The 72,089-nt window shown below is 39.8% G+C and overlaps 2 protein-coding genes across 2 annotated transcripts; both read right to left on the bottom strand.

The window, feature by feature from the left end:
- Positions 1-27,420: 27,420 nt before the first annotated feature.
- LOC140781818 (CASP-like protein 4A4) lies at positions 27,421-28,370 on the bottom strand. The gene is made up of 3 exons (XM_073128057.1): positions 28,008-28,370; positions 27,786-27,921; positions 27,421-27,703 (listed from the first exon to the last, which is right to left on the bottom strand). Exons 1-3 carry the CDS (start codon positions 28,316-28,318, stop codon positions 27,521-27,523), a joined length of 630 nt encoding a protein of 209 aa, XP_072984158.1. The 5' UTR covers positions 28,319-28,370; the 3' UTR covers positions 27,421-27,520.
- A 2,201-nt stretch (positions 28,371-30,571) lies between these two features.
- LOC140781817 (senescence-associated protein OSA15, chloroplastic) lies at positions 30,572-54,144 on the bottom strand. Its single transcript, XM_073128056.1, has 13 exons — positions 54,004-54,144; positions 50,551-51,010; positions 48,069-48,248; positions 47,416-47,489; positions 47,239-47,315; positions 47,086-47,157; positions 44,917-44,985; positions 44,576-44,622; positions 44,307-44,430; positions 44,153-44,221; positions 43,948-44,051; positions 31,331-31,406; positions 30,572-30,967 (listed from the first exon to the last, which is right to left on the bottom strand). The coding sequence occupies exons 2-13, from the start codon at positions 50,868-50,870 to the stop codon at positions 30,794-30,796; spliced, it is 1,386 nt and encodes a 461-aa protein (XP_072984157.1). The 5' UTR covers positions 50,871-51,010; positions 54,004-54,144; the 3' UTR covers positions 30,572-30,793.
- Positions 54,145-72,089: the final 17,945 nt, after the last annotated feature.

Genomic DNA, 72,089 nt, shown 5'->3' with positions numbered 1-72,089 from the left:
GTTTGTGGTTATTCTGCTATCTTTGTGGTGCTTGACAGATTAAGCAAGTATGCGCACTTTTTGGCATTGTCACATTCATTTTTAGCCAAGTCGGTGGCTAAAATTTTTGTTAGAGATGTTGCTCGGTTACATGGCATGCCACACACGATTGTCTCGGATCGTGATCATGTATTTATGAGTGACTTTTGGACGGAGTTTTTCAGATTGCAGGGGACTCAATTGAACTTTAGTTCTACCTACCATCCGCAGACGGACGGCCAAACCGAGGTAGTCAATCGAAGCGTTGAGCATTACTTGTGGTACTTTGTTGGAGAGATGCCGAGACGATGGTTGGAGTTCTTACTGTTAGCAGAGTGGTCTTATAACACCACCTACCATAGCAACATTGGCATGACTCCATTTGAGGTGGTGTATGGATGCACGGCTCCGATGTTACGAGCTTATGATCCAGTGGCATCTGCAAATCGTACGGAGGTGAACTTAGCTTTGATGGATAGAGACGCTACATTGAGGAGGTTGCGTGCTCATCTTAAACTTGCTCAAAACCGCATGAAGCAAGTTTATGATCGTAGCCATAGGGAGCAGGAGTTTGACATCAGCAGTTGGGTGTTTGTAAGGGTGCAACCATATCGACAAGTGACCTTACGTCTGATGCGTAAACAAAAGTTAGCATATCGCTACTTTGGTCCGTTTCTGGTGTTGGAGCGTATTGGTCTGGTTGCATATCGTTTGGAGTTGTCGGAGGGGTCAAGAGTGCATCCTATTTTTCATGTTTCATTGTTGAGAGAGCGCATTGGAGATTATGAGATTGTTGGATCAGTTCTATCAGAGCCATTGGAGGAGATAGAGATCATAGAGCCAGTTCGAGTATTTGCTAGATGGCAACAACGACATGGTACCAGATTGGAGATGGAAATTCTAGTTGAGTGGGCTTGGCAAGCCATCCGATGAGACGACATGGGAGTTAGAGACTAATATATTGGAGTGTTTCCCCGACTTTTGACCTTGAGGTCAAGGTGGGGGAAGCAGAGTGGGCTGATACACTTAGTTAGGATCTTTTCTTATTACAATTGGTGTTTATTTTTATTAAAATAAAATTCTTGCAGGTCGCATTCGAACGCAGGAGGGGTCGCGTTCGAACGCCCTTGTGAACGCCTACATTAGGTTCGCAAATAGAGAGAACGCATATTGTGCATTCGAACGTGGTCGGGCGAGTTCGAATGCCCGCGTTCGAACGCCTATATCGCGTTCGCACTTACAGAGAACGTGTTTTGGAGCGTTCGAATGCGATCGGGCGCAGTTGAAAATGATCGACGGGAATCTACTAAAATTAGGGTTTCAGATTGTTTTAGGACTTGTTAGCTTGCCTCTATATATATGTGGATGGCAGCCAAATTCATTATGCAATTAGAATATTGATTTCTTGCCTCTTATCTTCTCTCTAGATTTCTCCTACCTCCCTCTTCACCAACCTTCCACCTCTACTGTTGGCAAGGCTTCTCCTAACTCTAATCTCCCTCGACTATCAAGCCACCCCTCTTCTTTGGGATCTCGACCACTTGATTCCCTTTGTCTACATCCTTTAGCCACATCCACAATCCACGTTCATCTCCATACCCATCCATAACCGTAACATCCACTCCACTCGTCACCACCACCATCACCCACGTTATTCCATATTTTTGTCCCTGCTATAGTTCGAATCTGCGAAGGGCATAAATACAAAAGTTGTAGAGTAGGAAGTTACGGATCTAATCCAATTTATTTTGTAATTTTCTGGATACTAGAGTATTTGACGAATATTTTCTCACGGTCATGCAGATTGATTCCTATAATATAACCAGATCTTGACGAAATTGTTGCGTAGCCTATCTTTGGTTCCAAATCTTATCAAATTGATATCAGAGCCTATCAAGTGGTATCAGAGCCTATCAAGTGGTATCAGAGCTTTCCAAGTAGTATTAGAGCTTACCAATTTCACATCTTGGGATGGCTTCAGGGGTGCTCGAGGAGGCACCATTGCAGCAATGGTTCTTAGTATGCCGGTGACATTTCCTGCCACTATGGTTGGTTGAACCAAATTGCGGCTTCCTTGGCTTGTCCAATTCTATTTTAGGTGTAACTTCATGGCCCTATGTTTGTCTTATATGAGCACCGCATCTTCGAAGGCCTCCTTTAAAGTTCTAGGCCTTAAAGCCCTCACGTTGGCTTGTATGTCTCCCCGAAGCTCGGAGATGAAGGTGCTGCGAAGTTGTTGATCCGTCCATCGGGGTTGACATCAGCTACTTATCCTATCAAATTCTTCTTGGTATGCCCCAATCGTGGTCTTTTGCACCATCTTTGAGAGGAGAGCATCGAAGTCTCCAAATCGGCGCGTGATATCGGTGCAAAAGTCAGCCCAAGTTTCGATAGCCTTATTAGCATTGGCTGCTTGAAACTAGTGAAGCTCCGCATCTTCAAGGTTGAAGCTCGCAAGCGTCACCTTATATTCTTCCGCCGTACCCTGGTATGCGAAGAATTGCTCTGCCCTATACAACCAATCGATTGGATCGCCACCTTTGAACTTGGGGAATTCAAGACGCACAATTTGCCCACGGATGTCGTTGTCTTGATCCAGATCATGTCCAAGTCTTTGCCTAACTGGAGGAGGATGCACCATGAATGGTTGATGATCCCTCCTACGATTTTGATTAACTCGCCGCAGTTCCGATTCGTATTGCCCCACCCACGGATCTAGATCTCCAAGGTGATCTCCATAGTAGTTTGCTCGTCGGATGGGCTCACCTGTAACTGGACCTGGTGGAACTATCCTTGCTTGTCTCTGCCCATAGGGTGATGGTAGTAGCAGCTCTTGTGGTTGCAAATTCTGAACCATTGGCGGCGGGTTCATGGGAGTGGACTCGCGTCGTGGGGTCGATAGTGCATTCCCATTCGCCATGGCTTTCCTTGTCGCCCGTAATTCCCACATCAACTCCATCATCATCTGGTTGTTGATGGCCATTTGTTCGAAATGAGACCCCAACACGGCTTGAACACTAGGTTCTTCCGTATTCCGATTCAATTGGGTGATTCCGCGGGTGAAAGTCTCTGCAACCGTTTCCCCCTCCTCTATTGGGAGAATCTCTTCTTCATCATCTCGCCGAGCAGCCATGGCTCTGGTTGTTGTCATAGGAAGCACGTGTCCGAGAAACAGTGGCTCTGATACCAGCTTGATACGATTTGCCCTTTTGGGCCAAGCCACGATCTAATCTGATTTTTAGATCTGGACAGGATCTAGCATGGAAATTTGAAAATAGATCCCGAACGATACCGTCGTCAGATAGATGTGAGATTTTGATCAAAGCCCCAGAAAAGAGCTTTCCAACAAATCAAGTTTCAGGCGAATCAGATGTAGGGATGTCGAGATATAGGGGGAGGAGTGGGCCGCCTCTAAGGGACTAGGGTGATTGGCCGGTCGAAGGAGGCTAGAAGCGGCATCGCCGAGGATCGAGAGAATGAGAGCGAAGAAGACGAAGGAGACAAGGCAAAAACTTAATTCATCAATAATGACTCCATGGTTACTATCCATACATTTAAGGCTAACCAAACAATTAAAAAATAACCCTAAATAGTATATTTTCACCCAATCGCGTTCGAACACACATATTTCGCACTTCTCTAGATTTGCGAACACGATGCAGGTGTTCACAAAAATGTTCGAACACACAATTCGCACTCTTTGGATGTGCGAACTTGCTGCAAGCATTCACAAGCACGTTCGAACACACTCCACCCGCGTTCGAACGCGACATACAGAAAACTTATTCTTCTAAGAATTAAACACTAAAACAAGAAACAAAGATGAAAAAAAACCTAGACACAAGTATGTATCTAAATACTAGGCAATGATATCACTCGTTCGCTTAAGTAAAAGTCCGTAGAAATATTAAGAATGAAAGCAGAGATGAACGCCAAGATTTTAACGTAGAAAAACCCAAACGGGAAAAAACCACAGATCCAAACTCGGATCAAAACCAATCACTAGAATAGTAGCAGTTACAAGACTGACTCACAAAACAACCCGTCGATCCAAACAACTTTGTTCTTCTCAGTCTTGCTCGCTAGAACCCATGATTCACTCCTTCTCGTGATTGAAGTCCAACCTCAGTAACTCTCGAGATTGATCTTTCGTCTAACCATAAGACGAAAGATTAACTTTTTAATGATGAGTCGAACCTTGTTAGTTGAAGAACCGATGTAGCCTCAAGAAGTCTACTTCAATAATGCTTCTTCAACCACTCTCAAGATAGGGCATCACAATCCTTATATATGATCTCCAAGATAGAGCCAAATCCAAGTCTTATCCGTACTCACGAAAGTCCAATTTTATCAAACTTCGTTGGTGCGTTCGAACGCGGCCCGAGTGCGTTCGAACGGCATGACTTGAACTCAGGTGCGTTCGAATGGGCCCAAGTGCGTTCGAACGCAACAACTTGAATTCTTTAGGTTGCGTTCGAACGCGTTTGTGAACGTAGCTCTCGGTCTGTGTGAACACAGAACCTGCATTCGAACGCGTTTGTGAACGCGGCTCTCTATCTATGTGAACGCAGTACCTACGTTCGAACGCGTTTGTGAACGCGGCTCTCTGTCTGTGTGAACGCAGTACCCGCGTTTGAACGCGTTTGTGAATGTGGCTCTCTGTCTGTGTGAACGCAGTACCCGCGTTCGAATGCGTTTGTGACGCGGTGTGAACTCGACGGCTTTTCTCCAATAATCTTGCAATTCTTCAAACTAGAGATATTCTAGACTTGTGTAAAGCTCATATACATGAAAAAATACACTTAGAATATTTTGTACACAATTGCCAACAAATAAATACCTAACAAAAGACACCCCTAAAGTATATCCATGCTCGAGTCGATATCGGTGAAGTCTGAATCGTATAACACGCTTGACTTGAGGGCCGGGTATCATCAAATTAGAGTTCACCCGGCGGATGTGCACAAGATTGCATTCCGGACTCTGGACGGGCATTATGAATTTCGAGTGATGCCTTTTGGTGTCACCAATGCTCCAGCTACCTTTTAAGGCTCATGAATGACATATTTTGGCCTCTATTGCAAAGGTATATTTTGATATTCTTTGGCCATGTTTTGATGTATAGCAGGACTGAATTGGAGCATTGGCGGCATTTGGAGGATATGCTGAAATTGTTGACGCAAAACCAGTTGAAGATCAAGAAGTCCAAGTGCCTATGGGGAGTATCATAAGTGGAGTATTTAGGCCGCATCATCTCAGCGGAAGGTGTCACGGCGGATCCTCAAAAGGTAGCATGCATGACCACTTGGCCTATTCCTACTACCACCATAGGATTGCAAGGATTTTTGGGGCTGACCGGATATTATCGCCGCTTCATCACCGGGTATGGCAAGATCACTGCTCCTCTCACTTCTTTGTTGAAGAAGTGCTCTTTTAGGTGGACAGATGAAGCCACTACAGCCTTGGAACTTGGAAAAACTAAAAGCAGCAATGACGACGGTGCTTGTTTTAGCGCTACCGGATTTCACCAACGAGTTCATTGTAGAATATTGAAAAACCCCTAGACACAAGTATGTATCTAAATACTAGGCAATGATATCACTCGTTCGCCTAAGTAAAAGTCCGTAGAAATATTAAGAACGAAAGCAGAGATGAACGCCAAGATTTTAACGTGGAAAAACCCAAACGGGAAAAAACCACGGATCCAAACTCGGATCAAAACCAATCACTAGAATAGTAGCAGTTACAAGACTGACTCACAAAACAACCCGTCGATCCAAACGACTTTGTTCTTCTAAGTCTCGCTCGCTAGAACCCACGATTCATTGCTTCTCGTGATTGAAGTCCAACCTCAGTAACCCTCGAGATTGATCTTTCGTCTAGATAACCCTTAAGACGAAAGATTAACTTTTTAATGATGAGTGGAACCTTGTTAGTTGAAGAACCAATGTAGCCTCAATAAGTCTCCTTCAATAATACTTCTTCAACCACCCTAGAGATAGGGCATCACAATCCTTATATATGATCTCCAAGATAGAGCCAAATCCAAGTCTTATCCGTACTCACGAAAGTCCAATTTTATCAAACTTCGTTGGTGCGTTCGAACGCGGCCCGGGTGCGTTCGAATGGCATGACTTGATCTCAGGTGCGTTCGAACGGGCCCGAGTGCGTTCGAACGCGACAGCTTGAATTCTTCAGGTTTCGTTTGAACGCATTTGTGAAAGCAGCTCTCGGTCTGTGTGAACGCAGTACACGCGTTCGAACGCGTTTGTGAACGCGGCTCTTTGTCTGTGTGAACGCAGTACCCGCGTTTGAACGCGTTTGTAAACGCGGTGTGAACTCAATCGCTTTTCTCCAATAATCTTGCAATTCTTCAAACCAGAGATATTCTAGACTTGTGTAAAGCTCATATACATGAAAAAATACACTTAGAATATTTTGTACACAATTGCCAACAAATAAAAACCTAACAATCTCCCCCTTTGGCAATTTGTGACAAAACACCTAGGTTACAAGATATTACAAAGACTTCAAATTGAGCAATCAACAAGTCTAGAATATTTTGCACATCAATCCCTACAAATAAACATTTACCAATCCAAGATCAAGTGAAAATAACTAGAAATGAATAAACAATCCAAACACAAGTTATCAATGGAGCATAAGTTCAAAAGTACTTAAGCAGACAAAGTTCACAATTACTCCAAGCAAAGTTCTAAGGAAGGTTATAAAGACTCTAAAAACTCTAATAAACTCCCCCTATTCCCATACTCCCCTTAGACACCTAGACACCTAGACACTCTCCCCCTTTTTGACATAAATGCCAAAGACTAGGAACTTGGAAGAATCGTCAACACAGAGTCAAGTACAGTCCCCTGACGAGCTTGCTCAGCTCGTAAATCATTCACTGCCGAATGGAGATCCTACACTTGAGTACTAAGCTGATCGAAACGATCAGAGTACTGTGGTAACTCCCCCTTAGTGTGAGATGTGTCACCGTCAGAGATATCATCAGAACTGTCGAGGTGCGATAAACGACCAACGGTGGAAGTGGACGGCTTGAGAGGAGACGACTGGTCGTGAGCTTGACTCCGCTTAAGAGTAATCTGATCCAACGGTTTGTGCGAAGTAAGGGAAGGTTCCGAAGCATCCACATGCACCCCACTCTGAGTGCACAAATTTGTAATAAAGATGCCAAACGGTAACCCTTCACGAGGTGCTTCTTTCTATGCAGCTGTGAGAATCGAATCATAGATCACCGCAGCCAAATCAACCGGGACTCCAGATAACATTGCATGAAGAAGCAATGCACGATCCAGACTAATACTGGAATGTCGAGTCTTGGGGGTGACGTTGTACAGACAAAACAGGTGAAGCATGCGAGCCACTGACATCTACACTAAAACCGTGGCATTACAAAAAAATTCCCGTACAACTTCCACATAAGCAGTCCCGCTCATCCGACACACCGATAACCATCCTCGCTCAGTAAATATCTGTTCTATCCCCAAAGAAGAAAAATTGGAAATGATCACAGGTCGTTCACAAATAATAGGACGGGTGCCAAAATTATGTTTGTATCGCCCTACAGCCATTGAAGTAGAAAACTTTGGAGCCGAAGTTGGTGACGAAGGTGACCTAGGTTTCTTGGAAACTACAGCTTTTCTAGGCATTCTTGAGAAAGAAACAAGATGCAAGATTCAATACATGCCCAAAGCAAACAAAAAGATAGCAAGAAATAAAAAAAATTCAAGAAACCATGAAGGCCTTAAATGAAATCCATCATCCACTTGAAAATGCTAAGATATCATGTTCAATCACACAAGAAACATCAAGATAGTAACTTTAACATGATCAAAACTCGAAAACGCACGAAATCAATCAAGATCAAGAGACTTAATTGACTAAAAAATAGGAAAATTGATGGATGATCATACCTCACAAAAGTGAAGAAAAACTAAGAAATTTGGCCGAGAGATGCTAGATCCGAAGGAGAACTACCCTTTAAAAGTGTTTATGGTGAGAAATTTGATGAAAAATACCAAGATCTTGAAGATTTGAGAGAGAGAAAATGAAGGGTTTCTAGGGTTTGGAAGATGGAAGATGAAAACCCTTGGGTTCGGATGCAATATATAAAAAAATCCTCGAGTGCATTCGAACGCACCAGTCTGCGCGTTCGAATGCGCCAGTCACCGCGTTCGAACTCAAAAATTTGCGTTCGAACGCCCTTTTTTTTTAAGTAAAAAATCTAAGAAAAAATCAAAAAATCTTTTTGGAGATGCACCTCTAAAATTTCAAAATAGATTAAAGACATAGAATATGACAATCGAATGAAATAAGTCATACACAAATCAATCAAATCATCAAAAGCATATTATAATCAATTCTAATGCATCACTCAAAATTAAATTAATCTTGATTAATCATAACAATATACATATGCAAGGTGAGCATAGATAACATGAAACATTCTTCTTAAATAAACTTTCCTATTTAAACAATGATACAACACAGTAGTCAAACCGACTTAGTATTTAAATTTACACTTTTTGACTTATTCTCCATAACCGAACAAGAAGTTTTCCTGTATTATTTTTTTATACATAAACCATATAGGTGCAATGATGGCTTTCACACATGAGTAGGTAGCCCTTTTCTTGTAGTACATATCAAACAATGTGCAAGAAGATATTCACAAACATCAAAAAAATTTATTTAATTTGCAAGCAATGTAGTGAGTCAAACTAGACTCTAAACAAGATAGCTTTCACATAAAATCATTGTAGCCCTTTTCATTGATCTTTTATGAACACATTTGAGATGACTAAGCATGAGGTCAAACTGTGCAAATCAACGTCAATAGTGAGCTATTTAAAAAAGAATTTAATGATGTCATGCTCACTCAAGAATATACACACGTTATGAGTGCATTAAATTTAGTTTAATTATCATAAAAGTCGAGAGAGTGAGCAAATAAAAAATGATACAATATACTACAAGATGACAAAATTGACTATCATAACTCATAATCAAGAGAAAAAAATTATATTTATATGTGAAGAGTATATTATAGAATCTAGGAGTGCATCAAAATTTTTTTATTATGACAAAAACTCTTAACAAATCTGAAACTAAAACCAAAGAAAAGTTCAGAGTAAAGAAAACCTAAAAAAAATGAAAAGAAAATAGTAAAAAATGAAACACGCAAACCAAAACAAAAAAAATCAATCCAAAGCACAAATCGCTAAAGAAGTACGAAGATACTCAAATCTCTGTAAATCCAAAGGTTTTGTAAATAGATCACCCAACTGTTTCTCCGTCTCAACATGTTCTAGTGCTATTGTTTTGTCTTCAACTAACTCGCATATAAAATGATGTCGGATATCAATATGTTTTGTACGCGAGTGTTGAACAGGATTTTTCGATATATTAATAGCACTCATGTTGTCACAATAAAGCACCATAGTATCTTGTTCAATGCCGTAATCTTTGACCATCTGTTTCATCCATAGTAATTGAGAACAACAACTTCCAACTACAATGTACTCGGCCTCCACAGTAGATAAAGATATCGAATTTTGTTTCTTACTATGCCAAGCAACCAAATTGTTTCCAATATATAAACATCCACCTGAGGTACTTTTTCTATCATCACATGAACTTGCCCAATCAGAATCCATGTATCCAGATATGATAGCTCCCGAGTCATACGTAAACCAGATACCTAAGTCAACTGTGCCACAGACATATTTTATAATATGTTTCACAGCAAACAAATGTGTCTCCTTAGGTTCAGACTGAAACCTAGCACACACACCGACACTAAATGCAATGTCTGGTCTACTAGCAGTTAAGTACAAAAGACTACCAATCATTCTTCTATACAGTGTCTGATGAACACTTTTTCCTGAAATATCCTTACCTAGTTTGGTAGTTGTACTCATAGGAGTTCTAGCATGTTTTGCATTTTCTAAACCGAATTTAGTCACAAGATCCTTAGCATACTTGGTTTGAGCGATAAATATCTCTCTTTCCAATTAAGTAATTTGAAGTCCCAAAAAGAATTTTAACTCACCCATCATGCTCATCTCAAAATGACTATGCATAAGATTTACAAACTCCTTAGCTAATGATTGACTCGTTGCCCCGAAGACAATGTCATCCACATATATTTGTGCCACAACTAAACTCTTGTTCGATCGTCTAATGAACAACGTCTTGTCCACTCCCCCTCGAGTGAACCCCGCATCCACTAAAAAAGTGGTCAACTTCTCATACCAAGCTCTTGGAGCTTGTTTTAGCCCGTAGAGGCCCTTTTTCAGTTGAAACACATGAGAAGAAATTTTTTGATCTACGAACCCTTTCAGTTGTTCCACATAAACATCTTCATTCAGAGTACCATTCAAGAAAGCACTTTTAACATCCATTTGAAACAATTTAAATTTTAAGTGACAAGCAATAGCAAGCAGTATACAAATAGATTCTAATCTAGCAACATGAGCAAATGTCTCATCAAAATCTATACCCTCAACCTGAGTATATCCCTATGCTACGAGTCTAGCTTTATTTCAAACTATATTGCCATGTTCATCACTTTTATTCTTGTAAATCCATTTTGTTCCAATGACGTTCACATTCTTAGGTTTAGGAACTAAATACCAAACATCATTCCTAGAAAATTACTCTAATTCCTCATGCATATAATTAACCCAAGAATCGTCTAACAATGCTTCCTTCACATTTTTAGGTTCAAAAGAAGATGTATAACAAGTAAATGATATCTCACTTTGGATTTGTCGTCTTATCTTAATTGGTTCATTCACGTCTCCGATCACTTGTGAAAGTGGATGATTTGATTTCACTCTGGTACATTGCAGTCATCTTTGTTCATTTCAACTTTGTCCTTGTCCTAATTCTCAATTTCCAGATCAAGCTTCTTTTCTATTTCTTCGTCATATGTATCTGCAGAAACAGAAATAGCAGTAGCTTCAGTTAAATAAGTCGTGGATTTATCTATCATAACATTAGCAGATTCCATAACAGTAGAAGTGTCAAGATTAAATACTCTGTAGGCTCTACTATTATTCAAATACCCCAAGAAGATGCCTTCGCTATTTCTAGTGTCAAATTTAGTCAAATATTCTTGATTACGCAAGATATTACATTTACTACCAAAACCTCAAAAATATTTAACACTAGGTTTCTTACCTTTCCAGATTTCATAAGCAGTCATTTTTGTACCTGGTCTTAGATAAACACGATTTATCACATGTACCGCTGTATTGACCGCCTCCGCCCAAAACCTTTGAGTAACCTTTTTAGCGTGAAGCATAACCCTAGCCATTTTCTGCACAACTCGGTTCTTTCTTTCAACAATCCCGTTCTATTGTGGAGTTATAGGAGTTGAAAACTCATGTTGAATACCAAGAGAATTGCAAAATATAAAAAAAATTTCATTTTCAAATTCTCTACCATGATCAGAACGAATCCTAACTAGGGTTGTAGATTTTTCATTCTGCAATTTTAAGCATAGTGATTTAAAAACTTCAAAGGTTTCAGACTTCTCACGTAGAAATTCAACCCAGGTATATCTGGGTTAATCATCGACCATTAAGAATATATAGCGTTTACCTCCGAGACTTTCCCTTTTTGTTGGACCTATCAAATCCATGTGAACTAATTGAAGCACACGGTCAGTGGAAGCTGCATTTACCTTCTTGTGTGAGATCCGAATTTGTTTTCCAATTTGACACGAACCGCGCACTCTTTTTGACATTTCCTTTACTTATTACCTTAGATGAATTACTATCTCCGAATGTCACAACTCCCCCTTCATGTTTTTCAAGATTAGAAAATAATGACTTGTCACCTGACATGTCTTGAACAACCACTGTCTAGATACCACAAATTAGACTTTAAAGCTTTCAAGGCTGTATGCACAACATAACATTTTAAATCACTTTTCTTGATTCATATGGCCTTTGTTTTCATCCCATAAATGAAAGTAGTTCTAGGTTTTTGCAAAAATTTGCAATGAGGTCGAATATGCCTTAGAATGCCGCAATGATAGCATGTCGGAACAAACCCTTTTCTACTCACCTTTTGTCGAGGAGTGTGACTAAAGTTTACCTTTGGTGCCGTTGACGATTCACCAGTTTATAGATTTACCTTCAGTTTAGAAGCATTCATCCAGGATTTCTTTGTAAATGCGGTTGATGACTTCAGATATTCTTCCTTTTGTATATCTGCAGAAACGAAGACGATTTTATTATTATTTGAATTACTAGTGTATCCAACACCATACCTGTCTTTTCCAGAGATCTGAGCCTTTAGAATCTCGTCTAGTTTGTTCTTCCCTTTTAGAAATGTCACTTCCTTATTCAGTCGCTCTAGTTCAATTTCATCAGCCTTCATTTTATTTTTTGCATTGTCAAGTTGTCCAGAAAGGTCTTTGACACGTTCAAGTTCCAATTTGTACTTCTCCCCAAATTGAATTCTTTCTAGTTCGATTACCTTAAGTCATTGAAGTAGTCTAAGATTGCTTTTCTTGAGTTTAAACGACTCCAGGTACAGGTCATTATATGCCTTTTGAATTTCAGATTCATCTTCCTCAGCCGGTAACATATCATAATCATCTGTACTATCAGTATCAACAACAGAATCGATATTAAGTAGAGAAGAGGCAAAAACAACAAAGTTTTCTTCGTCTTTTCTAGAATCATCATTAGATTCATCTGAGTCATCCCAAGTAACTTTCATAGCTTTACCCTTCTTCTTAAGGTGATTAGGGCATTCTTGTGCTATGTGTCCAAAACCAGAACATTCAAAACATCGAACTTTATTCTCAGAATTCTTATTTTTCTATTTGACAATGTTGTTGCTCACACCTATATTTGAACTCGCAGTATTCTTCTTTTTCACAAAGGCTTTGCTTTTCTCAAGTTTTTCAGCATTCAACTTGTTTGGCTTTCGAAAGAATTTATTAAACTTTTTGACGAACATAGCCAACATCTCAACATCTAAATCACCTTCATCATCAGACTCCTCTATAATTTCTTCAACTATGGATAGAGCAATCCCTTTGGACTCCCTCGGTTTTGAAAGACTGGACTCAAATGTTTGTAGATTTCCTACCAATTGTTCAACTTTCATAGAATCGATGTCCTTACTTTCCTTAATAGCTGTAACTTTCGCCTGAAACCTTTTTGGAAGAGACCTAAGGATCTTACGGACAATTCTATTTTCAGGAATTTTCTCTCCTAGGTTGAAATTGGAGTTGACTATATCACTCAACTTTGCATAAAACTCATCAAATGTCTCATTCTCCTCCATACGTAGAGTTTCAAAACTAGTAGTCAACCTCTAAAGTTTAGAAAGTATTACAGCCATAGTTCCTTCGTGAGTAGTTTCTAAGATCGTCCAAGCTTTTTTTGTTATCTCACAAGTAGAAATTCTTCGAAATTCTTCCGAGGAAACACAACTAAAAATTGTATTTATTGCCTTGCTATTCCATCCAACTTTTTCATAGTCTGACCTATCCCATGACTCTATTGGTTTATCAGCAAGTTTATCATCCACCATGTACATTGGTGGACTCTAACCGTTCACAATGGCAAACCACACTCGTTCATCTATAGACTTCAAGTAAGCTCTCATCCTAGCTTTCCAATATCCATAATTTGATCCATCTAGGATAGGAGGTCTAATAGATGATAGTCCATCTCTATGAAAATCCATGCCTATTTGATCTCTCTTAAAGGGTGAGAGAACCTGCTCTGATACCAATTGAAAACCCCTAGACACAAGTATGTATCTAAATACTAGGCAATGATATTACTCGTTCGCTTAAGTAAAAGTCCGTAGAAATATTAAGAACGAAAGTAGAGATGAACGCCAAGATTTTAACGTGGCAAAACCCAAACGGGAAAAAACCACAGATCCAAACTCGGATCAAAACCAATCACTAGAATAGTAGCAGTTACAAGACTGACTCATAAAACAACCATTGATCCAAACGACTTTGTTCTTCTCAGTCTCGCTCGCTAGAACCCATGATTCACTCCTTCTCGTGATTGAAGTCCAACCTCAGTAACCCTCGAGATTGATCTTTCGTCTAGATAACCCTTAAGACGAAAGATTAACTTTTTAATGATAAGTGGAACCTTGTTAGTTGAAGAACCGATTTAGCCTCAAGAAATCTCCTTCAATAATACTTCTTCAACCACCCTAGAGATAGGGCATCACAATCCTTATATATGATCTCCAAGATAGAGCCAAATCCAAGTCTTATTCGTACTCACGAAAGTCCAATTTTATCAAACTTCATTGCTGCGTTCGAACGCGGCCCGGGTGCATTCGAACGACACGACTTGATCTCAGGTGCGTTCGAACGGGCCCGAGTGCTTTCGAACGCGACAGCTTGAATTCTTCAGGTTGCGTTCGAACGCGTTTGTGAACGCAGCTCTCGGTCTGTGTGAACGCAGTACCCGCGTTCGAACGTGTTTGTGAACACAGCTCTTTGTCTGTGTGAACGTAGTATCCACGTTCGAACGCGTTTGTGAACGCGGCTCTCTATCTGTGTGAACGCAGTACCCGCGTTTGAACGCGTTTGTGAACGCGACTCTTTGTCTGTGTGAACGCAGATTCTGCGTTCGAACGCGTTTGTGAACGCGGTGTGAACTCAACGGCTTTTCTCCAATAATCTTGCAATTCTTCAAACCAGAGATATTCTAGACTTGTGTAAAGCTCATATACATGAAAAAATACACTTAGAATATTTTGTACACAATTGCCAACAAATAAAAACCTAACAAATGTGATGCGTCAGGAGTTGGCATAGGAGCTGTAGTAATGCAAGGACGATGTCCCATTGGCTTTCTTAGCAAAGCTTTATCACAAAAATCTCAGCAATTATCGACTTACGCGAGAGAGATGTTGGCAATTCTGTATGCAGTGACAAAGTGGAGGTCTTATTTGATCGGTAGGTGATTCATTATCCGAACCGATCAAATGAGCCTTCCATACTTTATGGGATAGTGTATTCACACTCTGGCAAAGCAGAGATGGGTCACAAAATTGCTGGGGTACGATTATGAAATTCAATACAAGAAAGAAACGAAAAATAGAGTGGCGGATCCACTATCTCGCCAACCCGATACCACCGAGCTTGCAGCCTATTCTTCTCCCACTTTTTTTTTCTTGATGATCTGGGTATGCATGTACATCTGACCCAGATATTTTGAGATTATTACAGGAGATGTTGGATGATCCGAAGCGCCATCCAAAGTTGGAGAATCAAGGTAGTTTGCTGCTGGATCGTTGATGCATTTGGGTGCCCACAAATGATAGATTGTGGCAAAAATTATCAGAGCACTTCCATCAAACTCTAGAGGATGGTCATGAGGGTGTCTTGAGGACTTATAGGAGGATATCTCAGAGTTGAACGTGGCCAGGATTGAAGCGGGATGTGCGGCATGTACGGGAGGTATTAAAAATCTTGCGACAAAACCAGTTAAAAGTCAAGATGAGCAAGTGTCTTTGGGGAGAGTCACGAGTGGAGTAATTGGGGTATATAATCTCAGCAAGAGGAGTGGAAGCCGATCCAAGCAAGATCAAGAATATGGTGGATTGGCCGATTCCAAATAATCAACAAGAATTGAGGGGATTTCTTGGCTTGGCGAGGTTCTACTGGCGATTCGTTGCCAACTACGACAAAATTGTCGCCTCGCTAACCTCCTTACTCAGAAAAGGTGGGTTTCAATGGACGGGCAAAGCGATGGAGGCCTTCTAAGCCTTGAAGACAGCTATGTCTACTACTTTGGTTCTAGCACTAACGGATTTCGGCAAAACCTTTGTGGTGGAATGCGACGCTTCGGGTGAGGGCATTGGAGTAGTTTTGATGCAAGAGAGCAGACCCATGGCATATATGAGTAAAGCATTGTCAATTCAGTCGCGACAGCTATCCACCTATGAGCACGAAATGCTAGTGATTCTACACGCCATCACCAAATGGCGACCCTACTTGATTGGCCAATGGTTTACTATCCGCACGGACTAGCGTAGCTTACCCTACTTCATGGAGCAACGTGTGCACACCCCAGCCCAACAATGGTGGGTCACGAAACTCCTTGGGTATGACTACGAATTAGTCTACAAAAAGGGGATCAAGAATCGGGCAATCGATGCCCTTTCGCGCCAACCGGACACAAGTGGGCTTGCCTCTTTTTCAGCACCAACATTTCCTCTATTTTCAGATATGTGGGGAACCAATGCAGAAGATCATACCATGGAGGAGCTTGAGTCAGAGTTCAAAGATCGCTTCCCAAATTTCAAACCTTGAGGACAAGTTTGCGGAAGCGTGGTGAATTGATATGATTCGGACTTCACCGATGTCGTCTCGAGTATGGATTCACTTTAGGAGTATCTTTGTTTCTTGTTTTAATATTTAATTTCCAAGAAACTAAGTTTTCTGTAAGTTGCGTTCGAACGCGAGTGGAGTGAGTTCGAACGCGGTTGTGAACACAATTTTGAACGGGTTGTGAGAGTGTGCATTATGCGTTCGAACGCCCCGTTTAAACGCACTGTGAGTGCCTGCATCGCGTTCGCAAATCCAGAGAAGTGGGAAATAGGCACGTTTGAACGCCTACATCGCGTTTGCAAATCCAGAGAAGAGCGAACTCGATGCGTTCTGTAACGCCTTCGCCCAGCACGGGCACGTGCACGCCCACGCGCCCACACGGCATGCGCGGTGCACGCGACAGGACGGGCAGGGCCCGTCATGCATAGATACTCTCCTGTACACATACAATCATGACATCATCAAATACTACCTGCTAACATATCCATGATCACATAACCCATCACCAATTAAATCATATTATTAACCAAATAAACCTGTTAACATATGAATATCACAGTGCACAATAATATACATTAAACCACTACATAATCTGGCAGGACCCACACAAGCCACAACAAACCATTAAGATACAACTAAAACGATTAACATAAGAGTACACTATGATTCGACCGATATTATACAATTTATCGTCTAATACAACAGAGTACAAATATCAAATACTGGTACAACTCAATTCCTATATAAACTATCATCTATATTGTCTCGCATCTATAGCTCACCTCATCATCGCTCGAAAATATCTTCTCGAGATATCTCAAGTCGCTATCACATACCACGTATCAGAGAAGGTTAGAAAAGAAATAAAGAGAGTCATGAGCAAAAGGCTTAGTGAATAGACCTTACCCCGAATCAGTGATGTCAAATAGAGAGTAAATCATGTACTGGATAATATGAATCAGAAAGAGCATCATGTCATAAATGAGTATATGAATGTTCCTCAATAATACATAAATAAAAAATAGATAACATGTCATGTCATAACTGATAGAATATATAATCCTCGACAAACCTTGAGGACAAGGTTGCGAAAGCGTGGTGGATTAATACGATTCGAATTTCACCGATGTTGTCTAGAGCATGGATTCACTTTAGGAGTGTCTTTGTTTCTTCTTTTAATATTTAATTTCCAAGAAAATAAGTTTTATGTAAGTCATATTCTAATGCGGGTGGAGTGAGTTCAAACATGGTTGTGAACGAGTTGTGAGAGTGTGCATTGTGCGTTCGATTGCCCCGTTCGAACGCACTGTGAACGCCTGCATCACGTTCGCAAATCTAGAGAAGTAGGAAACAGGCGTGTTCGATCGAGCGTTCGAACGCCTGCATCACGTTCACAAATCCAGAGAAGAGCAAACTCGGTGCGTTCGAACGCGATCGGGCGCGTTTGAATGCAGTTGGCGAAAATTATATTGTTTAGGGTTAATTTTGAGTTGTTTGGTTAGCCTCTAAAAGGGATGTGGATGGCAACCAGAAGGGAATTATTGAAGAATTGAGTTTTGCCTTGCCTCCTTTGTCTTCTTCGCTCTCGTTCTCTCAATCCTCGGCGACGCTGCTTCTAACCTCCCTTAGGGGCGGCCCTCTCCTTCCCCTTCTTCCAATCTATCCAACACTTGCCCTAACGCTTCCATCAACCATAACCTTTCCATCACCACTTTTCACCGGTGCCACCCCCACAAATGTCGGTACACCTCCAACCACAATCATCCTAGGATCTTGTGCCTCCATCCACGGATCCTAAACAGACCACCCTAATGTTTATCCACTAATCGGACAATATCTCGAGATCCGCACATCTGATTCGCTTGAAACTTGATTTGTTGGATTTTCTAGGGCTACAAAATATCCAAATTGCACGTCGATCTGACATCAGCATCTTTCATGATCTTTTTTTCAAAGTTCCATGCCAGCTCAAGTCCAGATCAGAGAATAGGAAGAGATCGAACCTTAGCCTAAGGGGAGATCGTATCATCTTACAACACCGCCTACCATAGTAGCATTGGTATGACTCCATTTGAGGTGATTTATGGACATACGGCTCTGACATTACGCGCTTATGATCCAATGGCATCTATAGACCGGATGGAGGTGGACTTAGCTTTGATGGATAGAGACGCTACATTAAGGAGGTTGCGTGCCCATCTTAAACTTGCTCAAAACTGCATGAAGCGAGGTTATGATCGTAGTCAAAGGGAGCAGGAGTTTGGCATTGGCAGTTGGGTGTTTGTGAGGGTGCAACCGTATCAACAAGTGTCCTTGTGTCCAATGCGAAACTAGAAGTTAGCACTCCGCGTTCGAACGCCTACATCGCGTTTGCACATACAGAGAATGCCTTTTGTGCATTCGAACGTGATCGGGCACGTTCGAATATGATCGGCAGGATTCCACTAGGATTAGGGTTAATTATTATTATTAGGGCTTGTTAGCTAGCCTCTATAAAAGTGTGGATGGCAACCAAAATCATTATGCTATTAGATTATTGATTTCACTGCTCCCCTCACTTCTTTATTGAAGAAGGATTTTTTTAGATTGACGAATGAAGCCACTACAGCCTTTAAAAAATTGAAAACAACAATGATGACAGCACCCGTTCTAGCATTACCGGACTTTACCAAAGAGTTCATTGTGGAATGTGATGCGTCGGGTGTTGCAATAGCCTTTCTTAGTAAGGCTTTGTCATAAAAATCTCAGCAATTATCGACTTACGAGAGAGAGATGTTGGCAATTCTGTATGCGGTGATAAAGTGGAGGTCTTATTTAGTCGGTAGACAATTCATTATTCAAACTGATCAAAGGAGCTTTCCATATTTTATGGGACAACATATACACACTTTGGCACAGTAGAGATGGGTTACAAAATTGTTGCGGTATGATTATGAAATCTAATACAAGAAGGGAAAGAAAAATAGAGCAGCGGATGCACTATTGCAGCAACTTAATACTGTCGAGCTTGCAGCCTATTATTCTCCTACCTTTCCCTTCCTTGACGAACTAAGGTTGATACGTTTAGTTAAGATCTTTTCTTACTGCATTAGTTGTTTATTTTCATTAAAATAAAATTCCTATATGGCACGTTCGAACGTAGGGGGGTCACGTTCGAATGCCGTTGCGAACGGCTACATCAAGTTCAGAAATACAGACCATGCATATTTTGCGTTCGAATGCGATCGAGCGAGTTTGAACACCCGCGTTCGATCGCCTGCATCGTGTTCGCACATACAGAGAACATCTTTTGGTGTGTTCGAATGCGATCGGGCGCGTTCGTACGTGATCGATGGGAATCCTCTAGAATTAGGGTTTCATATTATTTTAGGACTTGTTGGCTAGCCTCTATATATATGTGGATGGCAGCCAAATTCATTATGCTATGGGATTATTGATTCTTGCCTCCTATCTTCTCTCTAGACTTCTCCCTTCTCCCTCTTCACCATCCTTCCACCTCTACCATTGGCAAGGTTTCTCCTAACTCCTAATCTCCCTCGACTATCGAGTCACCCCTTTTCTTTGGGATCTCAACCACTTCGTTCTCTTCGTCTATATCCCTTAATCACATCCACCATCCACCTTCATCTCCATACCCATTTATAACCCTAACATCCACTCCACCCGTCACCACCACCATCACCATCACCCACGTTATTCCGTATATTTGTCCCTGCTACAATTCGATTATGTGAAGGGCTTAAATACAAAAGTTGTAGATCAGGAAGTTGCGAATCTAACCCAATTGGTTTCATAATTTTCTAACTACCGGAGAATATCCGACGAATATTTTTCCATGGTTACGTGGACTAATTTCTTTAATACATCCAGATCTTGAAAGAATCATTACGTAGCCTATCTTTAGTTTGAGAACCTATCAAGTGGTATCAGAGCTTATCATTTGGTATCAGAGCCTATCAATTTGGTATCAGAGCCCATTAATTGGTATGAGAGCTTATCAAAGTGGTATTAGAGTAGGCGAACCTCAGACCATTAATGGTTGAAACAAAACAGATGACATCAACACGGAGACCTATGGAGAGCACACCGACAAGGGAAGACTCAATCCACGATGACCCTAGCCGTGAGGTCGATTCCTTTGGAGTGACCACACTAGGACCGAGTCAACCAACGTCCATGAGTGCGAATATGGATAAACTTAGGGGCATGTTCCATACATTGATGCATAGAGTTGACTCAATTCAAAAGTATCACAATGATTTCAAGGAATATGTCATGAACCGATTTGATTCGTCATCTCCTCAATGGCGATTGGAGTTTCAAGAAGGACCAGCGGTGGGACCTCATCGAACTGATACCCCATAGGTCTAGGTGTGTCATGCGAGTGTATTCATGGTGGAGGATTTACCGGATGGACTGATTTTTATAGGCGGATTACAACACAGATTTGGGACAACGGCATATAAAGATTTTGCTGCCACATTAAGCAAGATGGTTCAGAGGACCACCGTATTGGAGTACCAAACTGAGTTTGAAAGAGTTAGTAGTTGTTGTGAGCCACCTTAGCCCGAACCGGCATTAAGGAACACATTTATTTTAGGGCTACGGGATGAAATTCAGGCAGATGTACGTGCACTATGTCCTACTACCCTTGAGGAGGCTTTTGAGAAGGCCGTGAGGATGGAACAAAAGCATAGGGCTCTAAAGATGGCAGCGAAAACCAATTGGGGCAACCGAGATGGGCAGTTTGCATTTGCAAACGTGAGGCCATATCGGTATCCACATGTACAAAAAAAAGTATTCTCAAAGATGGTAGCCGAGATGTTGGAGCAAGGTTCTATTTACCCAAATCATAGCTCATACTCATCCCCCATGCTATTGGTGCGAAAAAATGACGGGACATGGCATTTTTGTGTTGACTATCGGGCAGCAAATGCTATTACCGTCAAGGATCGTTATCCTATTCTAGTTATACAGGAGCTATTGGACGAGCTTGCAGGGGGTGACCATATTCAGTAAGCTTGACTTGAGGGCCGGGTATCATCAGATTAGAGTTCACCCGGCGCATGTGTACAAAACTTCATTTCGAAATCCAAACGGGCATTACGAATTTTGGATGGGTATTTCAGACTTCATTCCGTTCATCTATATCCATAAATCACATCCACAATCCACCTTCATCTTAATATCCACCCATAACCCTAACATCCACTCCACCCGTCACCACCACCATCACCCACGTTATTATGTGTTTTCGTCCCTACTAAATTTTGAATCTGGGATGTATGTAATATGAAAGTTGTAGAGAAGGAAGTTACGGATCTAATCCAATTGGTTTTGTAATTTTCTCACTACCATAGAATATTTGACGAATATTTTTCTATGGTCATGCAGACTGATTCCTATAATACATCCAGATCTTGAAGGAATCATTATGTAGCCTATCTTTGGTTCAAGAACTTAACAATGTGGCCTAAATACTCCATTTGTGGTACTCCCCATAGGCACGTGGACTTCTTAATCTTCATTTAGTTTTGCTTCAATAAATTCAACACATCCTCTAAATGCCTCCAATGCTCCAATTCAATCTTGCTGTACACTAAAATGTCGTCAAAAAATACCAAGACATACCTTTGCAAGAGAGGCTAAAATATATCATTCATGAGGCCTTGAAAGGTAGTTGGAGCATTGATAAGACCAAAAGTGTTTGCGTTCATAAGGGTATCAGTTCGATGGGGTCCCATCGCTGGTCTTTCTTGAAACTCCAATCGCCGTTGAGGAGATGACGAATCAAATCGGTTCATGACATATTCGTCTAACGGTAGATGTGGAAGGATGATGAAGAGGGAGGAGGGAGAAGTATAGATAGAAGATAGGAGGCAAGAAATCAATAATCCCATAGCATAATAAATTTGGCTGCCATCCACATATATATATAGGCTAGCCAACAAGTCCTAAAACAATATGAAACCCTAATTCTAGAGGATTCCCGTAGATCACGTACAAACGCGCCCGATCGCGTTCGAACGCATCGAAAGACGTTCTCTATATGTGCGAACGCAATGAAGGCATTCAAACACGGGCGTTCAAACTTGCCCAACTACGTTCGAACGCACAATATGCGTTCTCTGTATTTGCGAACTTGATGTAGCCATTCGTAAGGGCGTTCAAACGCAACCCCTCCTACATTCGAACACGACCTACAGGAATTTTTTTAATCAAAATAAACACCTAATGCAATAAGAAAAGATCCTATTAAAGTGTATCACACATCATTTCAGCGGATGGTGTAGCGACGGATCCTCAAAATGTTGCATGCATGACCTCTTGGCCTATTCCTACTACTATCGCCGATTAATTGTTGGATATGGCAAGATTGCTGCTCCTCTTACTTCTTTGTTAAAGAATGAATCTTTTAGATTGACGGATGAAGTCAGCCTTTGAAAAACTGAAAACAACAATATCGACGACACCCGTTCTAGTGCTACTGGACTTCACCAAAGAGTTATTATGGAATGTGATGCGTCGGATGTTGGCATAAGAGCTGTACTAATACAAAGAGGACATCCCATTGCCTATCTTAGCAAGGCTTTATCACAAAAATCTCAGCAATTATTGACTTATGAGAGAGAAATATTGGCAATTCTGCATACGGTGACAAAGTGGAGGCCTTATTTGATTGGTAGACGATTTATTATACGAACTGATCAAAAGAGTCTTCCATACTTTATAGGATAGCGTATACACACTCCGGCACAGTAGAGATAGGTCACAAAATTGTTGGGGTATGATTATGAAATACAATACAAGAAGGGAATGGAAAATAGAGCGACGGATGCATTATCTCGTCAACCCGATACTGCCGAGCTTGTAGCCTATTCTTCTCCTACCTTTCCCTTCCTTGACGACCTGAGGTATGTATGTACATCTAACCCAAATATTTTGAGATTGTTGTAGGAGGTGTTGGATCCTCCGAAACACCATCCAGAGTCGGAGAATCGAGGCGGTTACATATTATTTTAGGACTTGTTGGCTAGCCTTTATATATATGTGGATGGTAGCCAAATTTATTATGCTATTGGAATATTGATTTCTTGCCTCTCTATCATCTATCTACCCTGATCTCCCTCCTTCCTCTTCACCATCCTTCCATCTCTCTATCATCTATCTACCCTAATCTCCCTTCTTCCTCTTCACCATCCTTCCACCTCTACTGTTAGCAAAGTTTCTCCTAACTTCAAATCCATCTCGACTGTCGAGCCATCCCTCTTCTTTAGAATCTCGACCACTTCGTTCCCCTCGTCTATATCCCTTAACCATATCCACTATCCACCTTCATCTCCATACCCATCCATAACCCTAACATCCACTCCACCCGTCACCACCACCATCACTCACGTTATTCCGTGTTTTCGTCTCTACCATAGTTCGAGTCTGCAAAGAGCATAAATATAAAAATTGTAGATCAGGAAGTATAGATCTAACCCAATTGGTTTCATAATTTTCTAACTACCCGAGAATATCTGATGAATATTTTCCCATAGTTGTGCGGACTGATTCCTATAATACATCCAGATCTTGAAGAAATTATTGCGTAGCCTATCCTTAGTTCGAGAACCTATCAAGTGGTATCAGAGGTTATCATTTGATATCAGAGCCTATCAATTTGGTATTAGAGCCCATCAATTGGTATCAAATCTTATCAAAAGTATGCATATACATCTGACCAAGATGTTTTGAGATTGCTGCATGAGGTGATAGATGATTCGGAGTGTCATCTTGAGTTGGAGAATCGAGGCGGTTTGCTGCTGGACTGCGGATGCATTCGGGTGCCCGCAAATGATGGATTGCGGTAGAAATTATTGGAGCACTTCCATCAAACTCCAGCGGTTGGTCATGAGAGTGTCTTGAAGACTTATAGGAGGATATCTCAGAGTTGCACGTGGCGAGGATTGAGACGGGATGTGAGGAGATTTGTCCGTGCTTGCGAAGTCTATCAAAGGGCTAAGACAATAATATTGAAGTCAACCGGATTACTTTAGCCTTTACCTATACCTAACCGTGTTTAGGAAGACATTTCTATTGATTTCATAGAGGGTCTTCCGTTGGTACGTAGTTATTCCGTTATCTTTATGGTAGTTGATAGATTGAACAAATATGTGCACTTTACAGCATTGTCACATCCGTTTTTAGCCAAGTCGGTGGCTGAAATTTTTGTTAGAGATGTTGCTCGGTTACATGGCATGCCACGCACGATTGTCTCGAATCGTAATCATATATTTATGAGCAACTTTTGGATAGAGTTTTTTAGATTGTAGGGTACTCGATTGAAATTCAGTTCGGCCTACCATCCACAGACAGACGGCCAAACCAAGGTGGTCAATCGAGGCATTGAGCAGTACTTGAGATGCTTTGTTGGAGAGATGCCGAGGAGACGATGGTTAGAGTTCTTACCATGGGCGGAATGGTCATACAACATCGTCTACCATAGCAGCATTGATATGACTTCATTTGAGGTGGTGTATGGACGCACGGCTCCGACATTACGCGCTTATGATCCAGTGGCATATGTAGATCGGACGGAGGTGGACTTAGATTTGATGGATAGTGACCCTATATTGAGGAGGTTGCGTGCCCATCTTAAACTTGCTCAAAACTGCATGAAGCAAGTTTATGATCGCAGCCATAGGGAGTAGGAGTTTGACATTGGAAGTTGGGTATTTGTGAGGGTGTAACCGTATCGACAGGTAACCTTGCATTTGATGCGAAACCAAAAGTTAGCACATTGCTACTTTCGTCCGTTTCGGGTGTTGGAGCCTATTGGTCTAGTTGCATATCGTTTGGAGCTGCCGAAGTAGTTGAGGGTGCATCCTGTCTTCTATGTTTCATTGCTGAGGGAGCAGATTGGAGATCATGAGGTCGTTGGGCTAGTTCTACCGGAGCCATTGGTGGAGACGGAGATCGTAGAGCCAATTCGTGTACTTGCTAGGCACCGACGACCACATGGTACCAAATTGGAGATGGAGATTTTAGTCGAGTGGTTTGGCAAGCCATCCGATGAGGCGACATGGGAGTTGGAAACTAATAAATATCTTGGAGCATTTCCCTGACTTTTCACCTTGAGAGTAAGGTGGGGGAAGCATGGTGGGTTGATAGATCTAGTTAGGATCTTTTCCTATTGCATTAGTTGTTTATTTTTATTAAAATAAAATTCATGTAGGTCATATTCGAATGTAGGAGGGGTCGCGTTCGAACGCCATTGCGAACACCTGCATCAAGTTTGCAAATACAGAGAATGTGAAAGGTGCATTCGAACGCGGTTGGGCAAGTTCGAACTTTTGCATCGCGTTTGCACATATAGAGTACATCTTTTGTGCGTTCGAACGTAATCGGACGCATTCGAACGCGATCGGGCGCGTGAACGTGATCGGCGGAAATCCTCTAGAATTAGGGACTTGTTGGCTAGCCTTTATAAATATGTGGATGGCAGCCAAATTTATTATGCTATTGGAATGTTGATTTCTTGCCTCTCTATGATGCCCTAATCTCTCTCCTTCCTCCTCTCTCTTCACTATCTTTCCACCTCTACCGTTTGTAAGGTTTCTCTTAACTTCTAATTTTCTTCGTCTGTCGAGTCACCCCTCTTCTTTGGGATCTTGACCACTTCGTTTTCTTTCGTCTATATCCCTTAATCACATCCACTATCCACCTTCATCTCCATACCCATCCATGGGCGTAAATACAGGAAGTTACGAATCTAAATCACTTTGTTTTGTAATTTTCTGACTACAGTCTAATATTTGACGAATATTTTCCCATGGCCACGCAGACTGATTTTGACAATAAATGTTGATCTTAAAAGAATTATTCCGTAGTCGACCTTTTGGTACAAGAAAGAACCCATCATAGTCATACAAAGACTTCGCAGTCACTTCATCTTATGTATTTTACCCATCTTTCTGAGAATGGTATCATCTGATTGGTGTCTAATTTTGATTATTGGCTCGAACGAGAGGAATTGTAATTAAAGAAGTCTACTGAAGCGCAATTCAAGCTGAGAATAATGAGCATTATGACATTATTTATTTAGATTTGAAATATTGATTCAATTATCACCAATTCATGTCATCCTTATCCTGTAATAGTCGCAAGACAGCTCACCTAACAACCCACATCACTGCCAATATAATAAGAAAGAGTAGGAATATAGAGAAACTATGATTTAAACCCTACTTTTTTTTAAGAAAAATTTATAGTTTAGATCTTATATTTTTAATATTTGAAAATCACATTAAGCGTTTTATCTAATATTTGCAAAACACATCCTGCCGCTATATTTATTAACAAAATAAAATCAAACTCTTCAGTTAAGTTAACCATACTAAAAATATTACCCAAATACCCTTGTCAACCTAAACTCATTTTCACACCAAAAAATACATCTTTTTTTTAACAATCTAAAACACAATAATCTAATTAATCAAATACAAAACATATTCAACACAAGGGCCTTGTTTGGTTCATGCATAACATATTTTAAAAATAATTTCATACACAGCTCTTAAATGTACATTATGTATATTTATAACATAATTTATTTATTTAATTATAAATTTGAATAAGTTTATATAATAATTTGTGTTAAGTTATAATAAGTATATTAATTAATAATAGAAATTTTGGTTAGCAAACGTGCATAACTTATGGTATGATTTACTTTATACAAGATTTGATGAAAACATATATAAATATTTAATTATAAAATTATTTGTTTTCTAAAAAAATCTAATTTATAAATAAATATATTTTAAGTAGGGTTCAAACACCACCTAGGAATGGGCATATTGTTTTATCCAATTAAAATCTGGTTAGACTTTTGTCTGTGGGCAAAGATCTTTAATTTGCCTACTCAATGTTCTGTATTTTGGTGGAAATCCCTTGTTGCCCACCAAATTGCTTCCATTTTTAAATGGAAAAATTATCATGGCTATGCTTACTTTTGACTGAGTCCAGTCAGTAGTATTTGTTGGCAGAACTCTTGCATGTCGTGTAAGAGATAATCGAAAATAATAGCAAAAGGATTAATCCCTACGATCGATTACGATCAGAGTATAATTAATTAGGATTTTACACAAACTAGTAGAATCACCAGATAATCCTCTTGCACAGCTTGTATCCCGAGATGATAGCCGAGGCAGCGATAGCAAGGAAGGCAGCCAAGGATGCGATGATCGAAACGATAGCAGCTGCTCTATATCTCTGTGGTGGAATTTTAACCGTAGCAAGCATCGATATTGAAGACGAAGATATAAGAAGGTAGGCAACTACCTGATCGATAAATAAACTCTTATTACAAATTAAAGAAGTAGTAACAAAAAAAAAAATTAAAATTGAACAAGTAATAAATTACCTGATCAAGGAAGAAGGTGATGTAATCAGATATCTTCTCAGGCAAAATGACCCCCTTAAAAGCTATATCCCATATGCTTTTGAACAACTGAAGAGCTGAGTATATTGATGTAACTATCACTGCGCTTAGGCCGTACCTGCAACACATATATATATATATCATCTTTAATATTCCCTTCGTTGGAAGGAAAAAGGAGTATACAAATGATTGATTAGCTCTCACCTGAACTCAGGGTGGTCTTGAAAGTTGAAAGCCGCCTGCGGACCTTCGGCGGCGTGTGGAGGTGGGGCGGCAAGGGATAAGGCCGAGGCGAAGGAGAGGAGGAAAGCAAGTGCTCGAAGGAGATTTGAGCGGCGGAGGATGGCGAGCCTTGAGCTCCGTGAGTTGGTAGAAGCTACGGAGTTGGCGAAGGGGGAGGGCGTTACCCCAAGAGGAGACAGGTAGTGGTGGAAGTGGTGGGGAGTTTGATTACCCGGAGGTGACAAGCTTAAGGCAATGGGAGTCACAACTATGTTGGTATTGGCTGCTGCCATAATAATTTTGTTATGTCGAAAAAGAAGGATAAGGATGATAAATAGGAGATGAGCCCTTAATTGTATATTTATAGAAGACGACTTGTAGTCTACTTCTAGTTTTCTTGAATTGACTTTTGTTTTTTTTTTAATCTTTTGAGAAAACCAAAAAGTGTAGAAACCCAATTATATTAGAACTAAAAATTGTACATGAGGAGGGAGGGGGAAAACTGTGGACCATAGAGGCCAGAAAAATCGAAAAGGACAGCAGGTTCTTGCTTATTTCCTCTACAGAAGAGAGAGTTTGGGTAGGTATTCAAGGTAGGTAGTGAAATGGAAGACTCGCAGGTTGCATTCGCTCCAAAATTTCCACCAGGTGAAGGCGAGAAGCTGAGTGGAGGCCTAACTGAAGAGAGGCTTGGACACGAGTGGTTCTCCACAGGGTGAGATTGTTCCATAATTTCTGCCAAAAGATATAATGCCCAAGCGAGTGGATAAGTGGTTATAGATGGGGAGGGTGAAGTCACAGTTGGAGAGGACGCAAGCCTCAAGTGCCCCTTACGAGAGCTTGAGCTTCTCTCAGCCAGGAGGGCATTGTCATGGTTGGTATATCTTCCGCATTACTTTGGCATACGTTTGGTAGTGCTACATTCTTAGTACGTTGTTTGGAAAGTTTAAAAGTGTGCAAAAAGAAAATATAACGCTGCATAACACTTTTGAACCCCTTTAATTATAGATTAGTGGATGCTTCAATATAGTAGGGAGAAAAGATGAGATGCAAATGTCCACAAGTGTGGTGATTTGGCACAGATAGAACTCCTCTTTAGGGAGGGGCACGACGCTTAAAGTTAAGTGGCTTCGACTCATAATACGTAAGGGGGACAAATAAATTAATAGAAGCATCATATGACAAACTGGGGGTCTGCTTAGCCCGGTGAGATTTGCTTGTCAAATGTGCCTAACATTTCCTATTATTACAAACATACCACTATGTAGTTTCACTATAACACCCTTCTTCTTATAAATTTATTAGATAAATGAGAACGCCCCCAATTTATTTATTTTTCCTCCTAGATCATGCTATTTCAATTGAAATATCTCAAATCTTGATTATTAGGATAAAAATAAACTTTTTAATATTTAATGTCTCCAACATTTAAGAACCTAGATAAATTTATTATCATAAGTAGATTCACTACTTTATCATGCTTTCAAATAACAAGTTCCTAGTGGAACAATCATAGAGAAAAGTGATCTATCTAATGAGAGTTGTAGTAGCGAATCAGAGTTTTTGACCATTCTAGGAGTCTGCCCACTAGGCATTATACCTAAATAGGTGAGTTCAAGCTTATTTACTAAGACTTATAATCCATATAAATGCTACGTAAGTATGTCCAGAGAAATTGCTTTCAGAGATAGAAATTTTATTAAATAAAAATCGTTAACACAACAAGTGGTTTATAGTACCTGTCACAATTTTAAGAGGTTGTTAGCTCGTTCAGCAGATAGATGCTCTCATATCTGTGTATAACCAAAATCACTCGTGGAGGAATCAGTTTATGTTAAGTAGAATTGCAAAATTAAACAGTGACTTTTTTATACCCGTGGGTAAATTACCTTATGCAGCGCGGTGTCCACGTGGACTAGAAATAGATTGTAACACATCTACTTCAGTACATCTATTGATATGCAAACTTGAAATAGAGTCAAAACTCATGAATCATGATGCTTCCATATTTTGCTGACCTAGTCCGGGGGGGGCGGGGGGGGGGGCCCTTACCCTAATTCTTTAGTGCTTGGAATTTGAGTTCAGTGTTATTACCTATTTTTTCTGAGAAATAATTGGAATTTAAAAAATACTCTTCCAACATGAGCCCCTTTAACCATTAGAGCACCATCCCATTCCATTACCTTATAAGGCAATCAGTGGTGTTTGACAAAGTTAGTCACCTCTCAGAAATTTTATTTAGTTGATCACCCCAGATGATAACTAGACTCTCTACGCTTTGAGAGTTTCAACTACTACTCATAACACAAGACTAATTGTATCATACGGTGTATCTCACGGGAAATCTTTTTAGCTCTCAACCTAGAGAAAAACCCAATCATCAGCTCATAGAAAACAACTCATGCACTCGGTAACTATCATCTTAATTGTCCTGTATAGAACAGTCCTTTGCTCTATCAATTGGTCTCTATATAATGTTACGATGTATTTTTTTGGTCTTTGATATTCTTTCATTTCAACTAGTTTACAATTGGTTCATGGTGTAATTAACCTCAAAGTCTGCTAAATTATGTAGTAATTATGATGTTTCAAAACTGTTTCTTTTCAAGTGCTGGGAGATATTTCGTTTTACAGTTCTAGAGCAGATGACTTGGATAACGGAAATTGTATGAAATATATATTTTGATTATCCACGTTATCTGTAGATATCGTCTAATATCCCGCATTAGCTGTAGGTTACCACCCAAGAATTCACCTGTCGTATCATGTCATGACAGATCACTAGCATCAGAATCAGCATCATCCCTCTTCTTACCCTCTGAAAGTTGATTCATCATAAACCTCAAACTATCACCTTCTTCAAGTTCCCATTGCTTCTTCAGTTCATTAATGGCTTTAGATGCAGCAGCAGAAACAGCAGGGTTGCTATCTTGTGCTAATCTCTGCATAGGAAACATGAAACAGACTAATTCTGTGCTCAATTTCTTGAATTGGAACACTTATAAAAGAAAGCTAACATGTATATCCAGCTACAGAATCCAAAAGGGCTCCCAACATGACAGTGAAATCAAAAGGGAGAATTATTGTCTAAATGCCCATTTGACTCTCCCAGTAGATTGGTGCTCTATAGTTAGCCCATTTGACTCTTCCAGTAGATTGGTGGTTCCTACTAGTTTAATTTTGGAATATTCTTTTAAGTCTTTTCATCATTAACTTTGTGCTCTATAGTTAGCCCCATAGTCATGAAGATAACATGGATAACAATGATGATTGACATTCCTAGAAAGAGGAACTTCTTTCCTTACCTGCAAAGCACCCATCCCGGCATTCCCAAGAATCCACATAGATGGAGCCACTGCCAAGGCATTTGCCAAAGCTTTCCTGCAAAATGAATATCGAGACACAGCTCAAGCATGCATATTTCATTTCACTTGAAAACCTAACACGCAAAAGATAATTTCCTGTGTGATGTTTCCTCTTCGACAGTAAACCTGCTACCAAGTAAATACTTTCGAGCTTTCATGTTGTACTATCACTTGTAGAACCATATGGATTGTCAAATTAAACTAAAGAGAGATATGAAGCTCAAATAGCAAGTGCATAATCTAACTCCTGGCCATGCTTTCCCTAGGCTGTGTGGTCTGAACTTTGCAACATTACTTGGGCATAATCAATGTGAGAATAGTAACTACTATAACAAACTTATTTCAAAGCTTGCCGTTACCATTAATAAGTGCCACATAAGAACAAAGTTCGAAATAGCAGGATTTACCAATGGTTTCAAAAAAGATGTACGTTCAACTTCCAAATGTGATCACTAGTATATAGGGCTGTCAAAATAAATGAGCAGCTAGAGCTCAGCTCTGGATCAGCTCAGCTACAGCTTGACTCAGGCTCAGCTCGGCTATGGCTCAACTCAGGCTCACCTCATATATAAATGAGTCGAGTATAAATAAAATTGTCAGCTTGAATAAATTTCGAGCAGAGCTTGAGCACAAGTCGGCTCGCTCAGCCTCAGCTCGAAAAGCTCAAAATTATTAATATATATTAACTTATATTATATAAAAGTTATAGTAGTTGGATTTTAATTTAATAGCTATCTTTCAGTAGCTTTATTTTGATACTTTGTCCTTATGCTTTATTTTAATACCTTGTCCTTATCTATTTATTTTTATCCCCTCTTCTCTCTCCTCTATCATTTTGCTAGCCACTCAAATTTTGTTACTTATTTTATGTTAGTACTTTCTTCTTTTTTGTATGACCTATCCTATCTTTTCTCTCATTCTATCTCATTTAATCAATTATTCTGACTCACATTTATTTTCTTATTTTATCTATCCTTTGCTTTCTCCTTATGACAAACCGATCATATTCTCCTTCCCCGTCTCGTTTCCACTCTTCAACCTAAAATTGTAGCATCGTCGACGGCCTTCTTCTCAATGCTGCGGCCACCACAACCCTCCTCGTATCCATGTCACTATTCCCCTAGTAACTCCTCTTTCTCTTTCCCTCTCTTAATTTCTTACCCTCATCTATCTTTCATTCTCCTAGCTCTCTTCTCCTCTCATCTCTCCTCATTCTTCCACATTTCTTTTCTTTGCTCTAAATTAGAACGACGCTAGTGAGAGCGAATAGGTCGGCGTTAACTTCTATACTCTCCTTCCTCTTTCTCTCTTCCTCCTATTTTCTTAGCTCGTTCCGAACTCAAGCTTGACTCTGGCTCGAATTTATTCGACTCAAGTTTGGCTTGGGATCAATTGAGCCTAAATAGATGGTTTTAGTTTGAAATTAATTTCAAGCCGAGCCTAAGAAACTTCATTTATACCCCAATTGGTACAATCAAGTTGATTTTGATGAATCTGCTCAGATAAAAACATTATGCGCATTAGATCAATATGATTTCAGCCAACGTTCAAAATATTAGAGTCAGGATCGGAGTTGGCTGATACATTTAGTTAGAGTCTTTTCTTATTGCATTAGTTATTTATTTTTATTAAAATAAAATTTTTATATGTTGCGTTCGAACGCGGTTGGGTGTTTGAACACATTTGTGAACGCCTGCATTAGGTTCGCAAAAATAGAGAACGTGAAATGCGCGGTTTCTTGCCTCCTATCATCTCTCTATCTTCTCTACCCTAATCTCCCTCCTCCCTCTTCACCAACCTACCACCTCTACTATTGGCAAAGTCTCTCCTAACTTCTAATCACCCTCTTCTGTCGAGTCCTCCCTCTTCCTTGGGATCTTAACCAGTTCTTCCCCTTCGTCTTAATCACTTAAACAACATCACTCATCCACCCTCATCTCCATTATCCCCAAATTCTGCAGGCTCAAAGATAGCGGCTGCTAGTACTAGACCACGATCACCTTTGAGACCTTCCGATATTAAAAGAGGCACAAGACCCCCCCGTTCGAACTCTCACACCTGCCCAGGTGGAGGAGCGAAGAACGAAGGGCCTTTGCTTTTGATGTGATAAACATTTCACCCTCGGTCATCGGTGTTCCAAACCGATCGCAAGTGTGATGCTCATCGACGTTCTCGAAGAGGATGAGGAGGTGTTAATTATGGAGAGTGTTTAGAGGAGGTCCATGAGGAGGTCGTTGAGGAGGGCGCAGAGGAAAATATCCAAGCTGAAATATTGATGCATGCATATTCGAGTATTTCTACGCCGAAGACTTTGCAAGTAGACGGACTCATTAGAAAGCATTGTGTGCACATCCTTATCGATTCCGAGAGTATAAACAACTTTCTAGATGAGAGGTCAGCGAAAAGATTTGGCTTGGATACTGAACCAACCACGGGGTGACTCGACAGTGGTCGAGATCCCAAAGAAGAGGGGTGACTCGATAGTCGAGGGAGATTAGAAGCGAGGAAAAACCTTGCCAACGGTAGATGTGGAAGGATGGTGAAGAAGGAGGAGGGAGAAGTCTAGAGAGGAGATAGAAGGCAAGAAATCAATAATCCAATAGCATAATAAAATTGGTTGCCATCCACATATTTATAGAGGCTAGCCAACAAGTCCTAAAACAATATAAAACCCTAATTCTAGAGGATTCCCATCAATCACGTTCGAACGCGCCCGATCGCGTTCGAACGCACTCAAAAAGCCCCTTCTCTGGATTTGCGATGCATTAAAATCTACACCTCATCCGAATCCTTATGAGATATCTTAGGTAAATGATTCTTCCATTGCTATAAATGAGAGATGCCTCGTTCATATCACATTCCTTTCTTATAAGAAAGATGTGTGGTGTGACATTGTGCCGATGGATGTAGGGCATATAATTTTAAGCCGCCCTTAGTTATTTGATCATGATGTAACTATTTTTGGACATTCCAACTCGTGCTCCTTCACTTTTGAAGGCAAAAAGATTAAGATAAATCCTGTGCGTCCTAAAATAATTAATAAAGATAACAAGAAAAATGCTCCAAGTAAAAAGTGTTTGCACATAATAAATTCTAAAGAATTTGAAAAGGAAGCAACCAAAGGCTCTATTGTGTTTGCCTTGGTGGCTCGTAAAGTTAGGCGCACTACCCTCACTCCATCATCCGACGAATATGCTCCTATACTAAATGAGTTTCAAGATGTGTTCCCTGATGATCTGCCGAACCAATTGCCTCATTTGCGCGATATCCAATGTACAATTGACGTTGTCCTTGGAGCTTCTCTCCCAAACTTGCTACACTATGAGCCCCAAAATACATACTGAACTGCAACATTAGGTAAATGAACTTCTTATGAAGGGTTTCATCCGCAAGAGCCTAAGCCCTTATGCTGTGCCTGCCTTGCTCACGCCAAAGAAGGATGGATCCTGGCGTATGTGTGTCGATAGTTGAGCCATCAATAGAATAACAATCAAATATCGTGTTTCCATTCCACGACTTGATGACATGCTTGATATGATGGCAGGAAGTGGTTATCACCAAATCCGAATCTTAAAAGTGCTTCAATTTTCTCTAAGATCAAATCTTAAAAGTGGTTATCACCAAATCCGAATTCGCCCAAGCGATGAATGGAAAACTGCTTTTAAGACGAAAGGCAGGTTGTATGAATGGTTGGTAATGCCTATCGGTTTATCAAATGCCTCAAGCACTTTCATGCATGTTATAACACAAGTGCTTTGCCCATTCATGGGAAAATTTCTTGTGGTGTATTTTGATAACATTTTGATCTATAGTCAATCAAAAGAGCTTCATTTGGACCATTTGCGTCAAGTCTGTCTAGCACTTTGTGCTGCTCAACTCTATGGCAATAGGAAGAAGTGTTCTTTTCTTGTCGATCAAGTTATCTTCTTAGGATTTGTGGTTACTTTAGAAGGAGTCTGCGCCGACCCTGAAAAGATCAAGGCAATTGTTGATTGGTCGGAACCACGAAATATTCATGATGTGCGTAGCTTTTATGACCTTGCTACTTTTTATTGACACTTTATTCGAGGGTTTAGTACTATTATGTCACCGATCACTATTTGCTTGAAGAAAGGAGATTTTCATTGGAGTAAGGCAGCAAATAAGGCTTTTGAAAAAATTAAAAGGAAAATGACAATAGCGCCTGTAATGCATCTTCTTGACTTTTCTAAAGCCTTTGAGGTGGAATGTGATGCCTCAAGCATCAAGATCGGCAGTGTTCTTAGCAAGGAACGCCATCCTATTGCCTATTTCAACGAAAAACTAAATGAGGCAAAGCAAAAGTACTCCACTTACGATAAGGAATTTTATGCGGTTATTCAAGCTTTACGCTATTGGCGCCATTATTTACTTCCGCATGAGTTCGTGCTTTATTCCGACCACGAAGCTCTTCGATTCCTAAATTCACAAAAGAAACTAAATTCGAGACATGCTCATTGGATCGAGTTCTTATAGGAGTACACTTTTGTATTCAAACATAGAGCTGGGGTTGAGAATAAGGCAGCTGATGTGCTTAGCCAAAGGGTTAACCTTCTGTCTGCCATTAGCATCAAAGTCACTGGGTTTGACAAAATGAAGTAGGATTATACAACTTGCCCGGACTTTGGTGAAATCATTCTCACTTTGCTGGCTAATCCGAACTTAGCTTTGGACAGTTATTCCCTCCAAGACGGTTACCTATTTAAGGCTAACAAGCTTTGTGTTCCCTGTACGTTCGTGTGTGACTTATTTGTTTGGGAGATCCATGTCGGTGGCCTATCGGGTCATTTTGGACGTGATAAGACCATTGAGGAAGTGGAGCGTCAATTCTATTGGCCAAGTCTCAAACGTGACGTCGAAAAATTAGTTGGTCAATGTAGGACTTGTCAGTTAGCAAAGCACAGAAAATAAAACATTGAACTTTACACCCCGTTACCTGTGTCGATCACCCATGGCAGGGACGTTAGTATGGATTTTGTCCTAGGATTACCTCGCATATTTGGAAAATATGATTCAATCCTCGTGGTTGTGGATCGCTTCTCTAAGATGGCCCACTTTATTCCTTGTGTTAAGATCTCTAATGCGTCTCACGTGACCAAATTGTATTTTGCCCATATCGTCAAGTTATATGGTCTTCCAAAAACTATTGTTTCTGACCGGGATGTTCGCTTTATGAGCTATTTTTGGAAAACCTTATGGCACATGGTTGGCATAAAATTAAAATTTTCTACTGCCTATCATCCTCAAACCGATGGTCAAACTGAGGTCGTTAATCGTTGTCTTGAAAATCTTTTGCGATGTCTCGTGAGTAATCATAACAAAAACTAGCATGGAATAACTCCATTAATAGGTCTATTGGCATGAGCCCATTTGAAGTTGTTTATGGTTTTAAAGCACGCAAACCTCTAGATTTGTTGCCTATGTCATCTCATTCTAGAGTCTCTGAGTCTGCCGAAGCATTTGCACATCATATTTATTCTTTGCATCAAGAGATCACTAAGCGAATTGAGGCAGGTAATCGGCAGTATAAAATACATGCCGACTTGCACAAACATGTTAAGGAGTTCGATGTTGGAGAAGATCATGTTATGATTCGTCTTAGACCCGAAATGATTCCCTTCAGGAGCTGTACGGAAGTTGCATGCTCATAGTGCAAGACCTTTCTAAGTTCTAAAACGTGTAGTTGCTAATGCTTATGTCATTGATATTCCCCCTGATTATGGCATTAGTTGTACTTTTAATATTCAGGATCTAACAGTCTACGAACCACCTATGCATGTTCCCATCGAACCGTATGATACATCTACTACCCTTCCAGACATCTCTATTGTGCCACATACCACTTCTCATTTCCCATCCACATCACAAGAAAAGATAGACACTATTTTGGATAATGATCAAATAACATCTACTGCAGAATGAGGGGTTCACCATTTTCTTGTTCGATGGCACGGGCGACCAGGATTCGATTGTACGTGGATCACTCGCGAGGAGTTACAGTAGCTTGACCCTGACATTTTGGAGTACTATCAGAGCCACTCGACTGGGTCGAGTTTCTTCCACCCCGGAAGAGTTAGTGGGGACACCACTTTTCGTCACATTTATTCTCGTAAGCACAAAAATGCTGCACCCGTGGCCCTTTGGCTTAACGATAATTGTGACTAGTCATCTTCTAGGGCTATTTTCGTCTTTTGTCTTTTACTTTATTTTGCCTATATAAAGGCTTGTAATCATCTTTTATGGGTTAATGAATATTTTGAGAGCTTTTGCATATTGAGTATTTGTTAGTGGATTCCGATACCCCAATTAGTGGATTCCACGGGTTTGATTATTTTTCTCTACTTCTCAACTCTACAATCGAGACGTTGTCTTGCATCAGAGTGGAGTTGGATAAAAGAGAGAAAAAAGAAAAAGAAAAAGGAAATAGAACGATAAAAGAAAACAAATAGAAAGAAAAAAAACATACTCAAGCTTATCGGAGATTGCAGTAGCCAAATCTCCATGAAGATGAATGTGAGATGTTTATCAAAAAGATACTAATAATCTAGCTTTTTATGTTGTTAGAATGTAAATATAAAAACAATCATTCTATAAACAGATTAAACTTTTAGAGTAGTTAGTGAGTTAACATAATATCAGATTAAGATATCATGGGTTCAAATCCGACACATTTTTGCTTAATAATTTAAAACCAAGGTTCCCAGTTTTGGCTGATCCAAATATGTATAAGTTAAAATGGATTGAGATTTATTGACTTATTTTGGTAAGATATCAACTGATACTCGATTCGGATTGAGCGAGTTTCAGCTAAAGGTTGATAGAGTTGGATCTGGGTTAGAAGAGTCCATCGTACGTCGATGGCCACATGGATCTATAAAAGAGAAGCACCGATTTGCTTGGGGGGGAAAGAGAGAGAAAGACAAGAGATGGGATACGAGTAAGGCTTAGCCTGTCCAAAAGACCTAAAATTCTAATAGGTTGTCCTCTAGAAGTCAGGGATCCAACGCAACTAGAATCAAATCGATCGGATGAGCAGATCAAGAGATATGGTGGGAATATTGATCAAAGGTCACGGGATAATAAGATGGATATGGAAGGTAGATAATAGAGTTGTAGCTAGGGTTAGGGTTATGGAAGGTGGAAGATGGCAGTGAAAGTAGGATAAAGCATAAAACTAGATGAGGGGAGAAAATGGGCCGTACTCTCAGGGACGACAGGGGACGAGAGGACGTAAAGGAAGGGTAGTGGTAGCATTAATTGCAGTTAAGAATGAGGCTTAGTGATGAAGAACGAGGTCGCATGAGAGAGAGGAGTTGAGGGAGAAGAGTCTTACGACAAAACTAAACATTCAATTCGATTCATTCATGAATACCTAAGATACAAGCCATAATACACTATTTATGGAAAATAAAACATAAAACCCCTAAACAAACTTAACTAAACTAATCTTCGTTATCCTTCTCGGATTAGCCCTTCGTTTCACTATAGATAAAGTCAGAATTTAAAGAAACTTTAAATACAAAAGTTATAAATCATGAGGTCAACAATCTTATCCATATGGTTTCCTAATATTTATAATATTTAAATATATAACAAATATCTTATGAATATTTTTTCAAAATTGCGCATAATTAGATTTAGCTAATTAAATAAAATCCTAACCTACTAAGACTCTCACTAAACTATAAAAGCAAATAAACTAGATACAGTCAACTAATTGAGCCCAATATTCCCATTATATGATTCAAACTAACCCAGTTCGCATCACGAATCAGTCGAAACTCGGTTGTATCAGCTGAAACTTAGTAAAAAAATAATTATTTTAAGATTCAGTTGGAACCTAAATTATATCTAACCTATAATTAATATCCTCAACTATCTTTTTCCTTTCTTCAAATTTTCAGTTTTTAACCTCCATCTCTCATGCACTCTCCTCCCACCCCTCACACTTCACTGAGCTCATCCGGTAGCTGATTAGATACGCCCCTCTGGCTACTTTGCACTCTGGTGAACTCAGAGTGAGCGTTTTTTTTTTTCTTATTTCTCTTCTCTTTTTCTCAACCACTCTACCAAATTCAAATTGGAATTCATCAAAGTTTTTTAGTGAGTTTTTCTATAATTTTTGAGTGAGTTTTCTAATTTCAAAACCTTGACCTCAATAGCTTGTGAGCCACTAGAGCTACCTTAGTGTTAATTGCAGCATGATTCAAGTGTAGCTAGCAGCTTGGTTTTCTTTTTGCAAGCTCCAAATTTGAGTTGATGCGGGAAATAATTTTGTCATTCCTTTATACTCATATCACCTAAAAGTTCTTGAATATCAGTCTTCATATATCCTCTTGGTTCCAAGGATCATCTATTGCTTCTTTTGCAGAATGAGGTTCTAAGCTCATCATTCCTTACCACAGTTTAGTTACCTCTCTAAGCCAAATGAGGGCTAATATTAAGCCGGCTTGTTATTTTTTTTTCATTCTTTTTGTTAATAAATCATATGCACTTGTAGATTAATCATAAGCCAGAAAAAGAGATTAGCTCTCCCGATATAGATTTGGACAATTAAGCCAACCCAAGAAACAAGCCACAACAAGCAGTATTTGAGTGAGCCTTGAGACGGAACTTAACCAGCTCAAGCCACACTCAAGCTTAGTTTTTCAGAATTTTGAGGCAAGTCTCATTAGGGTTAGCTTGCTCAAAACTGGCTCATCTACACCTTTATCCTAAAATAGACTTAAAAATAGATAACAATTCTATAAAGGTGACAAGATTCGGGCTTCACCGATGTCATCTCGAGCATGAATACACTTTAGGGGTGTCTTTTATTCTTTTTTTAGTATTTAATTCATAGAAAAATAACTTTTCAGTATGTCGCGTTCGAACGCGGGTAGAGTGCGTTTGAACGCACTTGCGAACGCCTGCATCACGTTCGTACATACAGAGAACGCAAAATATGTATTCGAACGCGACCGGGCACGTTCGAACACGGTCGGCAAAAATCTACTATTTTAGGGTTAATAATTGCCATTTTTGAATTGTTTGGTTAGCCTCTAAAGGTGTGGATGGCAACCATGGAATCATATTATTGAATGAATTGAGTTTGCTTTGTCTCCTTCGTCTTCTTCTCTCTCGTTCTCTCGTTCTCTCATTCTCTCGTTCCCTGGCGACGCCGCTTCTAACTCCCCTCAACCAGCCACTCACCCTAGTCCCTTCGGGGCGGCCCACTCCTTCCCCTTCTTCCAATCTATCTATCACTTTGCCCTAACCTCTACCATCACCCCATAACCCTTCCACCTCCATGTATTCACCGGTGCCACCCCATTACCGCTGGTCCACCACCATCCTTCATCACCTAGGATCTCGTGCCTCCATCCGTGGATCCAAAGACGAACTCCCTGACGTTCGTTTACTAATCGGACGATATCTTGAGATCCCACCGTCCGATTTTCCTAAAACTACATTTGTTGGAAAGCTCTTTTCTGGAGCTACAACATATTAAAACATCGATCCGACAGCTTGATCTTTCGGGATGTATTTTCAAAGTTTTGTGTCAGATCCTGTCCAGATCTGAAAATTGGGATAGATCAAGCCTTAGCTCAAGGGGAGATCGTATCAACTTGATATCAGAGCCACCATTTCTCGGACACGCGCTTCCTACGACGACAACCAGAGCCATGGCTGCACGGCGATATAAGGAAGAAGAGATTTCTCCAATAGAGGAGAGGGAAACGGTTGCGAAACTTCCACCTGTGGAACCGCCCGACCAAACCTGAATACGGAAGAGCCTAGCGTTCAAGCCATGTTTGAGTCTCTTTCCAAATAAATGGCCATCAACAACCAGATGATGATGGAGATGATGTGGGAATTACGGGTGACAAGGAAAGCCATGGCGAACTGAAATGCACGATCGACCCCACGACGCGAGTCTCCCCATGAACCCGCCGCCGCCACTAGTTCAGAATTTGCACCAACAAGAGCCTCTACTACCACCACTCTATTGGCAGAGACGAGCAAGGATAGTTCCACCAGGCCCAGTTGCAGGTGAGCCTATCCGACGAGCGAACCACTATGGAGATCATCTTAGAGATCTAGATCTGCGGGCGGGGCAATACGAACCGGAACCGCATCGAATCAACCAAAATCGAAGGAGGGATCATCAACCATTCATGGTGCATCCTCCTCCGGTTAGGCAAGGACTAGGATATGATCCGGATCGAGACAACGGTATCCGTGGGCAAATCGTGCATCTCGAATTTCCCAAGTTCAAAGGTGGTGATTCGATCGATTGGTTGTATAGGGCGAAACAATTCTTCGCGTACTAGGGTACAACGGAAGAATATAAGGTGACGCTTGCGAGCTTCCACCTTGAAGATGCGGCGCTTCATTGGTTTCGAGCAGTCAATGCCCATTAGACGATTGAAACTTGGGTCGACTTTTGTGCCGATATCACGCGGCGATTTGGAGCGTCGGGGTATGAAGACTTCGATGCTCTCCTCTCAAAAACGCTGCAAAGGATCACGGTTGGGGCATACCAAGAAGAATTTGAAAGGATAAGTAGCTGATGCCAACCCCCATGGATAGATCAGCAACTTCGCAACACTTTCATCTCCGAGCTGCGGGGAGACATACAAGACGACGTGAGGGCTTTAAGGCCTAGAACCTTAAAGGAGGCCTTCGAAGATGCACTACTCATGGAAGACAAACATTGAGCCATGAAGTTACACCTCAAATAGAACTGGACGAGCCAAGGAAGATACAATCCAACTCAACCAACCATAGTGGCAGAAAATGTTATCGGCATACCAAGAACCGCTACTGCAATGGTACCTCCTCAAGCACCCCTGAAGCCCTCCCAAGATGTGAAGTACGCACCTAGAGGTCCGGGACGAGCACTCACACCTGCTCAAGTGGAGGAACAAAGAGCCAAAGGCCTATGCTTTCACTATGATGAGAAGTTTGTACTAGGACATTGCTGCGCTAAATCGATGGGATTAATGGTGCTAATAAATGGATTGGAGGAGATAGAAGATGAGATTGCAGCTGAAGCAAGGAGGAGTAGCTGAGGAGCAACCTGTGGAGGACATGATAGCCGAAATCTCCCTCCACGCCTATTCAGGGTCAGCCGCGCTAAAGACTTTGCAAGTGAACGGTGTAGTCAAGAAAACCATATTGAGAATCTTGATCGACATCGGTTCCACCCACAGCTTCATTGACAAGAGGCTCCTTAGGAAGACTGAGCTCGAGTCAGAACACACTTGCGAACGCCTGCATTACGTTTGCACATACAGAGAATGCAAAATGTGCGTTCGGCAAAAACCTACTGTTTTAGGGTTAATAATTATCATTTTTGAATTGTTTGGTTAGCCTCTAAAGGTGTGGATGGCAACCATGGAATCATATTATTGAATGAATTGAGTTTTGCCTTATCTCCTTCATCTTCTTCTCTCTCGTTCTCTCGTTCCCCGACGACGCCGCTTATAACCCCCCTCGACCGGCCACTCACCCTAGTCCCTTCGGGGCGGCCCACTCCTCCCCATTCTTTCAATCTATCTATCACTTTGCCCTAATACTTTCCATCACCCCATAACCTTTCCACCTCCACGTATTCACCGGTGCCACCCCATTACTGCCGGTCCACCACCATCCTTCATCACCTAGGATCTCGTGCCTCAATCCACGGATCCAAAGACGGATTCCCTGACGTTCGTTTACTAATCGAACGATATCTTTAGATCCCACCGTCCGATTTCCCTAAAACTAGATTTGTTGAAAGCTCTTTTCCGGGGCTACAACATATCAAAATTTCACATCGATCCGACAGCTTCATCTTTCGGGATGTATTTTCAAAGTTCCGTGTCAGATCCTGTCCAGATCTGAAAATCAGGATAGATCGAGCCTTAGCCCAAGGAGAGATCGTATCAAAAGGCGAAAGATTGATTACTAAAGAGGAGGTGATCCATATCCAACGGGTGAGAAAGTAAAGTCTTGCGAGATGGCATGTCACTCTTAAAAGAGTAAAAGAATTAAATGGACGCACTAACAGGTGAAGGCAAGACAATTGATTAAAGAAAATGAGATACCACTAAATCAAGTTGACAATCAAAAAACTAGGATTACATCCAATTTCATAATTTCTCTAATTTAGCTGGTTTCAAAGTACTATAATTTACATACGTGCATTTGTGGAACTGAGACACTTTACATGATAAATTGTACATCGAATCCTTATTCATTGCATTAGGAAGCTCGTTTGTCTTGAATCAAATTCTAGGATATGACTTTACCCTTGAGTATACCAGGCTATCTTCTTTTACAATCTACTATTTTTGAAGTGCAAGTTTTGCACAAAAAGCAAGTACTCGAGATAATATTTCAAATTCAATGATTTTAGGTAGAACTATTCATGAAGGTATAACAAATCAGAGGAAGGATTATGCTGCAGATAGGAAAACAGGATCATGGACTCAGCAAACATATATTTGCATGTAAAATAGACAAAGCTTAATATTAATCAATTTATTTAATAGAATAATGCTGAGACAAAATACCTGGTATTAACATCAGGAGAGCTCGAACATTCAGCTAATAATGAAACGCTGGTTTTACCATCCATTGCATCAAGGTCAATAAGAGTTGCTACTAGCAATTCAAGCTTCCCAAATCAAAAATCAATTTAACAATGAGTAAAAATGTGGGAATTATTGGAGAAGAATTATTATTATCCAATATCACAAAAGAAATACAAAATTTCACCTCCTCAGGATCTGTATAGTCAATCCCATCAGCCTCAGATAAGGCAGATGCCATACTCCAGTATGCATCCTAAATAAGAACCAAAGAAATATTTGATACAAAAATTGAATACAATGAACTATCAACTGCATAAATAGGTTAAATTAGAAAAGACCTCAATGGCAGTGACCCGATCAGTAGAGAGTTCTCGAGCAAAGAGATCAACAGCCCTCCCATTCTTTTCAAGGGTGATGAAACCCATCGTATTACTAATAGAAATGGATCCTTCCTTTGGAGGTCTGCAAAAATGGCTTCACCATGAGTACAACTGCATTACAAAGGACATTATACTGCAAATGAATGTACAACAATCAGACATAATAAGGGCTTCAAACACCATCAGAATAAAATAGTTAACCATCAGGAGTTCAACAGGAAGCTCACTGCTGATACAACTTGTTTGCCATCATGTCATGGATGTCCTTAACAAACTGCAGTAGACAAAGAAAAAGAATGAACATGTCTTGTAATGTAGTTTCCAGAGAAGCTTGTTATCTATATTATATAAGGCTTTATGTGATACATTATGTTAAAGAAGTCTCTTCATGCTGATTTTTGCCCTGTGATGATTATCACAGAAGTCACCTCTTATCTTACATATGACAGTATGGCAAAAGAATGTCCTCTAATAACGAAAGTAGTAACATATAAAATGGAATGTCACTACAGTCCAGAAAGAACTAAAATGCTCATTAATTATCTATTGACATCATTATGCCATCTACCTTCAGAGCCATGAATGCATCCTCCATGGCACGGCGTCTAACAACAACGTCGGCTCGTCGAAGATCAGCCTGGCAGAAAATTGATAGTCAAAGAAGATCAGACCAAAATAAGGAAAAGGTCTGATATAGTTAATAGATGGTTGAGTCAGAATCTTTCAAAGCTTTCTAGTCTGAAAAAAATTGACACAAACATACATATATTTATATATGATAAAAAATATATATATAACAAGTGTTGTTGGGGCGTGTGTGTGTGTGTGTATGATAAAATTCTAAATATAACAAGTATCGTTGGTCTAACATGTGAGAAATGTAGTAAATCAGCCAATTGGTCTACTAAAGTAAGCAGCTATTTTTATGAAAATACCTAAAGTTCCGAAATTCAGATAACCTACTGAAATTAATTTAACAGCTTATATCCGTTTCAGACACCATAAAGATAATGTCAAAACTTCAGTTATCCCCAGAAAATAAGAACAGCCATGCATATAATGCTAGATACTTAGATGATAAAGAAATAAAAACCAAAAATACTAACACTGCACATGATGCTCACCTTTTTGATCAATTCTACAATAAATTCCTTACTCTTAGAATCATTTTAGCATCTATATGGAGATCAAACAACATACTTGTTTACTTAAAATTAAGGTTACAAAACTCGGCATCGAGATTGGGATTGGCCGATAGAAAATATAATATGTATCAGTTGTACCGGCCTATATTAGATCAAAGTCATCAGATTATTTCAATTACATAAAATTATAAATATTATTTAAAAATACATTTTTTTTTAATTTTGAAAAATATAGAAAAAAATAATAATAATCACCTATGAAGGTTAAAAACTAAAGAAAATACTCAAAACTATGATGAATTTTGATCTAAATTTGACAATTTTTTATGCTAATAAATTACTATTGCAAAACAATAGTAGCGAGAGATATCTCTCTTTACTATTATTTTACAACACTAAAAAAATGGGAGTTAAATAGTGGGTGAAAAAGAAAAGAGAAATGAGAAAAAAAATACTCACCCGGGTTCATCGGAGTGCGAAGTGACTAGATTCAGCTGATACAATGGATACAACTAAAACTAGTCAATCCCAGACCAAAACCAGTCATGTCAAGATCAAGATCAGTCATGGTCGATCCAACTTGGAATTAGCCGATTTTGGAAACCATGATTAAAACTAGATAAACTCAAACCTGAGGAGATGGATCAAATGAAACTCCATCCCCTTAAGGCAGGCATGCTAACCTAGACAGTTAGCATTTGGTGAAGTTGGTTACAAAGAGAGAAGGTGAACTATATTTGATCGTATGTTTTTTTAACATGTAAAAAGATATACATTATTTGATGCCTTATGCATCACTAATAATATCACTAAAGAGAGTACTTCCTTGCTGTTGGCACAGTGCGTGGTGGCTAGCTACCAACAGAAGGCATGGCACATATTGCGCCTCGTTCTCCATCACTCTACCACCTCTACATATTATTTAGATAGCTGCAGAACAATGCTAGGAACAGAAGGGACAGTGCCACCAATTGGCACGACAATCCTTGCTTAGGAGATTATTCTAGCGTAACACAAATAGACATTAATTTACAAAAGAACTTCAATCAACAGCCATAGATGTCTAGATGTGGGGATCATAAATGAATCATATATCTACATCTGTAGAATGATGTCTATGGTTGGATTTGTGGTTTTCTTCTCTCTATTGTGTTTCCATATCTAAAAGGCCTTAGGAGGATATATAATATATTTAAGAATTTTCATAAAGGATAATTATCATATAATAGCTACTATGCAGATGACATGCTAGAAATACTTTGCAAAGTATTGAGGCTAACATATAATAAGATGAGATGAAAAGCATTAGTTTTTTCACAAGCTTACAATTAAAGAATATATATGTATTATTAATGGAGACTTCATATTATCAAGAACTGCAATTGTCCTCCGTAAACACAAATGATCAATATGTTAATTTTATACTTAATCAAAAGAATATGTTATTCTTATCATTAAAAATAGATGTTTATTTAATCTTCCATGTGTCCATTATTAAGAAAACAAATTTTACATTTGTTGATAAAACAAAATATAGCCATTTAGAAAGTCCCAATACTGATATAGAGTAGTCAAATGAGTTAAAAAGGTACCTCTAAAGCCCCATCACTCCAATGCTGATCTGCCACTCGCTTCAAGTCCGACTGAGCTTTGTCCTTTAATATCTGCATGTAATATATGTATCACAATGTTTAGCTGCATGTAGATCTTAATTTATTATTTGTCCAGGTACTAATACAACATACTGTGGCTATGTAGTTCAAATGAGCAGCTTTTTTCTTCACACCACGGTCAATCTTCTGAGTGTCCTTTCTTGCACGAGCTTCCCAACATCATCAAGATTAAAAAAATTAGACTAAAGTTATAGGAAGAATCAAAAGAAAGCAAGGCTAGAAATAAGATAAAAATGATCAACTACGTACCATCAAGCTTCAGAAACCCCAGCCCTAAAACAGCAACATCTTGGCGTGCACGATCATTCAGCCTTGTTATGCCACTGGAAAAAGGATTGACAATGGAATTCAAAGATGGATATTATAAATGAAGGTGGATGGAAATATCAAATAGAATATCCTAAGCAATTATAACCCAAATTATAAGATCTTTCTTAACACGAAAAATATTCTGCACTACCAATCTCTTTCCAAATAGGGAACATTCATCAGAAACAGAGTATATTGGTTGGTAATAAATGAAAAACCATAGATCAAGGAGGTTAAAATGATGAGGATATTCATGCATTCTTGAAGTTCAAGAAAAAAGTACAGGATAACTAAAAGGGTGGACAAAATGTGTCTGAATTTTATTTGAGATTTTAATGATGGCACAAGTAAAAAATTTCTCGAGGGTTTGAAGAGATTGTTCATGATATCTCAAACAGTAAACTAATACACTAACATGACATTTGCCCAATATAGTTACATTCCTAACTTAACCGTTGATCTGGAAGCCTATCAAAAGCACAAGAGTTTGTTATGAAAATAGTTCTTCCACATCGTTTTTCAGTAATTTAAACTGACTCATGGAGAGTAGGATATCATATTAAGTGTCTCATTGTGGCGGTATGTATAAGTACCGTGAAAGCAACAAAATGTCATTTTGAGCCCTTTCATTGACAAACTTTGCATCATTGTAAACAAATTTACAAGCTTCAGCCAAGCCTTGACTGGAGTAGATTGATTTACTTCCAGATGTAGATTGATGACCATTCAATTGAGATCCACTTTCTCCATAAAGTTCTTCTTCAAGTTGATCACTGCAACAAGAAATAGAATGATTTTAAAACAATTAGTCAATAGTAAATTGGGATTTACAAGCAAGATGCAATATGATACAAGTGCTAAGAGTTTAGATGATGGAAAAGAAATTAGCAAATTACATTATGGACATCCACATTATAGTTGAATCAACAATGTTGTCTTTTGTCTATCATAAAACTTACCATCCTACACATGGCAAATTGTAGTTAGTTCCTTATTCTACTCTTCAGTAATCCTTGATTTGGAGACTTTTGGAGCAATCTATTTGTAATTGTAATCTAGATTGTCTTAAAAAGATGATGCTTGTTCCCTAACATTTTCTTACCCATGAAGTGTAGTATAATTGTAGAAAACATGTGAACCATTGTGTTTTATATGCCCAACATGAGAAGACGAAAACAGATGGTTCAAGATTTTGTATGTAATAAAACTTTCGGGTACTTCTTCTCACAAAGACCGAAAAGTGTGACACGTAATATAATAGACGAGTAAGCAGTCAGATTCTAACCAATGGACACAATCATTAGGCAACAAATTCTGTTATACAGAATGATGAATGTCTGCATTTAACCCTAATATGAAAGGGAATTCTATTCTCTCTCTCGTTAAGAAAAGATATATTTACATCATACATGTGATATGGTATCCCTAAAATATAACATAAGATTGCATATACATATATAAATCAAACCCCCCTCAAACTCAAGGTGGATCAAACACGAAGTTTGCGATGAACAAATTTAATTTTGATAGTGAGGATTCATTATTCACGGACAAAAGGATTTGTGTAGAGAGGAGAGTTCAATGCAATTGTAAAGAGCCCAACGTGTTGAGAGTTCACGATAGGGATGTCGAACATGGTAGAAATATCATGAAATTAGGGAGAGTTCAATGCGTGAGAAGACTCCAATTCAGGAAGGAGATCATGAAGCTTGAGAAATGCAATTCCATATAGGAGAAATCCCTGGTATTTGCACAGCTATTGCATGAGAATTTTTCATGTGTACATGCTGTAGAAGTTCTGCTGCATGTGGAATCCCTCCACATGAGATGAAAATATATGGGCTGCACGAGAAGAGTGGAAGGGGCTTCCGTATATTAGGAGTCTAGTCACAAGAAGTGAATAGGATCAAAAAGGAAGCCCTATATGGCTCTAATTTATAATAACTCACAAACTATTCTAAAAACTTAAGTTATTAGAGATTGGTGATTTTATATTTTATATTCTAACACTCCTCCACACTTATAGACTTACACATTTTTTATAAGCCAAGAAGTGGACTTAATTTAAATAGATAGAGGTTTTATATTTTAAATAACAAATAGATCTGATAGGATTTGAACTCAAGATATCTGATATGATGCCATGATACAAAAGGGAATTCTATTTCTCTTTCTCATTGAGAAGAGTAATATATATAAATCATACATGTGATACGATATCCCCAACGTATAACATAAGATTAGGTGGTACACCAACAAACCCATATAGTGACTAACCATCTTTCTAACCCACAACAAACTAGGCCCTCTTTTATCTTGGTACTGTAGCATGAGTAGAACTAAGCATTGCCAGCTACAGTACACCAAGAGTAAATTGCTAGAGCACTACTATGACTTTCCTTCTTCATCACAGTACTTTTGCTAGTGAAGTACATTTCATTAACAACCATTGGAAGTAAACATGTCAAACATATCACTGAGCACCATACTTCACTTGTTTGAATTTTGAATTACATATCACATTCATCGTAACTTCAAGCTTATCAAACGATAGAACGTAAAATACTCTGTTGATTTCTACTTTATGGTAAGGACTCATCATTTTCAAGTCTCCTCTCTGACAATTTTATAGCATTTGGAGAAGTTCTTATGCTTTAACGATTTTGATCTTTTCCCTAGTGACCTTAAACACAGCTAGACATATTTGATATACTGTGTCATTATAGAATATATACCTTCATAACTAGGTGATTATGATGCTTCGTGACTGCTATGACAAAAAACACAAAGAAGGGAAAAGGTATAGCAAGCTATATAACATGGACAAAAATTCATTAGATCGATTAGTTCCCCTCAGGATTATAGCAGTATAGAACAGCAAAGTAGAATAAAACTTTTCAGCAAAATTATTAGCATTTGTTACATAAAAAATATATGAAACTCCAAGACTATCAGGACTAGGAAGATTTCAAATTGATACCTCATTCTCTAGTGTTCTTTATTCACCCACCAAGGTCAGAAGCAAGAGGAAACAAGGAAAATAACAAAATTGTATTAGTGTAAGGTCACACATACCTGTAAGCATCTGTGCAAACTTCAGAACTCCTTGTGCATTTCTTAGCTTCACTACTATGAGTGCCAGCAGAATGGCATGAAACAACATGACTTCTGGAGAACATGCACGAGTAAGACTTTCCACTGACAAGCCAAAAACTTCCATCAGCAGTGAAAAGATGTCCATGATTTGATTTCCTCAAGTCGAACTTTTGGCATGTACAAGTTGATCCTATATAACATAATGACTTCATTGAACATGAAAAGCTACGTCTCTCAATATATCTGCTTCTTTCAATAGCCACAGCACCACCAGCAACCCTAGTAGCCATATATGGCATTAACTGTAAATCATTAATATTCAAATCAATGAGTGAGACATCTGCAAACTTTCAGAAGGGAGCAGCACATCATCCTGGGAATATTTCCAGGCAGCATATTCTTGTACTTCGTTTAATTGTTGTAAAGTATCATTTCTGACCTGAAATAAACAGAATGATCATCTCGATGGGACATCTGCTATAAATATATGTGAAATAAGAGTGCACACACATATTATATTAAGCATAGTATACAGTGCCAAAGCTCCCAATGGGCTGCTAATTCAGTTTCCAATTTCTATATTAAAAAAAACTAAGACAAACATGATTACAGCAGAGAGAACTCATTTTACTCATAAGATTATCTAGCCTCCAGAGAAACTGAATAAACAGGCATTAAATCCTCAATTATTTTTTCTCTCTTAAACAACATGACATCTGCTGAAAGTATTACTATTTCCACATGATTGAAACATTAACCCACAAGCTTTCTGCAACATTTCCAAACCCCTTAATAAGTCCTCCAACATTTCCTATGGACAAACAAGGAAGACCACATTTCTATAGCAAATTACATGTAATTATTCAAGTTTGTTTCGTGAGTCCAATGATTACTATGGATTATGACATTCGATAGACATAGTGAAGGGATGGATCCAACGAAAAAAAATAAAAAAATCAAAGATGAAAGAAATATAGGGTTTTACATAATTACGATTGGAAACTTTTAAAATATCATAAATTTCCATTGCATTTTCTAAAATATTATAATTGCCACTAAAATCTTTTTGATCTTTCAAAATTGTATTATGGTCAGCGTTTAATAGAATATTCATAGAATATTCCTAATAAAGAATTGTTAAAGTTCTCAAATGCTTGTGTATGACTAAAATACCCTTCTTTCTTATAGTTTCGACTTTACAGCATGAAATATTTATCAGTAATTTTCTCTTATAAAAAATAAGATTTTCTTTTCCTATCTTTGCATATTTGGAACATCCACATGAAATATCGGTTGCAAGAGATCTCTTTGAGAAATGCTTTGAAATCTATGGTAATGTCGATCCCAACACAAACATCTAATATTTGTTTCCTTGCTCAAATCAAAATTGAAACCTTAGGACTTCAAATTATAAAAACAATGCAGCATATATATATCTATGCATTGGAGGATAGGGGCACAAGACTGTTGACATATTAAAATCATTTATAAATGGTGCTCAGTAAGCTGGACTTCTAGTGCCCTATGGAAGTCTCATGAAAGATGTGCCCTCAGAAACTGCCTACTATTTAGTGTTTTGAATGGCGTCAAAGGCGGCCGCCTTGATAGGGTGGTGCAAAGATCATGCCTCAATCCGAAATGTGGCTCACACATGGCGAACGGGCCTCCTTGGCGTTCCTTAGTGCCTAGCAAGCTTGTAGCCTGCTTAGGTGGTAGAGCAGATAATGCTAACATGTAAACAAATTCAAGTAAAACAATTCCCCAAATTTCTTCTCTCTCTCTCTCTCCCTCTCTGCCAATCTGTCTAAACGTAACCTGATATTTCTCATCTCCTCTCACTCCCTCTCTTGATCATCTCCTCTCTCAAGTGGCGGCAAGCGGCGAAGACGCACGATTGGCAGTATCAAGCTGGCAAAGGCTAGTGACTCAAGCCACCTTTCTATCCAATTTGAGTCATCTTCCTCTTCCTCCCAAGCGACGCGACAAGCGGCAGTGTCGATGGATGATAGCTCAACAGTGATGCAATAGATTATGAAACATGGCTAGGGTTTAGGATGACCAGTGATGAAGGCTAGTCATGAAGGTAATAATAGAGTAGAGGTTGAGTAATTGATGGAGGTGGTTCGATAATATATGGTAGTGGTGACTTGCGGATGCGAATGAGATGCATATGCAGATACAATAGATGGTTGAAGGCTAAGATTAACCTACAATTGTTATAACGGACAAAAATAAAAACTGTATTAGAGGTAGAGGCGATTAAGGCAAAGAGAGATAAAGGGAAAGAAATCGGAGACAAAAATGTTACAAACAGTGAAAAAGAGTACTGTCGCGGTGAAGGTGAAAGTCGCTAAGAGTGGAGGAAGATAAATGATTTACTAGATGATAGGGAGAAAGCTGGGAAGAGAGACAGAGAGATTAAGGAAGATAAACTCATTTAACTCCAAAGTATGCCTAAGATACAAGCCATATAGACCTAAATATAGATAATAAAATAAAAGAATCTTAAACCGAATAAAAAATAGGCTAACAAATTTAGCTAAACCACTCTCCGTATCTCCCTCGGATTGGTACTTGCACTGATTTAAGGGTCTAGGAAGCATAAGCACCTCAATTACCATGCCGTCTCAACGTCCGATATGTGTACCACTAGTACGGAAAACTCCAACAAGGTTACAACTCAGATAACCCCCAAAGTTAACTTAAAAAAGGAAGCAAACAATATGAAGAATAATGAAATTAGAAAAGATGGAAAACCTTGCCTAGAAAATCAATCTAATAGAATCCACACAAGTACACAACATTAGCTTATCCTTTGCGCATTTCCAAACATTTTTAGAAAAATAAGAGCTAATTTTCTTTGTCCTTGTCATAGACAGTAAGAATCATAATTGAAGCTTATATTGAGAACGTCAATGGTACTAGAATAGGCAGATTGGGGAAAATGCAGGCTAAATAAGACATGCTGATCTCATCAGTGAAAAGTCAAAATCTTTGAAATCCTAAATCAAAATTTTCTTCCTTGATAGGGAAAATAGCATATCCATCATCATATCCAATTGAAAACAACATTCAGTATAGTACCTACCTGAGTCATATATGTCCAAGAAAATCTCGAATTACAAAGATAAAATATGCAGAAGAAACCATAGACACAACAGACGACCAAATTCAATACCAGAAAACCTCAAATAAATTCAATAAGGATTCCAAGCAAACGTCGCGACTAAATAGTGATCTCATCATCTAAAAGTAGACATTTTAGCGACGGAAACATTGATAAATTCCCCGTTGTTATCGTCTAAATATAAGAAGCATGTAAACAAATAGGAGAAGGATGAAGCAAACGCAAAATTAACCCATAAAGGATCTACACCAAACAGAGCAAACAAAATAAACAGGAATTAAACCGCAACCCAATAGAGAACTTACTGTTGGCACGAAGTAGGGAATAGGAGACTGAGAGGAGAGAGTTGAACGCCTAAGTAGATAGAACTGGGGAATGAGGAGCAGAGAAACAGTGAGGAGTGGGTGAAGTGGAATGCGAGAGAGACAGAGATAGAGAGAGAGGCCTCAAAAAATAATAATAATAATAATAATAATAATAATAATAATAGGGAATGAAATCTGGGCCACAAATTAAGTTTGCGGCCCCGCAAATGCCAACAAAGTGGTGCGTATCGGATTTGCTTGAGGCTCGCAGCACCTCTCACCCCTACTGTTTCAGGCTTTCAGCTGCTACATCCGTTGCCTCCTGCAGACAAGGATAGCAACCCGTCATATTATCTTCTTCGAGACTTCGACAGAACTAATCAGGTCCTATTACCCGGATCCGAATATGTTCCATTCTAGTCCTGCACATAATATCCTTCAATTCCTTATCCGCCGCTAATGTGGGTGTGAACCGTCGTCTGATAGTATGTCATTGCTAGAATGATTACAGTAATTCGAGTCGAACTAGAGTTTTTTGACCAAAATGAGTCTGTTATAAAATATTGTTTACTACAATAGTCCAGCAATGAAATTTATTAACAAATGGGGACATATGTTTGCCCAACTCAGCTGCTAACAGTTCATCAATTCACATAGAGAATATTCAATGCTTAATAGATAGAGTACTCAGTACACTATGTGAAAAAAGATACTGAACAGTTCAAAAATTTATCTTCTATATAAATCATTCAATTATTCAGCAATTACACTATTGAGTTATGACATGGGAGCTGAACAAGCCAAAAAAGATCCCCTTTGTAATAAACTTAGTCTAAAATGGCAAATAAAATTCCAAGGAAGCCTATTTTGGTCAAAAATTCATCAAACTCTGTCAATATATTTTGTTTTTGAGAAACTAGGAATTATCCCATTGTATATCCAACTAATAAATTTATAATTTTGAAAATGATGAACAATGTCTTGTTTGGAGAAGTGGCATAAGGGGGTTTATTCGAGATAAACCCTTCTGTATCACAGGAAATCTTGCCGATCCACGATGACCCTAACCGTGAGGTCGATTCCTTTAGAGCGACCATGGTAGGACCGAGTCAACCAATGTCCATGAGTGCGAATATGGATGAAAATTAGGGGCATGTTCCATACATTGATACATAGAGTTGACTCAATTCAAAAGGATCACAATGATTTCAAGGAATATGTCACGAAACCGATTTGATTCATTATCTCTTTAAAGGCGATCGGAGTTTCAAGAAGGACCAGCGATAGGACCCCATCGAACTAATACCCCACAAGTCTAGGTGCGTCATGCGAGTGTCAATGATCCCCTCTTACCTATGCCCACACATCATTCCCCACCTCCGTTGCAAAACCCAAGACCGGCGGTGGTGGAACCCGAGAGGCGTGCGGCACTGGCGCGCTTCGTCGATGAGGAGGATTGACACTTTGAGGATGAGGTTGATCCCTATGGAGATAGTGATGGTCGTGCTCGAGGATTTAGAGAAGGTGATCAACTTGCACAAAGGTTTAGACCTGAACCAAGGATCTTTCGCGAACCCGACAATGCTACTCAGGGAAGAATTGCATGCTTGGACTTTTCAAAATTCCAAGGCGGTGATCCAACGGATTGGGTGTTTCAAGTTGAACAATATTTTGATTGTTAAAGTACAGTGGAAGATGCAAAAGTTCAGATGGCAAGCTTTCACCACCAAAGAACGGCATTGAATTGGTATAGATCGATTCCTTATAGTGGTGGATTTACTAGATGGGCTGATTTTTGTAGGAGGATTACACGCAAATTTGGGACTGCGGCATATGAAGATTTTGCTGCCACATTAAGCAAGATGGTTCAAAAGACAGTCGTATTGAAGTACCAGGCTGAGTTTGAGAGAGTTAGTAGTCGTTGTGAGCCACCTTGTCCTAAACGGACATTGATGAGTACATTTATTTCAGGGCTGCGGGATGAGATACAAGCATCCGCTCATGCTCTATGTCCTACTACTCTTGAGGAGGCCTTTAAGAAGGATGTGAGGATGGAACAAAAGCATAGGGTTCTAAAGATGGTAGCGAAAACAAATTGGGACAACCGAGATGGGCGGTTTGCACCTAGAACGCCGACTGAAAATTCTACGATTTCAAAAACAGCGGCTACGAGTATTAGACCACGACCACCTTTGAGAATTTCTTCCGATGATAGAGGAGGCACAAGACCCTCCATTCGAACTCTCACACCTGCCTAGGTGGAGGAGCGAAGAGCGAAGGGTCTTTGCTTTCGATGTGATGAGCGTTTCACCTGCAGTCATCGGTGTTCTAAACCAATCGGGAGTGTGATGCTTATCGACGGTATTGAGGAGGGTGATGAGGCTATTGATGATGGAGAATGTCTAGAGGAGGTCCATGAGGAGACCGTTGAGGAGGGCGTGGAGGAAGATATCCAAGCTGAAATATCGATGCATGCATATTCGGGTACTTCTGCGCCGAGGACGTTACAAGTAGATGGACTCGTTAGAAAGCATTGTGTGCACATCCTCATCGATTTAGGGAGTACACATAACTTTTTAGATGAGAGGTTAGTGAGGAGATTGGGTTTGGATGCTGACTGACCACGGGATTTGATGTTGCTATTGAAGACGGCACGAAGCTTAGGGCGGAGAGATTGTGACGTCAGGTCGGTATACGGGTGCAAGGACACGACATCATTATGGACTTGTATCCGTTAGCACTGCGAGGAGCGGACATTGTCCTTGGTGCTTAGTGGTTACAGAGTTTGGGACCCATCATATTTAATTTTCGGAGCATGTGGATGAAATATAAATAAGGAAACAAAGATGTGCGGCTTGATGGTGTTCGGTCTTTGCTAATTCCTACGATGCAGCCTATGATGGGGCTGCCTTGTGCGTATGATTTGGCCTATCTTTTTCAGTTAGGACCAGTAGGAGATGAGCCTCAAATGAGTTCAGGTACTATCATTGAATTGCCTAATTTATTAGATAACTTTTCTAGACTATTTGAGGAGCCACAGGAGTTGCCACCGAGGAAAGCGGCGGACCATCGCATAGAGATTGTACCCAGAGCTGCACCGGCAAACATGAAGCCATATTGGTATCCACATGTGTAAAACGAAGTGATTTCCAAGATGGTAGCCCAGATTATAGGGCAAGGTCTCATACAATTCAAGTCATAGCTTATACTCATCTCCCGTGTTATTGGTGCAAAAAAAGGACGGGACATGGCATTTTTGTGTCGACTGTCGGACACTAAATGCTATTACCATCAAGGACCGATATCCTATTCTAATTATAGAGGAGCTGCTGGACGAGCTTGTAGGGGCATCTATATTCATATCATCAAGGACCGGTATCCTATTAATATCCCAGTCCACAATAATATATATTAGACCACTACATAATCTGGCAGGACCCACACAGGCCACAACAAACCATCAAGATACAGCTAAAATAACTAATATAAGAGTACACTATGATTCGACCTGTAATATCCAAATCATCGTCTAATACAAAAGAGTACAAATATTAAATACTGGTACAACTCAATATCTGGTTAAACTATCATCTATACCGTCTCGCATCTATAGCTCACCTCATTATCGTTCTAAAATATCTTCTCAAGATATCTTAAGTCGCTATCACGTACCACATATCTGAGAGGGTTAGAAAAGAAATAAAGAGAGTCATGAGTAAAAGGCTCAGTGAATAGAGAGTAAATCATGTATTGGATAATATGAATCAGAAAGAGCATCATGCCATGAATGAATATGTGAATGTATCATCAATAATATAAATGAACAGTAGATAACATGTCATGTCATAATTAATAAAATATGTAATCCTCGATAATGTATAAATAAATCTCCATGTCATATCATCATCATAACTCTCTCTCTCAAATATGACACAAGATGCATGCCGACCATGATCATGCTATGATATTAAATACAACCATATATGATGCATATTGATCACTCGATAATCAAGTAACCAAATGATAATGAAATCATATGCATTTCTCAATATCACAATAATCACCGACACCTTGGTATAATATCATCATGCCCGAAGGCTCCGAGCATACTCTGCCATCTGCAAGGAGTATCTCAAATATAACCATACCCTGCCATCCTCTAAGGGTATCAACATCCATCAAGACCGGGCACCCTTATAGCTGATAGAAATCTCGTGAGGATAACTCGCCGCATATGCCCTGGCGAACGGCATGTGTCCGAATATCTACTGCGCACACAAACTAATGACCCCAGACATAAGGTCAACAGGATCGCGACTATGTCGAACGATCAATCATCCACTAAGTGCGTCCTAACCCTCGCGCCCACTCAGGTATCCTCACATTTTCTATCAACTATTCTATCAATCACATTTCATGCTTTTCTTCTAAATGATAGATTACATGCATATATCTAGTACGATAACGAGTCAATGTATAATAGGAAATTATGTGAAACAAGAATCAAGAGAAAAATGATGCAATGTAGACTCCAACTATGTATTTAACACATGCATAATCCTGTTAGTCTATCACATGCACACTCATACTAGAATTCACTCCAACACAAGGTCATAACAGTATAATCATCTCTAATCGTCTCTATTTATCATCACCATATTTATATTCAAGATTAGCCTAATTAGGCGTATGATAAAATATGCTCGACTATAATCATCTCTAGATAAAGTCATATAATCATGTTGGAGGCCAAAACATGCATGTACATAATATACCAAACAACTACTCGTTCACGTTGCTACGACAATTATCAAGCCTTGATAGCTAAGTCCACGGGATCCTAAACAGGGGGGTCGGAATCTAAAATTATTTAAGTAGTATAATGTTAGCTATTTATCTGATTAAAATCCGTTCATGTAATATATGATGATTTAGAAGGTTTTAGAATTTCTACTTATCTTTATAACTAGCTAGATTTTTAATTACAGATAAAAATAAAAATAAAAATATAGATAAAACCTAACTATAATTATATCTTGATTAATTAAATATTACATTATAAAATAATAAATAAATACATAAGCCTAGTATTTTATTTGTTACAAAAATAACAATATATAATAAATTAATAGAATTACTTAAAATGTATATCATAAGAATATTAGAATATAAATCTAATAATTATAATTTACAAATCTATCTATTAATTTAATATACATATAAGTAAATAAATAAATATAAGTATTACCTATATTTATGTGTAATACTTTATAACCTAATTAATCATCAATAAACTTTAATTAAAAATAATCATAATGATGAATATGTATTATTATTAAAATAAATAATGTCTAAATCTATTTGTATTAATTAAGACAGAAATATCTAAATAAATAAATAATAAAATTAAAAAGGATAATGGATCACTAGTACTAGTGCTGGGCTTGGCCTAGCACTATTGCAGAAAAATAAAAGGAGAAGAAACAGCTGAGGAAGAAGAAGAAAGGAAGGAGGAGGAAGAAGGAAGAAGAAGAAGAGAAGAAGGGAAGAAAGAGGAGGGAGGTGCGAACCCGGGCCAGCGGGGTGGGCACCGGCAGTTGGTGGCCAGCCAGCTGTCGGCCTCTCGCCAGCGGGGAGGGCACCGGCAGCTGGTGGCCAGCCGGCCTCTCGGCCTCTCCCGAGCCGACGGTAAGAAGCCCAAAGTAAGAAAGAGCCCAGAGAGAGAGAGAGAGAGAGAGAGAGAGAGAGAGAGAGAGAGAGAGAGAGTTAGAGAGAGAGAGGAGGCTCACCATGTTAATGGAGGTGGCGGCGGCGGCGGTCGCAGGCTGACGCCGGTAGAGGGAGAGAGAGAGAGAATAAGAGAGAGAGAGAGAGAAAGAGATATTTAGAGGGAGAGAGAGAAGGTGGGGCGGGGTTTTGGCGGCGGCTGCGGCGGTGCTGGGATCCGCCGCGGCCAACTGGTCGCAGCCAGATGGCTGTGGCCACACTAAGGGGTGCGTGACACCCCCACGCCATGCCTAGCTGCATGGGCACGAGGCCGGCCACGTCGTGCCCATTTGAAAACTTAATTTTTTTTAGGCTAGGTTGTTATAGAGCAAGGCCTCATTCAACTAAGTCATAGCTCATACTCATCCCCCGTACTATTGGTACGAAAAAAGGATGAGACATGGCATTTTTGTGTTGACTATCAGGCACTAAACGCTATTACTGTTAAGGACCAATATCCTATTCTGGTTATTGAGGATTGCTGGACGAGCTGGTAGGGGCGACTGTTGGATCGGTTCATATTTTATTGTTGAGAGAGCGCATTGGAGATCATGAGATTGTTGGATCGGTTCTACTGGAGCGATTGGAGGAGATAGAGATCGTAGAGCCAGTTCGAGTACTTGCTAGACGCCGATGACGACATGGTACCAGATTGGAGATGGAGATTCTAGTTGAGTGGCTTGGCAAGCCATCTGATGAGGCGACATGGGAGTTGGAGACCGATATCTTGGAGCGTTTCCCCGACTTTTCACCTTGAGGGCAAGGTGTGGGAAGTATGGTGGGCTGATACACTTAGATATGATATTTTCTTATTGCATTAGGTGTTTATTTTTATTAAAATAAAATTCTTGTAGATTGCGTTCAAACGCAGGAGGGGTCGCGTTCGAAAGCCCTTGCGAACGCCTGTATCAGGTTCGCAAATACAGAGAATGCATATTGTGCATTCGAACGCTCTCGAGCGAGTTTGAACGCCCACATTCGAACGCCTGCATCTCATTCGCACTTACAGAGAACGTGTTTTGGTGCGTTCGAATGCGATCGGGCGCGTTCGAACGTGATCAATGGGAATCCTCTAGAATTAGGGTTTCATATTGTTTTAGGACTTGTTGGCTAGCCTCAATATATATATGGATGATAGCCAAATTCATTATGCTATTGGATTATTTAATTCTTGCCAACGGTAGAGATGGTAGGTTGGTGAACATGGAGGAGGGAGATTAGGGTAGAGAATATAGAGAGAAGATAGGAGGCAAGAAACCAATAATCCAATAGCATAATAATTTTGGCTGCCATCCACACCTTTATAGAGGGTAGACAACAAGCCAAAATAACAATTATTAACCCTAATTCTAGAGGATTCCCGCCAATCACATTCAAATACACAAAAGACGTTCTTTGTCAATGCGAACGCAATGCAGGCGTTAAATACCGCATTCGAACGTGCCCTACCGTGTTTGAACGCGCATTTCATGTTCTCTATTTTTTCAAACATGATGAAGGCGTTCGCAAAGCTATTTGGACGCGACCCCTTTCGCGTTCGAACGCGACTTACATAAAATTTATTTTAATAAAAATAAATAACTAATGCTATAAGAAAAGACCCTAACTAAGTGTATCAGATCTTGAAGGAATCGTTCTGTAGCCTTATCATTGGTATCAGAGCTAGGTGAACCTCCAACCTCTATTAATGGTTGAAACAAGGAAGATGGCGTCGACAAGGAGACCAATCGAGGGCACACTGACAAGGGAAGACTCAACCCACGATAACCCTAACTGTGAGGCCAGTTTCTTTAGAGTGACCACAGCAGGACTAAGTCAACCAACGTCCATGAGTGTGAATATCGGCTTGGCGGATGAATTTAGGGGCATGTTCCAAACATCGTTGCATAGATTTTATGCAATGTAGAATGATCATAATGCTTTGAAGGAATATGTCATGAACCGATTGACTTCGTCATCTTCTCGACGAAGATCGATGCCTCAAGATGGACCAGTGGTGGGACCAAACCCAACTGATACTCCACAGGTCCAGGTGCGACATGTTAGTGTCAATGATCCACTTTTACCTATGCCTACAGATCATCCCCCACCTCCATTACAAAATCCAAGACCGATGGTGGTGGAACCCGAGAGGCGAGTGGCCCTAGTGCACTTGGTCGATGAGGAGGATTGACATTCTGAGGATGAGGTTGATCACTTCAGAGATGGTGATGGACATGCTTGAGGATTTAGAGAAGGTGATCAACAAGCACAAATGTTCAGACTTGAACCAAGGATCTTTCGCAAACCCGACAATACTATCCGAGGGAGAACCGCACGCTTGGACTTTCCAAAATTTCTGTACGCTTGGATAATATTCAGTCATGCATGCTACCTTTTGAGGATCCGCCGCTAGACCTTTCGCTAAGATGATGTGGCCTAAATACGCCACTTGTGGTACTCCCTATAGGCACTTGGACTTCTTGATCTTCAGCTAGTTTTGCTTCAACAAATTCAGCACATCCTCTAAATGCTGCCAGTGCTCCAATTCAGTCCTGCTATACACCAAAATATCGTCAAATAATACCAAGACATATCGTCATAGTAGAGGCCAAAAAATATCATTCATGAGGGCTTGAAAAGTACCTGAAGCATTGGTGAGACCAAAGAGCATCACCAGGAACTCAAGTCTGAAGTCCGAAATACAGTCTTGTGCACATCTGCTGGGTGAACTCTAATTTGATGATACCCGGCCCTCAAGTCAAGCTTGCTGAATATGGTCACCCCTGCAAGCTCATCTAGTAGCTCCTCTATAACTAGAATGGGATACCGATCCTTGACGGTGATAGCGTTTAGCACCCGGTAGTCGATATGAAAATGCCATGTCTCGTCTTTCTTTCACACCAATAGCGCGGGCGATGAGTAAGAGCTATGACTTGGTTGTATGAGGCCTTGCTCCAACATCTCGGCTACCATCATGGAGATAATTTCCGTTTGCACATGTGGATACCGATATGGCCTCACATTTGCTGGTGCAGCCCCGGGCACAATCTTTATGTGATGGTCTGTCGTTCACCTTAGTGGCAACTCCTTTGGTTCCTCAAACAGTCCAACAAATTTATCTAATAAATTAGACAACTCAATGGTAGTATTTGGACCCATTTGAGGCTAGTCTCCTGCTGGTCCTAATTGAAGAAGATAGGCCAAATCACTCGGATAAAGCAGCGCCACCATCGGTTGCATCGCAGGAATTGACGGAGATCGAATGCCATCAAGCCGCACATCTTTGTTTCCTTGCTTAAATTTCATCCACATGCTCCGAAAATCAAAAGTGACGGGTCCCAAACTTTGTAACCACTGAGTGCCAAGGACAATATTCGCTCCTTGCAGCGCCAACAGATACAAGTCCATAGTGATGTCGTGTTCTTGCACCCGTATACCGACCCGACGACACAAGCTCTTCGCCTTAAGCTTCGTGCCGTCCCCAATAGCAACTTCAAACCCCGTGGTCGGTTCAGCATCCAAGCCCAATCTCCTCACTAACCTCTCACATAGAAAGTTGCGTGTACTCCTAGAATCGATGAGGATGTGCACAAAATACTTTCTAATGAGTTCGTTTACCCGTAACGTCCTCGACGCAGAAGTACCCGAATATGCATACATCGATATTTCATCTTGGATATCTTCTTCCGCGCCCTCCTCAACCGCCTCCTCATTGACCTCCTCTGAACACTCTTCATCACTAATGACCTCATCGTCTTCCTCAAGACCGTCGATGAGCATCACACTACTGATCGGTTTGGAACATCGATGACTAGGGGTGAAACATTCATCACATCAAAAGCAAAGGCCTTTCTGTAACGCCCCTGCTCGACGAGGGCACGTGCATGCCCACGTACCCTCACGATACGTGCAGCTCACGCGACAGGTCGAGCGGGGCTCATCACGCACAGATACACTCTTGTGCACATATAATTATGACATCATCAAATAATACCTACTAACATATCCATGCTCATATAATCCAACACCAAATAAATCATACTATCCACCAAATAAACATGTTAACATATAAATATCCAAGTCCACAATAATATACACTAGACCACTACACAATCTAGCATGACCCATACAAGCTACGATAAATCATTAAGATATAACTAAATAACTAATACACGAGTACACTATAATCTGACATGTACTATACAAATCATCGTCTATACAATAAAGTACAAATATTAAATAATAGTACAACTCAATATCTAGTTAAACTATCTTATGTACCATCTCACGTCTATACCTCACCTCATCTTTGCTCTAAAATATCTTATCAGGATATCTCATGTCGGTATCACGTACTAGAAAAGAAATAAAGAGAGTCATGAGCAAAAGGCTCGGTGAATAGATCTTACCCCGAATTAGTGATGCCAAACAAAGAGTAAATCATGTACTGGAATAATATGAATCGAAAGATCATCATGTCATGAATAAATATATGAATATATCCTCAATAATATAAAAATAAAAGGTAGATAATATGTCATAACTGATAAAAGTATATAATCATCGACAATGAATAAATAGATCACCATATCATTCTATCATCATAACTCTCTCTCAAATGACACAGGATGCATGCCGACCATGACCATGCTATTGTACCAATGATGTATATTGACCACTTGATAATTAGGTAATCAGATGATAATGAAATTATATGCATTTATCAACATCTCAGTCATCAACGTCAGCTCTATATGTCATCATCATACTAGACCACTGTGCATAGTCAACACCCGGTACCCGATCTCAACATCCTGCCCAAAGGCTCAAAGCATACCCTGCCATACGCTAAGGGTATATCAAAACCATCCAAATCAGATACTCCACCAGTTAATAGAACTCACATGAGGGTAACTCGCCACACACATACCCTGGCAAATAGTAAGTGTCCGATTGTCTCTGCGCACAGATTCAACTGACCTCGGACGTGGGCCACAAGATATTGCATATTAGCGACCATCATTATCAATCCAGGCACCCTTAACCCTAGCGCATACTCAGGTATCCACATGCTTTTTTTTTATTAACTTTCTTATCAATAAGATTTATGTATTTCCTTCTATATGATAGATCACGTGCATATATCCAGTACTATAACAAGTCATGCATATCAGGAATTTAGGTGGTAAGAAAGTTAAGAGAAAAATAATGCACTAAAGCCTCCAACCATATATTTGACACATACATATCCCTATTAGTCTATCACATGCATACTCTTCCTAGGGATCATCTTGACATAAAGTCATAATAGTATAATCATCTCTAATCATCTCTATATGTCATCAACATACTCATATCTCAGATCAGTCTAATCAAATGCATGATAAAATATGCTCAACTGAAATCACCTCTAGATAAGGTCATATAATCATGCTAGAGGCCAAAACATGCATATACATAAATATATAATAAATTTTAATTTGAGAAAGGCGTTTAGGGGATAACTACTCACATTTTATTAGAAGATCCAACACATGTATCCCTCACGTTTATCAATCAACCGCCACTCATCGCTAGTGAGATCTCCGATGTCTCGAATAAGGGAGTTTAGAGTCTGAAAATATTTAAGTAATATAAAATTAGTTGTTTATCCGATTATAATTCGTTCGAGTAAAAGATGATATTTTATTAGGTTTAAAATTGATTAGATTTATAGGATAAATTTAATTATGATAATATTAATATGCTATTACCATAATTTATATTTATTTAATAAAAATCCTAGTTTGCTAATTATAGAATAAGTAATAAGTATATAGTAATTTATCTCATTTTCGTACATACCCAAAGACGACTATATATACCCAAAGACGACTATATATATAGTAATAAGTATATCTCATTTTGTAATACCTACTCTTATTTAACTAATCATAAATTATATGCAAAATAGTCATTATCCTATTATACAAAAATAATATGCAAGTTTAGTATTCCATTTTATACAAACTATTAGATAATAATATACTAAAAATAGTCATATAAAATATAAATTAAATATAAATATAAGATTATTATCAATAAGACTACATATATTAAACAAATGAATAATAACTAAACTATAAATAAATTTATAGGCAATATTTATAATTATAATTAATAAATTATTATACTAAAACTACTTAGTAAAATTATATTAGTGAGTATAAATTATCAAAATAATTAATTATCTAAATAGACTAATTTACCTAACATTAGAAAATAATTATATATATAAAAAAATAATAATCCTCTTTGCTATAGTGCTGGGCTAATAATCTCTGATACTAATTGATAAGTTCCGATACCACTTGATAAGTTCTTGAACAAAAGATAGGCTATGCAACGGTTCCTTCAAGATTTGAATGTATTATAAGAATTAGTCCGCACGACCGTGGGGAAATCTTCATAAAATATTCTCCGGTAGTCAGAAAATTACAAACTAATTAGGTTAGATCTGTAACTTTCTGATCTACAACTTTCATATTTACGCCCTTCATAGATTCAAACTATAGCAGGGATAAAAACACAGAATAACGTGGGTGGTGGTGGTGGTGACGGGTAGAGTGGATGTTAGGGTTATGGATGGGTATGGAGGTGAAGGTGGATGGTGAATGTGATTAAGGGATATATAGACAAAGGGAACGAAGTGGTCAAGATCCCAAAGAAGAGGGATGGCTCGACAATCGAGAGAGATTAGAATTTAGGAGAAACCTTGCCAACGGTAGAGGTGGAAGGATAGTGAAGGAGGGAGATTAGGGTAAATAGATAATAGAGAGGCAAGAAATTAATATTCCAATAGCATAATAAATTTGGTTGCCATCCACATATATATAGAAGGTAGCCAACAAGTCCTAAAATAATATTAAATTCTAATTCTAGAACTTTCCCGTCGATCGCGTTTGAACGCCCCCGGTCGCATTCAAACGCACCAAAACATGTTCTTTGTAAGTGCAAATGCAATGCAGGCATTCGAACACAGGTGTTCGAACTCGCCCGACCGCGTTCAAACACACAATATGCGTTCTCTGTATTAGCTAACGTGATGCAGGCGTTCGCAAGGGCGTTCGAACGCGACCCCTCCTGCGTTCGAACGCGACCTACAAGAATTTTATTTTAATAAAAATAAACACCTAATGCAATAAGAAAAGATCCTATCTAAGTGTATCAGCCCACCAACGCTCCCCCACTTTGCCCTCCAAGTGAAAAGTCGGGGAAACGCTCCAATATATCAGTCTCCAACACCCATGTCGCCTCATCGGATGGCTTGCCATGCCACTCAACTAGAATCTCCATCTCCAATCTAGTACCATATCGTCATCGGCGTCTAGCAAGTACTCGAATTGACTCTACGATCTCTATCTCCTCCAATGGCTCTAGTAGAACTAATCCAACAATCTCATGATCTCCAATGCGCTCTCTCAACAATGAAACATGAAAGACAGGATGCACTCTTATCCCCTCTGGCAGCTCTAAATGATATGCAACCAGACCAATACGCTCCAACACCCGAAACTGACCAAAGAAGCGATATGCTAACTTTTGGTTACACATCGAACGTAAGGTCACCTGTCGATACGGTTGAACCCTCACAAACACCCAACTGTCGATGTCAAACTATTGCTCACTATAGCTACAATCAAAAACTTGCTTCATGCGGTTTTGAGCAAGTTTAAGATGAGCACGCAACCGTCCGTCTGTGGATGGTAGGCCGAACTGAATTTCAACCGAGTCCCCTAAAATCTAAAAAACTCAGTCCAAAAGTCACTCATAAATACACGATCACGATCCGAGACAATCGTGTGTGGTATGCCATGTAACTGAGCAACATCTCTAACAAAAATTTCAGCCACCGACTTGACTGAAAACGGATGTGACAATGTCAAAATGTGCGCATACTTACTCAATCTGTTAACCACCACAAAGATAACATAATAACCATGTGCTAGCGGAAGACCCTCTATGAAATCCATAGAAAAATCTTCCCAAACACGGTCCGGTATAGGTAAAGGCTAAAGTAATCTGGCAGGTTTCAATGTGGTTGCCTTAGCCCTTTGACAGACTTCGCAAGCACGGACAAAACTCCTCACTTCAATCCTAGTCATGTGCAACTCTAATATATTCTCCCATATGTCCTCAAGACACTCTCATGACCAGCCTCTGGAGTATGGTGGAAGTGCTCCAACAATTTCTGCCGCAATCTATCATTTGCGGGCACTCGAATGCATCCGCCTCGATTTTCCAACTCTAGATGCGCTTCGGATCATCCATCACCTCCTGCAACAATCTCAAAATATTTGGGATAGATGTATATGCATACCTCAGCTCGTTAAGGAAGGAAAAGGTAGGAGAAGAATAGGCTGCAAGCTCAGTGGTATCGAGTTGGCACGATAGTGCATCCGCCGCTTTATTTTCCGTTCCCTTCTTATATTGGATTTCATAATCTTACCCCAGCAATTTTGTGACCCATCACTGCTGTGACGGCGTGTGTATGCGCTGTCCCATATATGAATGGCTCCTTTGATCAGTTCGGATAATGAATCGTTTACCTATCAAATAAGGCCTCCACTTTGTCACCGTATGGAGAATTGCCAACATCTCTTTCTCATAAGTCGATAATTGCTGAGATTTTGGTAATAAAGCCTTACTAAGAAAGGATATGGGACATCCTCCTTGCATTAGTACAGCTCCTATGCCAACACCCGATGCATCACATTCCACAATGAACTCTTTGGTGAAGTCCAGTAGCACTAGAACGTGTGCCGTCGTCATTGCTGTTTTTAGTTTTTTAAAGGCTGAACTGGCTTCATCCGTCCATCTAAAAGAGTCATACATGTAACCTTTTGAGAATCCGCCACTACACCATCCGCTGAAATGATGTGGCCTAAATACTCCACTTGTGGTACTCCCCATAGGAACTTGGACTTCTTGATTTTCAAGTGGTTTTGCTTCAACAAATTACAAATTCAGCACATCCTCCAAATATCGCCAATGCTCCAATTCAGTCCTGCTATACACTAAAATATCGTCAAAAAATACCAAGACATACCTTCGCAAAAGAGTCCAAAATATATCATTCATAGGGCATTCAAAGGTAGCTAGAACATTGGTGAGACCAAAAGGCATCACCCGAAACTCGTAATGCACATCCGGTGAAATACAGTTTTGTGCATATTCGCCGGGTAAACTCTAATTTGATGATACCCGACCTTCAAGTCAAGCTTACTAAATATAGCAGCCCCTGCAAGCTCGTCCAGCAACTCCTCGATAACCGGAATGGGATACCGGTCCTTGACGGTAATAGCATTTAGTGCCCGATAGTCGACATAAAAATGCCATGTTCCATCCCTTTTTCGCAGCAATAGCATGGGGATGAGTATGAGCTATGACTTGGTTGAATAAGGCCTTGCTCCAACATCTTGGCAACCATCTTTGAGATAATTTCTTTTTGCACATGTGGATACCGATATGGCCTCACGTTCGCCAGTGCAGCCCTAGGTATAATCTCTATGCGATGGTCCACCGCTCTCCTCGGTGGCAACTCCTGTAACTCCTCAAATAGTCCAGAAAAATTATCAAATAAATTAGACAATTCAATGGTAGTACCTGCACTCGTTTGAGGCTCATCTCTTGCTAGTCTTAACTGAAAAAGATAGGCCAAATCATACACACAAGGCAGCCCCATCATAGGCTGCATTGTAGGAATCGGCAAAGACCGAAGATCATCAAGCTGCACATCTTTGTTTCCTTGTTTATATTTCATCCACATGCTCCGAAAATCAAATGTGATAGGTCCCAAACTCTGTAACCACTGAGCACCAAGGACAATGTCCACTCCTCGCAGCGCCAACAGATATTAGTCAACAATGATATCGTGTCCTTGCACTTGTATACCGACCTGGCGTCACAAGCTCTCTGCCTTAACCTTCATGTCGTCTCCAATAGCAACGTCAAATCCCGTGGTCGGCTTAGCATCTAAACCTAATCTCCTCACTAACCTCTCATCTAGAAAATTATGTGTACTCTCCGAATCGATGAGGATGTGCACACAATGCTTCCTAACGAGTCCGTCTACTCATAACTTTCTCAGCGCGGAAGTACCTGAATATGCATGCATTGATATTTCAGCTTAGATATCTTCCTCCATGCCCTCCTCAACGGTCTCGTCATGGACCTCTTCTGGACACTCTCCATCATCAACAACTTCATCATCCTCCTCAAGACCGTCGATAAGCATCACACTCCCAATTGGTTTAGAACACCGATGATCGAGGGTGAAATGCTCAATACATCGAAAGCAAAGTCCCTTCACTCTTCGCTCCTCCACCTGGGCAGGTGTGAGAGTTCGAACGGGGGGTCTTGTGCCTCGTCTAACATTGGAAGAAGGTCTCAAAGGTGGTCATGGTCTAGTACTCCCAGCCGCTATTTTTGAAACCGTAAAATTTCCAGCCGGCGTTCTAGGTCCAAACCGCCCATCTCGGTTGCCCCAATTTGGTTTCGCTGCCATCTTTAGAGCCCTATGCTTTTGTTCTATCCTCACGGCTTTCTCAAAGGCCTCCTCAAGAGTAGTAGGACATAGAGCACGAACGTCTACTTGTATCTCATCTCACAGCCCTGAAATAAATGTACTCATCAATGTCCATTTAGGCTACGATGGCTCACAACGACTACTAACTCTTTCAAACTCAACTTGGTACTCCAATACGGTTGTCCTATGGACTATCTTGATTAATGTGGCAGCAAAATCTTCATATGCCGCTGTCCCAAATCTGTGTGTAATCCTCCTGCAAAAATCAACCCATCAAGTAAATCCACCATCATGAAGAATCGATCTATACCAATGCAATGCTGTTCCTTGGAGGTGAAAGCTTGCCATATGAACTTTTGCATCTTCCTTTGTACTTTGACAATCAAAATATTGTTCAACAAAAAACAGCCAATCCATTGGATCACCGTCTTGGAATTTTGGAACTTCCAAGCATGCAGTTCTCCCTCGAATAGCATTGTTAGGTTCGCGAAAGATATTTGGTTCCGGTCTAAACCTTTGTGCAAGTTACTCACCTTCTATAATTCCTCGAGCACGTCCATCACCATCTCCATAGGGATCAACCTCATCCTCATAGTGCCAATTCTCCTCATCGACGAAGTGCGCCAGTGCCGCATGCCTCTCGGATTCCACCACCGTCGGTCTTGGGTTTTGCAACGGAGGTGGGGAATAATGTATGGGCATATGTAAGAGGGGATCATTGACACTCGCATGATGCACTTGGACTTGTGGGGTATCAGTTCGATGAGGTCCCATTGCTGGTCCTTCTTTGAACTCTGATCGCCTTCGAGGAGATAACGAATCAAATCGGTTCTTGACATATCCTTTAAAATCATTGTGATCTTTTTGAATTGAGTCAACTCTATCCATCAATGTATGGAACATGCCCCTAATTTCATCAATATTCGCACTCATGGACGTTGGTTGTCTCAGTCCTGCCATGGTTGCTCCAAAGTAATTGACCTCACGATTAGGGTCATCATGGATTGAGTCCTCCCTTGTCGATGTGCTCTCCATAGTTTTCCTTATTGATGTCATCTTCCTTATTTCAACCATTAATGGAGGTCTGAGGTTCGCATGCTCTAAAACCAAATTGGTAAGCTCTGATACCAATTGATAAGTTCGGATACCACTTGATGAGTTCTTGAACCAAAGATAGGCTACGCAATGATTCTTTCAAGATATGGATGTACTACAAAAATCAGTTTGTGCGACTGTAGAAAAATATTTGTAAAATATTCTTTGGTAGTAAGAAAATTACGAACTAGGTTAGATCCGTAACTTCCTGATCTACAACTTTAGTATTTATGCCCTTTATAGATTCGAACTATAGCAGAGACGAAAACATGGAATAACGTGGGTGATGGTGGTGGTGACGGGAGTGGATGTTAGGGTTATGGATGGGTATGGAGATAAAGGTGGATGGTGGATGTGATTAAGGGATATAGACAAAGGGAACGAACTGGTCGAGATCCCAAAGAAGAGGGGTGACTGATACACTTAGTTAAGATATTTTCTTATTGCATTAGTTGTTTATTTTTATTTAAATAAAATTCTTATTGGTCGCGTTCAAACGCAGGTGGAGTTGCGTTCGAACGCCCTTGTGAACGCCTTGTGAATGCTCGCGTTCGAATGCCTTGTGAACGCTCGCGTTCGAATGCCTGTGTCGCGTTCGCAAATCCAGAGAAGGGCTTTTTTGAGTGTGTTTAAATGCGATCGGGCATGTTTGAATGCGATCGACGGGAATCTTCTA

The sequence above is a fragment of the Typha latifolia genome, chromosome 2, assembly GCF_019914945.1.
Source record: "Typha latifolia isolate L0001 chromosome 2, TyphaL0001v2, whole genome shotgun sequence".
Taxonomy (NCBI): Eukaryota; Viridiplantae; Streptophyta; class Magnoliopsida; order Poales; family Typhaceae; genus Typha; species Typha latifolia.
The sequence above is the reverse complement of the archived record's forward strand: the minus strand, read 5'-3'. Positions and strand labels throughout refer to the sequence as shown.

Coding starts and splice junctions, on each gene's coding strand:
- LOC140781817 (XM_073128056.1), bottom strand. CDS start 50,870: ATGCCATATATGGCTACTAGGGTTGCTGGTGGTGCTGTGGCTATTGAA. Junction 44,431..44,575: donor GCAAACAAGTTGTATCAGCA/GTGAGCTTCCTG, acceptor CCATTTTTGCAG/ACCTCCAAAGGAAGGATCCA. Junction 44,222..44,306: donor ATCGGGTCACTGCCATTGAG/GTCTTTTCTAAT, acceptor GTTCTTATTTAG/GATGCATACTGGAGTATGGC.
- LOC140781818 (XM_073128057.1), bottom strand. CDS start 28,318: ATGGCAGCAGCCAATACCAACATAGTTGTGACTCCCATTGCCTTAAGC. Junction 27,922..28,007: donor CAAGACCACCCTGAGTTCAG/GTGAGAGCTAAT, acceptor TATGTGTTGCAG/GTACGGCCTAAGCGCAGTGA. Junction 27,704..27,785: donor TCACCTTCTTCCTTGATCAG/GTAATTTATTAC, acceptor TTTATCGATCAG/GTAGTTGCCTACCTTCTTAT.